General features: G+C 54.8%; 4 non-coding genes and 1 pseudogene across 4 annotated transcripts; all 5 read left to right on the top strand.

Moving 5' to 3' along the window:
• The first annotated feature begins 21,042 nt into the window (after positions 1-21,042).
• On the top strand, positions 21,043-21,161 carry LOC142926417 (5S ribosomal RNA). The gene has a single exon (XR_012943342.1). It is a non-coding gene; the product is annotated as a 5S ribosomal RNA (ribosomal RNA).
• A 432-nt stretch (positions 21,162-21,593) lies between these two features.
• LOC142926261 (5S ribosomal RNA) lies at positions 21,594-21,712 on the top strand. Its single transcript, XR_012943186.1, has one exon. It is a non-coding gene; the product is annotated as a 5S ribosomal RNA (ribosomal RNA).
• Positions 21,713-21,965: 253 nt separating this feature from the next.
• LOC142927133 (5S ribosomal RNA) lies at positions 21,966-22,084 on the top strand. The gene has a single exon (XR_012944058.1). It is a non-coding gene; the product is annotated as a 5S ribosomal RNA (ribosomal RNA).
• Positions 22,085-22,270: 186 nt separating this feature from the next.
• On the top strand, positions 22,271-22,389 carry LOC142928439 (5S ribosomal RNA; annotated as a pseudogene).
• A 252-nt stretch (positions 22,390-22,641) lies between these two features.
• Positions 22,642-22,760, top strand: LOC142925981 (5S ribosomal RNA). Its single transcript, XR_012942905.1, has one exon. It is a non-coding gene; the product is annotated as a 5S ribosomal RNA (ribosomal RNA).
• The last annotated feature ends 49,329 nt before the right edge of the window (positions 22,761-72,089 follow it).

Here is a 72,089-nt window from a genome sequence, read left to right as displayed (position 1 = left end):
CTACACCATCCACGCTCACCTCTACAACATCCACACTCACTCCTACACCATACACCCTCACCCTGACAACATCCACGCTCACCCCTACAACATCCACCATCACCCCAACACCATCCACGCTCACCGCTACAACATGCACCCTCACTCCTACACCATCTACGCTCACTTCTACAACATCCACGCTCACCCCTACACCATCCACCCTCACCCCGACAACATCCACGCTCACCCCTACAACATCCACGTTCACCCCTACAACGTCCACGCTCACCGCTACACCGTCCACGCTCACCTTTATAATGTCCACGCTCACTCCTACACCATCCACGCTCACCCCTACACCATCCACGCTCACCCCTACACCATCCGCGCTCACCACTACACCATCCACGCTTTCCCCTATACCATCCACACATCTACACCATCCATGCTCACTCATACAACATCGACTCTCACCCCTACACCATCCACGCTCACCTTTACAACATCCACTCTCACCCCTACACCATCCACGCTCACTCCTGCAATATCCACGCTCACCCCTACACCATCCACGCTCACCTCTCCAACATCCATACTCACCCCGACACCATCCACTCTCACCCGGACACTATCCACTCTCACCCTGACACCATCCACTCTCACCCCAACACCATCCACGCCACACCCAACCCCATCCACTCTCACCCCTGCAACATCCACGCTCACTCCTACACCATCCACGCTCACCTTTACAACCTCCACCCTCACCTTTACAACCTCCACGCTCACCCCCTACACCATCTACGCTCACTCCTGCAACATCCACGCTCACCCCTACAACATCCACGCTCACCCCTACACCATCCACGCTCACCCCTACACCATCCACGCTCACCCCTACACCATCCACGCTCACCCCTACAATAGCCACGCTCACCCCTACACCATGCACGCTCACCTCTACAACATCCACACTCACCCCTACACGATCCACCCTCACCCCGACAACATCCACGCTCACCCCTACAACATCCACCCTCACCACAACACCATCCACGCTCACCGCTACAACATCCACCCTCACTCCTACACCATCTACGCTCACTTCTACAACATCCACGCTCACCCCTACACCATCCACCCTCACGCCTACAACATCCACGCTCACCCCTACAACATCCACGTTCACCCCTACAACGTCTACGCTCACGGCTACACTGTCCACGCTCACCTTTACAATGTCCACGCTCACTCCTACACCATCTACGCTCACTCCTACACCATCCATGCTCACCTTTACAACCTCCACGCTCACCCCCTACACCATCTACGCTCACTCCTACATCATCCACGCTCACTCCTCCAACATCCACGCTCACCCTTACACCATCCACACTCACCCCTTCAACATCCACGCTCTCATACAAAATCCACGCTCACTCCTGCAACATCCACGCTCACCCCTACCACATCCACGCTCACCCTCACCACATCCACTCTCACCCCTACACCATCCACGCTCACCCCTACAACATTCACGCTCACTCCTGCAACATCCACGCTCACCCCTGCAACATCAACGCTCACCCCGCCAACATCCACACTCACCCCAACACCATCCACGCCCACCCCAACCCCATTCACTCTCACCCCTACAACATCCACGCTCACTCCTACACCATCCATGCTCACCTTTACAACCTCCACGCTCACCCCTACACCATCCACGCTCACCCCTACAATAGCCACGCTCACCCCTACACCATCCACGCTCACCTCTACAACATCCACACTCACCCCTACACCATACACCCTCACCCTGACAACATCCACGCTCACCCCTACAACATCCAGCATCACCCCAACACCATGCACGCTCACCGCTACAACATGCACCCTCACTCCTACACCATCTACGCTCACTTCTACAACATCCACGCTCACCCCTACACCATCCACCCTCACCCCGACAACATCCACGCTCACCCCTACAACATCCACGTTCACCCCTACAACGTCCACGCTCACCGCTACACCGTCCACGCTCACCTTTATAATGTCCACGCTCACTCCTACACCATCCACGCTCACCCCTACAACATCCACGCTCACCCCTACACCATCCACGCTCACCACTACACCATCCACACTTTCCCCTATACCATCCACACATCTACACCATCCATGCTCACTCATACAACATCCACTCTCACCCCTACACCATCCACGCTCACCTTTACAACATCCACTCTCACCCCTACACCATCCACGCTCACTCCTGCAATATCCACGCTCACCCCTACACCATCCACGCTCACCTCTCCAACATCCATACTCACCCCGACACCATCCACTCTCACCCCGACACTATCCACTCTCACCCTGACACCATCCACTCTCACCCCAACACCATCCACGCCACACCCAACCCCATCCACTCTCACCCCTGCAACATCCACGCTCACTCCTACACCATCCACGCTCACCTTTACAACCTCCACCCTCACCTTTACAACCTCCACGCTCACCCCCTACACCATCTACGCTCACTCCTGCAACATCCACGCTCACCCCTACAACATCCACGCTCACCCCTACACCATCCACGCTCACCCCTACACCATCCACGCTCACCCCTACACCATCCACGCTCACCCCTACAATAGCCACGCTCACCCCTACACCATGCACGCTCACCTCTACAACATCCACACTCACCCCTACACCATCCACCCTCACCCCGACAACATCCACGCTCACCCCTACAACATCCACCCTCACCCCAACACCATCCACTCTCACCGCTACAACATCCACCCTCACTCCTACACCATCTACGCTCACTTCTACAACATCCACGCTCACCCCTACACCATCCACCCTCACGCCTACAACATCCACGCTCACCCCTACAACATCCACGTTCACCCCTACAACGTCTACGCTCACGGCTACACTGTCCACGCTCACCTTTACAATGTCCACGCTCACTCCTACACCATCCACGCTCACACCTACATCATCCACGCTCACCCCTACACCATCCACGCTCACTCCTACACCATCCACGCTCACCCCTACACTGTCCACGCTCACCCCTACCACATCCACGCTCACCCCCACCACATCCACTCTCACCCCTACACCATCCACGCTCACCACTACACCATCCATGCTTTCACCTATACCATCCACACTCACCTCTACACCGTCCATGCTCACTCATACAACATCCACTCTCACCCCAACACCATCCACGCTCACCTTTACAACATCCACTCTCACCCCTACACCATCCACGCTTACCCCTACAACATTCACGCTCACTCCTGCAACATCCACGCGCACCCCTGCAACATCAACACTCAATACTCGCCAACATCTACACTCACCCCAACACCATCCACGCCCACCCCAACCCCATTCACTCTCACTCCTACAACATCCACGCTCACTCCTACACCATCCATGCTCACCTTTAGAACCTCCACGCTCACCCCCTACACCATCTACGCTCACTCCTACACCATCCATTCTCACCTTTACAACCTCCACGCTCACCCCCTACACCATCTACGCTCACTCCTACATCATCCACGCTCACTCCTCCAACATCCACGCTCACCCTTACACCATCCACACTCACCCCTTCAACATCCACGCTCTCATACAAAATCCACGCTCACTCCTGCAACATCCACGCTCACCCCTACCACATCCACGCTCACCCCCACCACATCCACTCTCACCGCTACACCATCCACGCTCACCTTTACAACATCCACTCTCACCCCTACACCATCCACGCTCACCCCTACAACATCCACGCTCACTCCTGCAACATCCACGCTCACCCCTGCAACATCAACGCTCACCTCGCCAACATCCACACTCACCAGAACACCATCCACGCCCACCCCAACACCATCCACGCCCACCCCAACCCCATTCACTCTCACCCCTACAACATCCACGCTCACTCCTACACAATCCATGCTCACCTTTACAACCTCCACGCTCACCCCCTACACCATCTACGCTCACTCCTACATCATCCATGCTCACCTTTACACCATCCACGCTCACCCCTACATCATCCACGCTCACCCCTACCACATCCACGCTCACCCCCACCACATCCACTTTCACCCCTACACCATCCACGCTCACCACTACACCATCCATGCTTTCCCCTATACCATCCACACTCACCTCTACACCGTGCATGCTCACTCATACAACATCCACTCTCTCCGCTACACCATCCACACTCGCCTTTACAACATCCACTCTCACCCCTACACCATCCACGCTCACCCCTACAACATTCACGCTCACTCCTGCAACATCCACGCTCACCCCTGCAACATCAACGCTCACCCCGCCAACATCCACACTCACCCCAACACCATCCACGCCCACCCCAACCCCATTCACTCTCACCCCTACAACATCCACGCTCACTCCTACACCATCCATGCTCACCTTTACAACCTCCACGCTCACCCCCTACACCATCTACGCTCACGCCTACATCATCCATGCTCACCTTTACAACGTCCATGCTCACCCCTACACCATCCACGCTCACCCCTACACCATCCACGTTTTCTCCTACAACACTCACGCTCACTCCTGCAACATCCACGCTCACCCCTACAACATCCACGCTCACCCCTACACCATCCACGCTCACCACTACACCATCCACGCTTTCCCCTATACCATCCACACATCTACACCATCCATGCTCACTCATACAACATCCACTCTCACCCCTACACCATCCACGCTCACCTTTACAACATCCACTCTCACCCCTACACCATCCACGCTCACTCCTGCAATATCCACGCTCACCCCTACACCATCCACGCTCACCTCTCCAACATCCATACTCACCCCGACACCATCCACTCTCACCCCGACACTATCCACTCTCACCCTGACACCATCCACTCTCACCCCAACACCATCCACGCCACACCCAACCCCATCCACTCTCACCCCTGCAACATCCACGCTCACTCCTACACCATCCACGCTCACCTTTACAACCTCCACCCTCACCTTTACAACCTCCACGCTCACCCCCTACACCATCTACGCTCACTCCTGCAACATCCACGCTCACCCCTACAACATCCACGCTCACCCCTACACCATCCACGCTCACCCCTACACCATCCACGCTCACCCCTACACCATCCACGCTCACCCCTACAATAGCCACGCTCACCCCTACACCATGCACGCTCACCTCTACAACATCCACACTCACCCCTACACCATCCACCCTCACCCCGACAACATCCACGTTCACCCCTACAACATCCACCCTCACCCCAACACCATCCACGCTCACCGCTACAACATCCACCCTCACTCCTACACGATCTACGCTCACTTCTACAACATCCACGCTCACCCCTACACCATCCACCCTCACGCCTACAACATCCACGCTCACCCCTACAACATCCACGTTCACCCCTACAACGTCTACGCTCACGGCTACACTGTCCACGCTCACCTTTACAATGTCCACGCTCACTCCTACACCATCCACGCTCACACCTACATCATCCACGCTCACCCCTACACCATCCACGCTCACTCCTACACCATCCACGCTCACCCCTACACTGTCCACGCTCACCCCTACCACATCCACGCTCACCCCCACCACATCCACTCTCACCCCTACACCATCCACGCTCACCACTACACCATCCATGCTTTCACCTATACCATCCACACTCACCTCTACACCGTCCATGCTCACTCATACAACATCCACTCTCACCCCAACACCATCCACGCTCACCTTTACAACATCCACTCTCACCCCTACACCATCCACGCTTACCCCTACAACATTCACGCTCACTCCTGCAACATCCACGCGCACCCCTGCAACATCAACACTCAATACTCGCCAACATCTACACTCACCCCAACACCATCCACGCCCACCCCAACCCCATTCACTCTCACTCCTACAACATCCACGCTCACTCCTACACCATCCATGCTCACCTTTAGAACCTCCACGCTCACCCCCTACACCATCTACGCTCACTCCTACACCATCCATTCTCACCTTTACAACCTCCACGCTCACCCCCTACACCATCTACGCTCACTCCTACATCATCCACGCTCACTCCTCCAACATCCACGCTCACCCTTACACCATCCACACTCACCCCTTCAACATCCACGCTCTCATACAAAATCCACGCTCACTCCTGCAACATCCACGCTCACCCCTACCACATCCACGCTCACCCCCACCACATCCACTCTCACCGCTACACCATCCACGCTCACCTTTACAACATCCACTCTCACCCCTACACCATCCACGCTCACCCCTACAACATCCACGCTCACTCCTGCAACATCCACGCTCACCCCTGCAACATCAACGCTCACCTCGCCAACATCCACACTCACCCGACCACCATCCACGCCCACCCCAACACCATCCACGCCCACCCCAACCCCATTCACTCTCACCCCTACAACATCCACGCTCACTCCTACACAATCCATGCTCACCTTTACAACCTCCACGCTCACCCCCTACACCATCTACGCTCACTCCTACATCATCCATGCTCACCTTTACACCATCCACGCTCACCCCTACATCATCCACGCTCACCCCTACCACATCCACGCTCACCCCCACCACATCCACTTTCACCCCTACACCATCCACGCTCACCACTACACCATCCATGCTTTCCCCTATACCATCCACACTCACCTCTACACCGTACATGCTCACTCATACAACATCCACTCTCACCGCTACACCATCCACGCTCGCCTTTACAACATCCACTCTCACCCCTACACCATCCACGCTCACCCCTACAACATTCACGCTCACTCCTGCAACATCCACGCTCACCCCTGCAACATCAACGCTCACCCCGCCAACATCCACACTCACCCCAACACCATCCACGCCCACCCCAACCCCATTCACTCTCACCCCTACAACATCCACGCTCACTCCTACACCATCCATGCTCACCTTTACAACCTCCACGCTCACCCCCTACACCATCTACGCTCACGCCTACATCATCCATGCTCACCTTTACAACGTCCATGCTCACCCCTACACCATCCACGCTCACCCCTACACCATCCACGTTTTCTCCTACAACACTCACGCTCACTCCTGCAACATCCACGCTCACCCCTACACCATCCACGCTCACCCCTACAATAGTCACGCTCACCCCTACAATAGTCACGCTCACCTCTACACCATCCACGCTCACCCCTACAACATCCACGCTCACTCCTGCAACATCCACGCTCACCCCTACACTATCCACGCTCACCTCTCCAACATCCATACTCACCCCGACACCATCCACTCTCACCCCGACACCATCCACTCTCACCCCAACACCATCCACTCTCACCCCAACACCTTCCAGGCCACACCCAACCCCATCCACTCTCACCCCTACAACATCCACGCTCACTCCTACACCATCCACGCTCACCTTTACAACCTCCACGCTCACCTTTACAACCTCCACGCTCACCCCTACACCATCTACGCTCACTCCTGCAACATCCACTCTCACCCCTACAACATCCACGCTCACCCCTACACCATCCACGCTCACCCCTGCACCATCCACGCTCACTCCTACACCATCCACGCTCACACCTTCACCATCCAAGCTCACCCCTGCACCATCCACGCTCACCCCTACAATAGCCACACTCACCCCTACACCATCCACGCTCACCTCTACAACATCCACACTCACCCCTACACCATCCACCCTCACCCCGACAACATCAACGCTCACCCCTACACCATCCACGCTCACCTCTCCAACATCCATACTCACCCCGACACCATCCACTCTCACCGCTACACCATCCACTCTCACCCCCCACACCATCCACGCCCACCCCAACCCCAACCACTCTCACCCCTACAACATCCACGCTCACTCCTACACCATCCACGCTCACCTTTACAACCTCCACGCTCACCTTTACAACCTCCACGCTCACCCCCTACACCATCTACGCTCACTCCTGCAACATCCACTCTCACCCCTACAACATCCACGCTCACTCCTACACCAGCCACACTCACACCTTCACCAGCCACGCTCATACCTTCACCATCCAAGCTCACCCCTACACCATGCACGCTCACCTCTACAACATCCACACTCACCCCTACACCATCGACCCTCACCCCGACAACATCCACGCTCACCCCTACAACATCCACCCTCACCCCAACACCATCCACGCTCACCGCTACAACATCCACCCTCACTCCTACACCATCTACGCTCACTTCTACAACATCCACGCTCACCCCTACACCATCCATGCTCACTCCTACACCATCCACGCTCACCCCTACACTGTCCACGCTCACCCCTACCACATCCACGCTCACCCCCACCACATCCACTCTCACCCCTACACCATCCACGCTCACCACTACACCATCCATGCTTTCCCCTATACCATCCACACTCACCTCTACACCGTCCATGCTCACTCATACAACATCCATTCTCACCCCAACACCATCCATGCTCACCTTTACAACATCCACTCTCACCCCTACACCATCCACGCTCACCCCTACAACATTCACGCTCACTCCTGCAACATCCACGCGCACCCCTGCAACATCAACGCTCACCTCGCCACCATCTACACTCACCCCAATACCATCTACGCCCACCCCAACCCCATTCACTCTCACCCCTACAACATCCACGCTCACTCCTACACCATCCATGCTCACCTTTACAACCTCCACGCTCACCCCCTACACCATCTACGCTCACTCCTACATCATCCACGGTCACTCCTCCAACATCCACGCTCACCCTTACACCATCCACACTCACCCCTTCAACATCCACGCTCTCTCATACAAAATCCACGCTCACTCCTGCAACATCCACGCTCACCCCTACCACATCCACGCTCACCCCCACCACATCCACTCTCACCCCTACACCATCCACGCTCACCACAACACCATCCATGCTTTCCCCTATACCATCCACACTCACCTCTACACCGTGCATGCTCACTCATACAACATCCACTCTCACCGCTACACCATCCACTCTCACCTTTACAACATCCACTCTCACCCCTACACCATCCACGCTCACCCCTACAACATTCACGCTCACTCCTGCAACATCCACGCGCACCCCTGCAACATCAACGCTCACCTCGCCACCATCTACACTCACCCCAATACCATCTACGCCCACCCCAACCCCATTCACTCTCACCCCTACAACATCCACGCTCACTCCTACACCATCCATGCTCACCTTTACAACCTCCACGCTCACCCCCTACACCATCTACGCTCACTCCTACATCATCCACGGTCACTCCTCCAACATCCACGCTCACCCTTACACCATCCACACTCACCCCTTCAACATCCACGCTCTCTCATACAAAATCCACGCTCACTCCTGCAACATCCACGCTCACCCCTACCACATCCACGCTCACCCCCACCACATCCACTCTCACCCCTACACCATCCACGCTCACCACAACACCATCCATGCTTTCCCCTATACCATCCACACTCACCTCTACACCGTGCATGCTCACTCATACAACATCCACTCTCACCGCTACACCATCCACTCTCACCTTTACAACATCCACTCTCACCCCTACACCATCCACGCTCACCCCTACAACATCCACGCTCACTCCTGCAACATCCACGCTCACCCCTGCAACATCAACGCTCACCTCGCCAACATCCACACTCACCCCAACACCATCCACGCCCACCCCAACACCATCCACGCCCACCCCAACCCCATTCACTCTCACCCCTACAACATCCACGCTCACTCCTACACCATCCATGCTCACCTTTACAACCTCCACGCTCACCCCCTACACCATCTACGCTCACTCCTACATCATCCATGCTCACCTTTACAACGTTCATGCTCACCCCTACATCATCCACGCTCACCCCTACACCATCCACGTTTTCTCCTACACCACTCACGCTCACTCCTGCAACATCCACGCTCACCCCTACACCATCCACATTCACCCCTTCAACATCCACGCTCTCTCATACAAAATCCACGCTCACTCCTGCAACATCCACGCTCACCCCTACACCATCCACGCTCACCCCCATAATAGTCACGCTCACCCCTACACCATTCACGCTCACCTCTACAACATCCACGCTCACCTCTACACCATCCACGCTCACCACTACACCATCCACGCTTTCCCCTATACCATCCACACATCTACACCGTCCATGCTCACTCATACAACATCCACTCTCACCCCCACACCATCCAGGCTCACCTTTACAACATCTACTCTCACCCCTACTCCATCCACGCTCACCCCTACAACATCCACGCTCACTCCTGCAACATCCACGCTCACCCCTACACCATCCACGCTCACCTCTGCAACATCCAGTCTCACCCCGACACCATCCACTCTCACCCCAACACCATCCACTCTCACCCCAACACCATCCACTCTCACCCCAACACCATCCACGCCACACCCAACCCCATCCATTCTCACCCCTACAACATCCACGCTCACTCCTACACCATCCACGCTCACCTTTACAACCTCCACGCTCACCTTTACAACCTCCACGCTCACCCCTGCAACATCTACGCTCACCTCGCCAACATCCACACTCACTCCTACAACATCCACGCTCACCTCTACACCATCCACGCTCACCCCTACACCATTCACTCTCACCCCTACAACATCCACGCTCACTCCTACACCATCCATGCTCACCTTTACAACCTCCACGCTCACCCCCTACACCATCTACGCTCACTCCTACATCATCCATGCTCACCTTTACAACGTTCATGCTCACCCCAACACCATCCACGCCACACCCAACCCCATCCATTCTCACCCCTACAACATCCACGCTCACTCCTACACCATCCACGCTCACCTTTACAACCTCCACACTCACCTTTACAACCTCCACGCTCACCCCCTACACCATCTACGCTCACTCCTGCAACATCCACTCTCACCCCTACAACATCCACGCTCACCTCTACACCATCCACGCTCACCCCTACACCATCCACGCTCACTCCTACACCATCCACGCTCACACCTTCACCATCCAAGCTCACCCCTACACCATCCACGCTCACCGCGACACCATCCACTCTCACCCCCCACACCATCCACGCCCACCCCAACCCCATCCACTCTCACCCCTACAACATCCACGCTCACCCCTACAACATCCACGCTCACTCCTGCAACATCCACGCTCACCCCTGCAACATCAACGCTCACCTCGCCAACATCCACACTCACCCCAACACCATCCACGCCGACCCCAACACCATCCACGCCCACCCCAACCCCATTCACTCTCACCCCTACAACATCCACGCTCACTCCTACACCATCCATGCTCACCTTTACAACCTCCACGCTCACCCCCTACACCATCTACGCTCACTCCTACATCATCCATGCTCACCTTTACAACGTTCATGCTCACCCCTACATCATCCACGCTCACCCCTACACCATCCACGTTTTCTCCTACACCACTCACGCTCACTCCTGCAACATCCACGCTCACCCCTACACCATCCACATTCACCCCTTCAACATCCACGCTCTCTCATACAAAATCCACGCTCACTCCTGCAACATCCACGCTCACCCCTACACCATCCACGCTCACCCCCATAATAGTCATGCTCACACCTACACCATTCACGCTCACCTCTACAACATCCACGCTCACCCCTACACCATCCACGCTCACCACTACACCATCCACGCTTTCCCCTATACCATCCACACATCTACACCGTCCATGCTCACTCATACAACATCCACTCTCACCCCCACACCATCCAGGCTCACCTTTACAACATCCACTCTCACCCCTACACCATCCACGCTCACCCCTACAACATCCACGCTCACTCCTGCAACATCCACTCTCACCCCTACACCATCCACGCTCACCCCTACAACATCCACGCTCACTCCTGCAACATCCACGCTCACCCCTACACCATCCACGCTCACCTCTGCAACATCCAGTCTCACCCTGACACCATCCACCCTCACCCCAACACCATCCACTCTCACCCCAACACCATCCACTCTCACCCCAACACCATCCACGCCACACCCAACCCCATCCACTCTCACCCCTACAACATCCACGCTCACTCCTACACCATCCACGCTCACCTTTACAACCTCCACGCTCACCTTTACAACCTCCACGCTCACCCCTGCAACATCTACGCTCACCTCGCCAACATCCACACTCACTCCTACAACATCCACGCTCACCTCTACACCATCCACGCTCACCCCTACACCATTCACTCTCACCCCTACAACATCCACGCTCACTCCTACACCATCCATGCTCACCTTTACAACCTCCACGCTCACCCCCTACACCATCTACGCTCACTCCTACATCATCCATGCTCACCTTTACAACGTTCATGCTCACCCCTACATCATCCACGCTCACCCCTACACCATCCACGTTTTCTCCTACACCACTCACGCTCACTCCTGCAACATCCACGCTCACCCCTACACCATCCACATTCACCCCTTCAACATCCACGCTCTCTCATACAAAATCCACGCTCACTCCTGCAACATCCACGCTCACCCCTACACCATCCACGCTCACCCCCACAATAGTCACGCTCACCCCTACACCATTCACGCTCACCTCTACAACATCCACGCTCACCCCTACACCATCCACGCTCACCACTACACCATCCACGCTTTCCCCTATACCATCCACACATCTACACCGTCCATGCTCACTCATACAACATCCACTCTCACCCCCACACCATCCAGGCTCACCTTTACAACATCCACTCTCACCCCTACACCATCCACGCTCACCCCTACAACATCCACGCTCACTCCTGCAACATCCACGCTCACCCCTACACCATCCACGCTCACCTCTGCAACATCCAGTCTCACCCTGACACCATCCACTCTCACCCCAACACCATCCACTCTCACCCCAACACCATCCACTCTCACCCCAACACCATCCACGCCACACCCAACCCCATCCACTCTCACCCCTACAACATCCACGCTCACTCCTACACCATCCACGCTCACCTTTACAACCTCCACGCTCACCTTTACAACCTCCACGCTCACCCCTGCAACATCTACGCTCACCTCGCCAACATCCACACTCACTCCTACAACATCCACGCTCACCTCTACACCATCCACGCTCACCCCTACACCATTCACTCTCACCCCTACAACATCCACGCTCACTCCTACACCATCCATGCTCACCTTTACAACCTCCACGCTCACCCCCTACACCATCTACGCTCACTCCTACATCATCCATGCTCACCTTTACAACGTTCATGCTCACCCCTACATCATCCACGCTCACCCCTACACCATCCACGTTTTCTCCTACACCACTCACGCTCACTCCTGCAACATCCACGCTCACCCCTACACCATCCACATTCACCCCTTCAACATCCACGCTCTCTCATACAAAATCCACGCTCACTCCTGCAACATCCACGCTCACCCCTACACCATCCACGCTCACCCCCACAATAGTCACGCTCACCCCTACACCATTCACGCTCACCTCTACAACATCCACGCTCACCCCTACACCATCCACGCTCACCACTACACCATCCACGCTTTCCCCTATACCATCCACACATCTACACCGTCCATGCTCACTCATACAACATCCACTCTCACCCCCACACCATCCAGGCTCACCTTTACAACATCCACTCTCACCCCTACACCATCCACGCTCACCCCTACAACATCCACGCTCACTCCTGCAACATCCACGCTCACCCCTACACCATCCACGCTCACCTCTGCAACATCCAGTCTCACCCTGACACCATCCACTCTCACCCCAACACCATCCACTCTCACCCCAACACCATCCACTCTCACCCCAACACCATCCACGCCACACCCAACCCCATCCACTCTCACCCCTACAACATCCACGCTCACTCCTACACCATCCACGCTCACCTTTACAACCTCCACGCTCACCTTTACAACCTCCACGCTCACCCCCTACACCATCTACGCTCACTCCTGCAACATCCACTCTCACCCCTACAACATCCACGCTCACCTCTACACCATCCACGCTCACCCCTACACCATCCACGCTCACTCCTACACCATCCACGCTCACACCTTCACCATCCAAGCTCACCCCTACACCATCCACGCTCACCGCGACACCATCCACTCTCACCCCCCACACCATCCACGCCCACCCCAACCCCATCCACTCTCACCCCTACAACATCCACGCTCACTCCTACACCATCCACGCTCACCTTTACAACCTCCACGCTCACCTTTACAACCTCCACGCTCACCCCCTACACCATCTACGCTCACTCCTGCAACATCCACTCTCACCCCTACAACATCCACGCTCACTCCTACACCAGCCACACTCACACCTTCACCATCCAAGCTCACCCCTACACCATGCACGCTCACCCCTACACCATCCACGCTCACCCCTACACCATCCACGCTCACTCCTACACCAGCCACGCTCACACCTTCACCATCCAAGCTCACCCCTACACCATGCACGCTCACCTCTACAACATCCACACTCACCCTTACACCATCCACCCTCACCCCGACAACATCCACGCTCACCCCTACAACATCCACGTTCACCCCTACAACGTCCACGCTCACCGCTACACTGTCCACGCTCACCTTTACAATGTCCACGCTCACTCCTACACCATCCACGCTCACACCTACACCATCCACGCTCACCCCTACACCAACCACGCTCACTCCTACACCATCCACGCTCACCCCTACACTGTCCACGCTCACCCCTACCACATCCACGCTCACCCCCACCACATCCACTCTCACCCCTACACCATCCACGATCACCACTACACCATCCATGCTTTCCCCTATACCATCCACACTCACCTCTACACCGTCCATGCTCACTCATACAACATCCACTCTCACCCCAACACCATCCACGCTCACCTTTACAATATCCACTCTCACCCCTACACCATCCACGCTCACCCCTACAACATTCACGCTCACTCCTGCAAAATCCACGCGCACCCCTGCAACATCAACGCTCACCTCGCCAACATCTACACTCACACCAACACCATCCACGCCCACCCCAACCCCATTCACTCTCACCCCTACAACATCCACGCTCACTCCTACACCATCCATGCTCACCTTTACAACCTCCACGCTCACCCCCTACACCATCTACGCTCACTCCTACACCATCCATGCTCACCTTTACAACCCTCATGCTCACCCCCTACACCATCTACGCTCACTCCCACATCATCCACGCTCACTCCTCCAACATCCACCCTCACCCTTACACCATCCACACTCACCCCTTCAACATCCACGCTCTCTCATACAAAATCCACGCTCACTCCTGCAACATCCACGCTCACCCCTACCACATCCACGCTCACCCCCACCACATCCACTCTCACCCCTACACCATCCACGCTCACCACTACACCATCCATGCTTTCCCCTATACCATCCACACTCACCTCTACACCGTGCATGCTCACTCATACAACATCCACTCTCACCGCTACACCATCCACTCTCACCTTTACAACATCCACTCTCACCCCTACACCATCCACGCTCACCCCTACAACATCCACGCTCACTCCTGCAACATCCACGCTCACCCCTGCAACATCAACGCTCACCTCGCCAACATCCACACTCACCCCAACACCATCCACGCCCACCCCAACACCATCCACGCCCACCCCAACCCCATTCACTCTCACCCCTACAACATCCACGCTCACTCCTACACCATCCATGCTCACCTTTACAACCTCCACGCTCACCCCCTACACCATCTACGCTTACTCCTACATCATCCATGCTCACCTTTACAACGTCCATGCTCACCCCTACATCATCCACGCTCACCCCTACACCATCCACGTTTTCTCCTACAACACTCACGCTCACTCCTGCAACATCCACGCTCACCCCTACACCATCCACACTCACCCCTTCAACATCCACGCTCTCTCATACAAAATCCACGCTCACTCCTGCAACATCCACGCTCACCCCTACACCATCCATGCTCACCCCTACAATAGTCACGCTCACCCCTACACCATTCACGCTCACCTCTACAACATCCACGCTCACCCCTACACCATCCACGCTCACCACTACACCATCCACGCTTTCCCCTATACCATCCACACATCTACACCGTCCATGCTCACTCATACAACATCCACTCTCACCCCCACACCATCCACGCTCACCTTTACAACATCCACTCTCACCCCTACACCATCCACGCTCACCCCTACAACATCCATGCTCACTCCTGCAACATCCACGCTCACCCCTACACCATCCACGCTCACCTCTCCAACATCCACTCTCACCCCGACACCATCCACTCTCACCCCAACACCATCCACTCTCACCCCAACACAATCCACTCTCACCCCAACACCATCCACGCCACACCCAACCCCATCCACTCTCACCCCTACAACATCCACGCTCACTCCTACACCATCCACGCTCACCTTTACAACCTCCACGCTCACCTTTACAACCTCCACGCTCACCCCCTACACCATCTACGCTCACTCCTGCAACATCCACTCTCACCCCTACAACATCCACGCTCACCCCTATACCATCGACGCTCACCCCTACACCATCCACGCTCACTCCTACACAATGCACGCTCACCTCTACAACATCCACACTCACCCCTACACCATCCACCCTCACCCCGACAACATCCACGCTCACCCCTACAACATCCACCCTCACCCCAACACCATCCACGCTCACCGCTACAACATCCACCCTCACTCCTACACCATCTACGCTCACTTCTACAACATCCACGCTCACCCCTACACCATCCACCCTCACCCCTACAACATCCACGCTCACCCCTACAACATCCACGTTCACCTCTACAACGTCCACGCTCACCGCTACACTGTCCACGCTCACCTTTACAATGTCCACGCTCACTCCTACACCATCCACGCTCACACCTACACCATCCACGCTCACCCCTATACCATCCACGCTCACCCCTACACCATCCACGCTCACCACTACACCATCCATGCTTTCCCCTATACCATCCACACTCACCTCTACACCGTCCATGCTCACTCATACAACATCCACTCTCACCCCAACACCATCCACGCTCACCATTACAACATCCACTCTCACCCCTACACCATCCACGCTCACCCCTACAACATCCACGCTCACTCCTGCAACATCCACGCTCACCCCTGCAACATCAACGCTCACCTCGCCAACATCCACACTCACCCCAACACCATCCAAAGCCCACCCCAACACCATCCACGCCCACCCCAACCCCATTCACTCTCACCCCTACAACATCCACGCTCACTCCTACATCATCCATGCTCACCTTTACAACGTCCATGCTCACCCCTACATCATCCACGCTCACCCCTACAACATCCACGCTCACTCCTGCAACATCCACGCGCACCCCTGCAACATCCACGCTCACCTCGCCAACATCTACACTCACCCCAACACCATCCACGCCCACCCCAACCCCATTCACTCTCACCCCTACAACATCCACGCTCACTCCTACACCATCCATGCTCACCTTTACAACCTTCACGCTCACCCCCTACACCATCTACGCTCACTCCTACACCATCCATGCTCACCTTTACAACCTCCACGCTCACCCCCTACACCATCTACGCTCACTCCTACATCATCCACGCTCACTCCTCCAACATCCACGCTCACCCCTACACTATCCACACTCACCCCTTCAACATCCACGCTCTCTCATACAAAATCCACCTCACTCCTGCAACATCCACGCTCACCCCTACAATAGCCACGCTCACCCCTACACCATCCACGCTCACCTCTACAACATCCACGCTCACCCCTACACCATCCACGCTCACCACTACACCATCCACGCTTTCCCCTATACCATCCACACTCACATCTACACTGTCCATGCTCACTCATACAACATCCACTCTCACCCCTACACCATCCACACTCACCCCTTCAACATCCACGCTCTCTCATGCAATATCCACGCTCACTCCTGCAACATCCACGCTCACCCCTACAATAGCCACGCTCACCCCTACACCATCCACGCTCACCTCTACAACATCCACGCTCACCCCTACACCATCCACGCTCACCACTACACCATCCACGCTTTCCCCTATACCATCCACACTCACATCTACACCGTCCATGCTCACTCATACAACATCCACTCTCACCCCTACACCATCCACGCTCACCTTTACAACATCCACTCTCACCCCTACACCATCGAAGCTCACCCCTACAACATCCACGCTCACTCCTGCAACATCCACGCTCACCCCTACACCATCCACGCTCACCTCTCCAACATCCATACTCACCCCGACACCATCCACTCTCACCCCGACACCATCCACTCTCACCCCAACACTATCCACGCCACACCCAACCCCATCCACTCTCACCCCTACAACACCCACGCTCACTCCTACACCATCCACGCTCACCTTTACAACCTCCACGCTCACCCCCTACACCATCTACGCTCACTCTTGCAACATCCACTCTCACCCCTACAACATCCACGCTCACCCCTATACCATCCACGCTCACCCCTACACCATCCACGCTCACTCCTACACCAGCCACGCTCACCTCTCCAACATCCACACTCACCCCAACACCATCCACGCCCACCCCAACCCCATTCACTCTCACCCCTACAACATCCACGCTCACTCCTACACCATCCATGCTCACCTTTACAACCCCCACGCTCACCCCCTACACCATCCACGCTCACCCCTACAATAGCCACGCTCACCCTTACACCATCCACGCTCACCTCTACAACATCCACGCTCACCCCTACACCATCCACGCTCACCACTACGCCATCCACGCTCACCACTACACCATCCACGCTCACCCCTACACCATCCACGCTCACCAATACACCATCCACGCTCATCCCTACAATAGCCACGCTCACCCTTACACCATCCACGCTCACCTCTACAACATCCACGCTCACCCCTACACCATCCACGCTCACCACTACGCCATCCACGCTCACCACTACACCATCCACGTTTACGCCTACAACACCCACGCTCACTCCGGCAACATCCACGCTCACCCCTACACCATCCACACTCACCCCTACAACATCCACGCTCACCCCTACAATAGCCACGCTCACCCTTACACCATCCACGCTCACCTCTACAACATCCACGCTCACCCCTACACCATCCACGCTCACCACTACGCCATCCACGCTTTCCCCTATACCATCCACACTCACATCTACAATGTCCATGCTCACTCATATAACATCCACTCTCACCCCTACACCATCCACGCTCACCCCTACAACATCCACGCTCACTCCTGCAACATTCACGCTCACTCCTACACCATCCACGCTCACCTCTCCAACATCCATACTCACCCCGACACCATCCACTCTCACCGCGACACCATCCACTCTCACCCCTACAACATCCACGCTCACTCCTACACCATCCACGCTCACCTTTACAACCTCCACGCTCACCTTTACAACCTCCACGCTCACCCCCTACACCATCTACGCTCACTCCTGCAACATCCACTCTCACCCCTACAACATCCACGCTCACCCCTACACCAGCCACGCTCACCCCTACACCATCCACGCTCACTCGTACACCAGCCACGATCACCTCTCCAACATCCATACTCACCCCGACACCATCCACTCTCACCGCGACACCATCCACTCTCACCCCCCACTCCATCCACGCCCCCTACTTGGGTGTCTGTATATACATCTGGGGTTATGTGTTTCCTCTCTCTCGTAAATTTAGCTCTTCTGTACCTGATGATGGCTGCTTGTGTTGCAACCGAAACGTCGTACGCTATTGTTATTTTATTATTTTTTATTTATACGTGACTTTACCGAAAAAAACAAAGAGTAATTCTTGCAGTCACGAAAGCTTCGAATCAAGTCTGAACCACCTCTAAGGGAGGTATTAGGTCTGTGTCTTTGTGTTGTCTCTGCTTGTGCATCTGCCTTTGTGTCTTGGCTTGGATTTGTGTCTCTGTGCTGTCTCTGCCTGTGTGTGGGCCTTGGTGTTTCCGAGTGTGTGCTGCCGTGCCCCCTTTGTTCCATGCATACCTCATGCTAATTTGTCCCATTGTCTCTCAGCCTCACCTTCTCTGCCTATTTAAGGCGACTTCACTGTGTGCGTGTCTGTGCTGGTTCACTCTACTTGGATGTCTATGTGTGTGTGTGCGCAGTCTGTATTTTAAATTTCATACTTAACTTGCAATTTAACAATCTTTGAAATAGCGTAATCAACCAGACTATGCGTTAATTGTGTTTTGACCGACCGTCTGTGTTGCTTTATATGGTTTCCAAATTATGCTAAACCCTGATTGTTTGGTATGCTTCTCTCTCTGTTGTACCCTGTTGTATCTGTATTAGTTCCCCCCTACTTGGGTGTCTGTATATACATCTGGGGTTATGTGTTTCCTCTCTCTCGTAAATTTAGCTCTTCTGTACCTGATGATGGCTGCTTGTGTTGCAACCGAAACGTCGTATGCTATTGTTATTTTATTATTTTTTATTTATACGTGACTTTACCGAAAAAAACAAAGAGTAATTCTTGCAGTCACGAAAGCTTCGAATCAAGTCATCCAGACTGTTTGATGCCACTCTTTTGGGGATCAACCAGGAGCACAGAATAAAGGTTTTATGAGCGATGACCTCCAAAAGTATAGTTGAATGTTGATTGTTTTATACATCTGAATGTGCGACAGGTCTTTGCAAGCATGGCCTACGACCATATCACCCTGAATGCGCCCGATCTCGTCTGATCTCGGAAACTAAGCAGGGTCGAGTCTGGTTAGTACTTGGATGGGAGACTGCCTGGGAATACCAGGTGTTGTAGGCTCTTGTTTACTTGGATCTGGATGGCTCGCTTTTTACACTTCGACTCATCCAGTGAGTGCCCCTGCCAATTTCACGTCGATATGGTGTACTGCATTGGGATCAATATTTTCTTGTAAAATAATGTTTGATGCCACTCTTTCGGGGCTCAACCAGGAGCTCAGAAACAGGTCCCTGCAGGGTGGGCTGGTAGGACAAGTCTCTGCGCTGTCTATTACTGATTTTATACACCCAACAGCACGAGATTTCACTTCGTTAAAGTATTGAAAGGGGACGGACGGACGTACGGACACATTAATCTATTGCAGGCTGGTACACTCAGTTTACAACTTCGTTCCTACCAGTATAAAGATTTTTTGAGCGATGACCTCCAGAAGTTATGTTGAATGTTGATTGTTTTATACATCTGAATGTGCGACAGGTCTTTCCAAGCATGGCCTACAACCATATCACCCTGAATGCGCCCGATCTCGTCTGATCTCGGAAGCTAAGCACGGTCGAGTCTGGTTAGTACTTGGATGGGAGACTGCCTGGGAATACCAGGTGTTGTAGGCTTTTGTATATTTGGATCTGGATGGGTCGCTTTTTACACTTCCACTCATCCAGTGAGTGCATCTGCCAATTTCACGTCGATATGGTGTACTGCATTGGGATCAATATTTTCTCGTAAAATACTGTTTGATGCCACTCTTTCGGGGCTAAACCAGGAGCTCAGAATAAACGTTTTCATGAGCGATGACCTCCAGTAGTATAGTTGAATGTTGATTGTTTTATACATATGAGTGTTCGACAGGTCTCTGCAAGCACGGCCTACGTCCATATCACCCTGAATGCGCCCGAACTCATCTGATCTCGGAAGCTAAGCAGGGTCGAGCCTGGTTAGTACTTGGATGCGAGACTGCCTGGGAATACCTGGTGTTGTAGGCTTTTGCATTGTTATATCTGGATGGGTCGCTTTTTACACTTCGACTCATCCAGACTGTTTGATGCCACTTATTCGGGGCTCAACCAGGAGCTCAGAATATACGTATTCATGAGCGATGATTTCCAGAAATATAGTTGAACTTTAATTGTTTTATACATCTGAATGTGTGACAGGTGTGTGCAAGCATGGCCTACGACCATATCACCCTGAATGCGCCCAATCTCGTCTGATCTCGGAAGCTAAGCAGGGTTGAGCATGGTGAGTACTTGGATGGCAGACTGCCTAGGAACACCAGGTGTTGTAGGATTTTGTATTTTTGGATCTGGATGGGTCGCTTTTTACACTTCGACTCATCCAGTGAGTGCACATGCCAATTTCACGTCGATATGGTGTACTGCATTGGGATCAATATTTTATCGTAAAATAATGTTTGATGCCACTCTTTCGGGGCTCAACCAGGAGCTCAGAATAAAGGTTTTATGAGCGATGACCTCCAGAAGTATAGTTGAATGTTGATTGTTTTATACATCTGAATGTGCAACAGGTCTTTCCAAGCATGGCCTACGACCATATCACCCTGAATGCGCCCGATCTCGTCTGATCTCGGAAGCTAAGCAGAGTCGAGCCTGGTTAGTACTTGGATGGGAGACTGCCTGGGAATACCAGGTATTGTAGGCTTTTGCATTGTTGTATCTGGATGGGTCGCTTTTTACACTTCGTCTCATCCAGTGAGTGCACCTGCCAATTTCACGTCGATATGGTGTACTGCATTGGGATCAATATTTTATTGTAAAATACTGTTTGATGCCACTCATTCGGGGCTAAACCAGGAGCTCAGAATAAACGTTTTCATGAGCGATGACGCCGACGTGTTCAGTGAGCACGATTCGGATGTGGGCCGGACTGACCTTGTTAAGCACCAAATTGACACCGGTGCCGCCCGACCAATTAAACTCCCCGCATACCGAGTGGGCGCGCCTGAACGGGCCCAGATTAAAGAGGCCATCGTGGAAATGCTCCGAGATAACATAATCCTACCCTCAGCGAGCCCCTGGTCTGCCCCGGTGGTACTGGTGATGAAAAAGGATGGGTCGACCCGATTTTGTGTTGATTACCGAAAGTTGAACGCAGTCACCCTCGGCGATGCCTTCCCCATCCCCCGCATCGATGACACCTTTGACAGCCTCGCGGTGCCGTGGTATTTTTCCACCCTCGATCTAGCATCCGGGTACTGGCAGGTGGATATGGCGGAGGAGGATCGGCCAAAGACTGCATTTACCAAACCGATGGGACTGTTTGAGTTTCGGATACTCCCGTTCGGACTCACTAATGTGCCTGCGACGTTCCAGTGGTTGATGGAGCTGGTGATGCGGGGCTTGCAGTGGGAACAGTGCCTAATTTACCTGGTTGACGTGATAGTGTTCAGTATATCTCTGTCTGAGGACTGGTCCAGGTTATGAGAGGTGTTCCAGTGACTGCGAGCAGCCCATCTCAAACTCAAGCCACGTAAGTGTTATGTTGCGCAGCACGAGGTGGGGTACCTTGGACACCGAATCAGCGAGGCAGGGTTGCGCACCGATCCGGAGAAGGTACGCGCCATAGTGGAATGGCCATGGCCAAGGAACCTGACGGAGATCAGGTCATTCTTGGGGCACGCCACCTATTATCGTCGATTTGTAAAGGGATTCAGCGAGATTGCACGCCCCCTCACCCAACTCACTTCCCCTAAGAACCCTTATCAGTGGACGGAGGCCGCCTGACGGCCTTCACCACCCTCAAAGACCACCTCACCCATACCCCCACCCTGGCTTTCCCGGATTTTTCCACCGATTTGATTTTGGACACCGACGCCTGCAGCTATGAGCTGGGCACGGTGTTGTCACAGGTGCAGGATGGGATGGAACGGGCCATCGCATACGCCAGCTGGACCCTGAGCAGGGCCGAGCTGAACTATTGCGTGACCCGTCAGGAACTGTACGCCGTGATCTTCACATGTAAACAGTTCTGGCCGTATTTGTATGGCAGAAAATGTCGGGTGCGGAGTGACCATTATGCTCTGCATCTCCATCTCACATTCAAGAAATCGCAGGGGCAGATGGCCCGATGGCTGGCGCAGCTGCAGGAATACAACCTGCAGATCGAGTACCGGGCTGGGCGGATGCACGAAAATGTGGACACCTTGTCGAGGCAGCCCATGGTGTGCGCCGAGACGAGGGCAGAGGAGGCCTGCCCATGCTTCATGGGGGACGCTGCCAACAGGCAACGCCCCCCCGGGAGCGCACTGAGACCCCCCTCTCGCGAGAGAGAGTGCAGTATGCGCCGCGGAGACCCCTACAGAAGGAGCCGACGGACTGCCCCACCCTGACCGGGCGGATCCAAGAGGACGTCGGCTGCGCCTTCCCGGGCCTGGACGACGAGCAGTTGAGACAGACCCAGCAACGGGACCCGGATCTGGCGGCAGTGGAAGCGGCCCTGCGGGAGAAGAAGAGCACCCTACCAGGACCCTGGAGTGGTTTGTATGCCCGGTTGTGTGTGCAGAACGGGGTGGTAAGAGGGTGCATCTGTGTTCCCGCCCAGGTGCGACCCCAGCTGCTATGGCTGGTGCACGACCACCTGCTCGGGGGCCATGATGGGGAACGGCGCACTAGGGAGACCCTGCGTCGCCAATATCTCTGGCCCAAATTGGTGCAAGACGTGGCCGCCTGGGTACAGGGCTACCGCGCGTGTCAGCAATGCGGGCCGAAACCGGCGCAATATCAGGTACCCCTGAGGCCGTTCCGCGTCAGTCGGACAAACCAGCTGGTTGGGATCGACCTACAGGGGCCATTTCCGCGATCCCACCGGTGGATTATTTCGCACGCTATCCCGTGGCGGTGGCCATTCCCGATAAGACGGCCCTTGTGGTGGTCTGGGCATTCGTGGAGCACTACGTACTTAAGCACGGGATCTCCGAATGGGTCATTACCGAGCAAGGTAGTGAGTTCGAGGCAGAGCTGTTTCAGGCGCTGTGCCGCGAGTTCGGAATCCAGAAGGACCGAACCACGGCGTAGCACCCCCAGGTGAACGGTATGGTGGAGCGTATGAACCAGACCTTAGCTGGGAAGCTCAAATGCATGGTGGCCGCAACTCAGCAGGACTGGGACGAACACCTCCCCTATGCCCTGTTCGCCTACGCCACCACAGTACACACGTCTACGGGACAGACCCTGTTCCTAATGATGTGTGGCCGTGAGTCTCGTCTACCTGCAGATCTGCTGTTCGGCGTTCCCCCACTGCAACGGGATGAGGGGAGCCGCCCCGTGGAGCACCTGATGGAGACTCTGCGAGGGGCCCGGGGCGGGGCCTACCCACAAGGAGAGGCCGCGCATCGGCACCAAGAGCAGGGCGCCCGACCCCTTATGGAGCCCCCCTTCTACTCGGCGGGCTCTAAGGTGTGGCTATACACCCCTCGTGTCGGGGCTGGACAGCTGGGGAAACTGACCACCTGCTGGCGCGGACCCTGGACCGTGGGGCGGCAGATCTCCCCTTGGACGGTGCTGATTCACGGCGGAGACAGGGGCCGAGAGACGGTGGTCAACGTCCGCCAATTAAAACCATGGAAGGCAGCCCCAGCGAGGGAGAACCCCGCAGTTTGGGTACCCCGAAATCCCGGGGTCCCAACACCCTCCATGCTCGGCCCCGAGGGGTCACGGCCCAGGCCAGGGGGGGCGGGGACGATGGCACCTAAACCCTGCTGCCTCTGAGTTTGTTCCCCAGCCCACAGGTGCCGAGGGACGAGAGGAGCCATTGGAATGGAGGAAGAGACCGCCGCTAAAAGCCCAAAAGACGGAGCCACCACCCCCGAGGCCAGCCACGAGGGCCGGGCGAGTCCCGCCGACCCCGCGGCGCTACCTCGTGGGGGCAACCCAGGCGAGATGCTCCAGTCAACCCAGGACGGAGACTGGCACCTCGGCGGGCTATGTGGTGCCATAGCAGCGAAGCCGCTCCGTCGGAGCCATGCCTGCAACGCCACCACGGGAGAGCGTGCAGGCCGAAGCTGCTTCTCCCTCACCATCCCCAAAATGAGCACACACAACACACACACCCCCCACGTAGGACCTCGTGGGGAAGTCACCTGGCCTCCAGGTTTTCACCCAGGGGCCTTCTTCGTAGGGACATCCCTCACGGTTTCCTGGGGCCAGGGAATTGGCCGACTTCCCCCAGGTTGAATTACACCACAAAGCCGTGAATTGACGTGCAATTGCATGCTCACGATAAGGCTACTCAGTCACCGCGGTTAGGTCCACACGAGCACCAGGGGAAGCATCCGATTGGCCAGAAAAGTACGCTTGCACGCCGTGGCCAATGGCAACGGCCCAACGGCGGCCCCTGTTGATGGGTAGAGAGGGAAGCAGACGTCTGTGAAGGCACCGAGGTGGGCGCACCAATGGCGGTGGGGTATCGCGGGTTAGCCGGGCAGACCTTTGATGTAGAGAGGGATAAAATGGGAGAGGAGAGCGACGATGGGGGTTCGCGTTCTCCTCAAATGAGCGATCGGAGCAGTCAGCTTGCCGGCCACTGGGTCGTCCGTGGGACGAGTCTCAGCGAAGCCAGGCCCCGCTCCCCGCAAGAGCCTCGTGCAGCCTCGTCTCTCCGCGACTGCCCACGCATCGCAGGCGGAACGTGAGTACGAAAGCGAGAGTGGGGAGTTTCACTCCAAGGGGACGAGGTAGATCAGCTTTAGACCATCGGGAGATAGGTTAAACCTGCCCTGCTGACTCGGACTGACTCGGGTAATAGTAGCCCACAGACACGCCAGGAATAAATCGTCAGTGATCAACAAACCTTGTTATGTGGTTTCTGCGAGTGTGGAACGGGCACATGGTGGTGTGAGTCCGCTCGTCGTGGTACGGGGATTTGCACGTGGGTAACTCTGTTGAGGCGGCCATTGTGTGCGGGCCCGACCGGGGTTCCTGCGTCGTACCCTGTGTTTGTGCGCGAGTGTGTATTTACCCACGTGTTTGCGCTCGCCCCTGCGCATAGCTCGTGATTAGCGTGTGTGTGTGGCGAGCGGCGGCGGACTCGTACAGGGGCACGGGAGGTTACTCATCCGCCCTTGTGTTTAATGTGTGCGTTAGGTAGACAGGCGGCGTACACGCACAATTATCCATACTGCCTTTGTTTAGCGTGTGCCCACGGTGAGCGACGGTGGACTCGCCTGGGTACACGTGGGATTATCCCTACAGCCCTTTAAACAATCTCCATTGCCCGCCCTCGGTGGCAACGCGTGTGCGAAGGACGTCATTGCCCTCTGACCCCCTCTTCAGCGCGTGCGAGTGGTGCGTGGGGTTGTGTGAACGGATACGTCGCGTTTGAGTGGCTGAGAAGCGACATATTGATTCCAGGCAGCCATGCGCCAGCCCCGAGCTATGCCCCCCAAACAGAACCTGCGGACCCGAGGGGCTCCGGCGCGAGGAGAGGAGCTGGGGAGCGGCAGCCCTCTCCCCACGAGTGAGCAGTTGGATAGCGGCGACTCTCACATGAGCGAGGAGTCCGGAACCTGCAGCTCTCCCGAGATCAACCCTCCCCCGGAGGGGGAGCCAGGGGCCCACGTCCCTCACAATATCGCGTCCCTCCTGCGTTCTCTGCGGCTGTGCCGATCTGATTATAGAGTGCTTTGGGAAGGGTAATTGCCCGAAACGTGTTTTGATGTTGCGCGCCAGTTCCTCGTGAGAGTGGACCGGGCTCTTCTTCTCGTAGAATCGCAGCCGCGCGCTCTGCTCGGGAGTCGCGAGCGACGCGCGGTTGCGTGAGGCGCCGTCTGCTGCTACTGCAGCAGCTGCAGTAGCCGAGGAGGGCTCTGTCTCAACCGAGAAAGCGGTGATATAGAGGATGTGTCACCCATCCTCACACACTCGCACAACACAAACAGCACGCATACCTTCCGCACTCGACATCACGCATGCCTAACGCATCAAGGGTCGGAGGTCAGGGATCACCACGTCACGCACGCGGCACGCTCGGGCGGGGAAGAGAGATCGGGGTGTGAGCACGACGTGCACGAAACGCAATCTGATGAGTGAGTGGTTGACACTCGGATCGGATTGGTGCGGAGAGCGGATCGGGAAAGAGCGAGAAGTGGGAGAAAGGTAATTGGTGGAGAAGAGGTTTAAATGTGACTGAAAAACGTGGAACTGGGTTGGTTTGATGATGAGTGTTGCTGTAATGTACGAGCGGTGACAACGAAATAAATAAGTTGAAGTACACCAGCCCGAGTCTCCTTTTCAATGTGTCCTCGTCGTCCTCACCATGTCTGGACGTGGCAAGACCGGTGGTTAATCTCGAGCCAAGGCAAAGTCCCGTGCAGCACACTCGCACAAATATTTTCATAACCAAACGCTCTCAGCATTGAGCGTTTGGTTACAAAAACATGTTTTCTGTCGGTAGGTTTTCGCAGTGCATAGTTGTGTACCAAAACGATTTCAGAGTCATGGTTTCGAACAACCATGCAGTAAAATCTATTTCATTCGTGGTCTCAACAAAGAGCATATTCTGTACACGATATTTGAATGTTGCGATAATTTGCACCCGAATTATGGGGAAGTGAAATCCAAACAATGGAAAGAGGTTTTACATCTGACACTTGTTATGACCTCGTTATTACATCTTAAAAAATGTGCAGTTTCAAAGATTAACATCTTATTTAGATGATGTATACTGAATGGTGCCAAAACAACCACTGCACGGTCTCTCGTGGTTTTAATCGAGTATCTTTTTTTGGAAGGGTATTTTCTTGAGAAAGGAGCAGCACTTAAGGACACCAAAGCAGCTCATAGCCACTTGACTTTGATGCGGCATTCTGCAATGATACAAACCACGAGCGTCGAGTTTGTTATGAACACGGCTCCAGCATCGAGCCCTTTGCAAGCTGACGACCCCAATCAACACGCTCTCTTAGCATCACGTCACGACTCCACTGACCAATGAGAGCGCGCTCTCCGCCAGAGATCTCTGATCTCCAGGTTCGCAGCGCGCTAACCGTTGCACCACCGCTCCCCACACTTTCACAAACAAAGACAAAGATCCCCCGTGTAGCCTTAACAGAATGTTGGGGCAGGTACTGTTAACGACTACCTATGAAGAACGGCACGGTACACGAGGGCATAAGTGACCAACACCATCCCCGGCCGCATTTGTTTCCCTAGTCGTGATGTTTACACAACGTGTTGATTTCAGGCTGAATTAGCGAGGCCAATAACCGATTCAGACAATCGTCACTTGTCTTTGCCGTGAGCGGGAATCGAACTGATTGGCCGGCTTCGTGGCGAAGTGCGTTAATCACGACACTACCGCTCCCCACATTCACCAGCCCACACAAAGACACAGATCCCGCAGCACCTACCCCCCAACAGCCCTAACAGATTATTAGGGCAGGTGCTGTGAGCAAGCATCTGTGAAGGCCAGCACGGCTTGGCGAATGGGTTATTGTATGCTTGAGAACTTGAGAGGGTGGGTGGGTGGTTTGTGAGTTATTGATTGGATTTCTCCAGTATAAATACATATTCTAATTAATTTGTACGTCGGTATCTGAAATAAATATTCGGACAATGGAACATCTATTTACATTCGTATTCACGCGTGTTATACGAATTGTATTTGTTGGGGTGTGTGTGTGCACCTTCTACCAACAGTCTCTTCAGAAGGGTGCGCGAGGCGAGTGTGAGTGGTTCGTGTGCTGGGTTCCTCTCTGATTCGTGTACCAAGGAGCACGTGACTCGCCGTGACGTCACCCAAATCGCCAGTTGCCTCGCAACGAGTTGTCCGACGCGCCGTCACGAGGCCCTAACCGATGTCACGTGGTCCTAACTGCCATTTTGAGCAGAGGCGTTGAGCAGAGAGCTGCGTTCTTGCGATGCTCAAGATTTCCAAATGATGACCTCATACGAGAATATTGCACGAAAAGATATTGACATGGTGAGTGGAGCGAGTGTTTCTGTGTGTGTGTGTAGATTCCTGTGTGGGGAGTAGGCAGGGCTGTTGTGTCGCTAGAGGAGTAGCGCGAATTTATATTCCACGGTGGTTGGTATTTAGTGAAAAAGTCATGGGCCTCCTCTTTGTCTACTCAGACTCAAAACGATTACAGTATCTGATTCAACGTGTTAAAACATCACCTATGTAAAGAGCCCCCGTTGAAAACATCAGCATAGGGGAGACAAAGGTGGCCAGGCGTGGTGTGCCGTGCTGCTCTTCAGCACAGCACTGGTCCAAGGCTGCCAGGGGGATCTTCGTCTCTGTAGCTGTATATGAGGAGCATGCTTAGCGGCACGCTTCACGATTTTCTTCCTCCGCCTCCCCCCCGTTCCCTCCCTTTCGACTCCGGATTCTGAGAAGCCTGCGAAGTCCCCCTCCACAGCCGCTTGGGCCGAAGTGGTCGCAGACTACGAGGCGAACCAAGGTACTGAACATCTTTGAAAACGAGCTGTATAGTTCATCGTATTCCTCCAGTATGAATATAGATTGAGATTCTGATTCTGACTAGGGGCAGGTGCTCATAGCAAGTACCAATCAGCACCACCACTCACTTTCCTCAAATAGCTTTGACGTGCCCGTCCTTGTTCGATAGTAAACAATAATTTAATACCGACGATGAGTACATCAATGTGCGTGTCTCTTTGGCCTGTGGCCACATCTGCCAGAAGCACTTATGTGTAAATTTGCCTCTTTGGTTTTCCTTCTAAAGAACGTGACGAGTTGCTATCTATTTAACAAGTAATTAAGTCATAAGGATAGTCTCGGTAACGATAAATAAGTAAATCAATGATAAACGAGCGCTAAGTAAACAAGTAAAGTCTTTATTATAGCGATGTCGGTGGGCAACAACAAACCCGGGTAGCCATGGCAACGGCCTCCCCGCTCCAACTGTCGCCAACGGTCCAGGCCTCGAGCCCCGCCCTCTGGTGACGTCACTGCCACGGCTTATGTGGCCCCGCCCCCGTCTTCTGCAGGCTCCGCCCCCATCGTAGAACACTACAATTATAATCTTAGCTCTTTCGGTAAAGTCACGTTGAAGGGAAACAATAAAATAATAAAATATATATAAAACAATAAAAATTCTCACGACGTTTCGACCGTTTGTGTTATGTTCCCTTCAATGTGACTTTACCGAAAGTGCTAAGAATATGAATTACTGCAGTCACGAAAGCTTTAAATCAAAATTTACACTACAATTACTTTGATATAAAATATAATTAGTATATAATTACAATAAAAACATTGATGACATGGCCGTCTAGATACGTTGCCTAGCCAAGGTCACCCTCGCAATGATGTATTTGGGTCGTACATATTCCAAGGTCCGTGTGCTCCTCCCACAAGCTTTCCATGCAATTCTAAGGGTGCAGCCGACGTTTAAGTACAATGATCATAGAATGTTGACGTGGATGACTGAATGACGAATGTGAGTACTTGCATGATGATAATTAAGGGTACGGTCCAGGTACTGCCCAGTGCTGATGACATCCCCCTACTGTGCCCTAGGTCTCACTCATCCCCCAGAATCCTGTGAAGGAGCGGAGTCAACAGAGTTCCACCACCTCCTCCACGACGCCTGCCTCCTGACAGCCGAGAATCCCCTGCTGGGATATGAACAGCTGTGCAGCTGCTGTTGCTGCCTGGGCCTGTGCGGGCCTCAGTTATCTCAGGTCGACCCTGCGCCAGTTCCTACAGTCGGGTTCTGGGAGGCGGCGGTTGTTAAGGACATCTGGCTCGAGATGGAAGTAGCCAAGAAGTCACCTCAACGACGCCGGCAGAAAAAAGCAGCTGGACCCAACAGCAGCAGCTGCTTGGCTCGTCCCACAAAGCGTCCCCGAGCTCCGGTGGGGGTGATGACGCGGGCCCAGAGGACTTGCCCCTCCTTCGTGGCCGAGGAGCAGGGCTACGAAGTGGGAGGCCACCTGAGAGTCAACCTCTCATATTATAATGACTTTTGCGGGAGGCCTTCACTCAGCAAGAAGAGGCGCTGCCACGGGGAGAAGATTTTCGTCTGAAAATCTTCTCCCCGCCTCCCCTCCATCCTGCCCGACCATCTCACCCCCCACCATCACTCTCCAAACCACCCTCCACCATCACCATCCACTCACCCCCCACCTTCACAGTAAGCCCCAACCCCCATCATCACTATTCGGTGTGCCCTCCACCATCACTATCCGCCCCAAACCCCACAATCACCATCCAACCAGCCCCGCAACATCACTATCCACCCATCCCCCACCATCACAATCTGCCCCATCCACCACCATCAACGAACGCCTCATCCCCACTATCCCCCCCCACCACCATTACTATACACCCATCCCCCCACCATGACGATCTGCCCGACCAACTACAATCACTATTAGCCCCACCCCTTACCAATACAATCCGCCTCACCCTTCCCCATCACGATCCGCCTCACTCCTCACCATCACTATCCGCCCCCCCCCCCCTAACATCACTATTCACCACCCCTCACCATCACTATCCAACCCAGCCACTACCATCACAATCCGCCCGACCCCCTACCATCACTATCCGCCCCAAACCCCACAATCACTATCCAACAAACGCCGCAACATCACGATCCACCCAACCCCCCAACATCACAATCTGCCCCACCCACCGTCATTACTATACGCCCATCCCACCGCCATCACGATCTGTCCCACCCACCACAATCACTATTAACCCCACCCCTTACCATTCCTATCCGCCTCACCCTTCACCATCACTACCCTCCTCAATCTCCCCCATCACAATCCACCCACCCCTCACCATCACTATCCACCTGAACCTGCACCATCACGATCCGCCACACGCCCAAATATTACTATATGCCCATCCCCCCCACCATCACTATCTTCCCCACCCACAACAATCGCTTTTCGCCCCACCCCTTACCATCACTATCCAACCCATCCTCGACAAAGACCAAGAAGACGAATCCAAGATGGCCGCCTGAGGCACGCGTGCGCTCCCGGGGCGTTCCCGGGCCGCACTCCGAGCAGGGGCTGGTGGGGCCGTTTGTGAGGGGCCGAGGGAGCCGACAGAAGGATCCGATGGAGCCGAGGGGGCCGGGGGGGGGGGCGACGGGGGCGGGGGGGGGGCGACGGAGCCGGGGGGGGGGGCGACGGAGCCGGGGGGGGCGACGGAGCCGGGGGGGGACGACGGAGCCGGGGGGGGACGACGGAGCCGGGGGGGGGGGCGACGGAGCCGGGGGGGGGGCGACGGAGCCGGGGGGGGGGGCGACGGAGCCGGAGGGGGGGCGACGGAGCCGGGGGGGGGGGCGACGGAGCCGTGGGGGGCGACGGAGCCGGGGGGGAACGACGGAGCCGGGGGGGGGCGACGGAGCCGGGGGGGGGGCGACGGAGCCGGGGGGGGGGCGACGGAGCCGGGGGGGGGCGACGGAGCCGGGGGGGGGGCGACGGAGCCGGGGGGGGGCGACGGAGCCGGGGGGGGCGACGGAGCCGGGGGGGGCGGGGCGACGGAGCCGGGGGGGGGCCGACGGAGCCAAGGGAGGGCCGACGGAGCCGGAGGGGGGGGGGGAGGGGGCGACGCGCGAGCAGAGGGAGCCGACACTGACTTTATCATACATCATACACTGACTCCCTCACACATCATGCACTGACTCACTCATCGTGTGCTGGCTCACTCGCACATCATAAACTCACTCACACTGCCGCTGACTCACTCACACATCATACACTGACTCACTCATCATGCGCTGACTAACACATTGTGCGCTGACTCACACATCATACACTCACGCTGCTGCTGACTCACTCACACATCATACACTGACTCGCACATCATACACTGACTCACTCATCATGTGCTGACTAACACATCGTACGCTGACTCACACATCATACACTCACTCAACCTAATACGGACTCAACCATCATACAGTGACTCGCACATCATACACTCACTCACGCTGCTGCTGACTCACTCACACATCATACACTGGGAGTGTCGTGCTGCCAGTTATGGCTGCAGGTTTTTGTCGTCAGTGTTATGTATATCGTTTATTGTTAAATTTAAAATTACAGTTCCTAAGATTACTGTTGTTACATTGTTTTTTATAGCTTTATTTTGGTGATTCAAAAACATATGGTTAATCTAAATTGTCTTATAGTTCATATTCTTAGTTCTTTCGGTAAAGTCGCGTTGAAGGGAAACAACAAAATAATAAAAAATATATGAAACAATAAAAATCAAAATTTGTCTTATAGTTGTTGTTGTTGGCTTGCACCACATTGTGATTTTTGCACACAGCGTTTTAATACGTTTTTTTGTGTGTGTGGAATATTTCCTGGTTTATTCCAGGACAGTGGTTCTTAACCTTGTTGGAGGTACCGAACCCCACCAGTTTCATATGCGCATTCACCGAACCCCTGTTTAGTGAAAAATAAAATGTGATTTTTTTCAAATTCAAGACATAGATATGTTTTTTACTGGTACACAAAATGAGCCGTGCATGAACATTACCTTGTTCAAAGAATAAAACCAACACAATGCATAAACTCACAACAAATTACATACCTGGAAATCAATGTGACTTCTGCTGTTGCCTTTGAGAGATCAGTTCAGATATGCGTGGCTTCACCTTGGCAAGTGCCACTCTCATGTCATTTTCACAGCAAAGTCTGTTCCTTTTCTTCGTTTTTATGTCCAGCATCTTCGAAAAGGATTGCTCACAAAGATATGTTGTAACAAATGGTATAAAAAATCCAGGGCTTTCTTAGCAATAACTGGATACTTGTTCATTTGTCGACACCAAAACGTTGAGAGCGTTGTTGTTCTGAAGAGTTGCTGTTGAACCTGGCTCTGCTGAATTTCAATGATTTCGTCGAGGAATTCATCATTGACATCTGCTGTTTCAACAGCAAACGTGAACGGCTGTCTCACCCATGCTGGATATGACTCTCTTGTAGGGAAATATCCGTCGAGAGACTTTGCAAGCTCATCTAAGTGCGTGGCAATTGTTTGCTTCAGTTCTGTGGATACAGAAATATCTCCGATTCCAGACACATCTTCGATCTTACTTGCACAGTCGTCCAGAAGCGGGAAGTTTGCGAAGTTATTGTTCTCTGTTCGTCGTTTCCATAACGCTAGCTTTTTTTGAAAAGCCTTCAGGTGTTCTTCCGCTTCCATGATATTGACTCCACCACCCTGCATCTGCTGATTGAGATGATTGAGAGCTGCGAATATATCAGCCATGTACGCTAAAATGAGAATGAACTCAGGATTTTTGAAGCAATCTGCATGGCAGTGTTGGTGCTCTTGCAAAAACAGGGCTAATTCCACACGCATGGCAAAAACACGATTCAGCACCTGTCCCCGGGATAACCACCGAATATTAGAATGGAGCAGAAGTACCTCAAATTCAGAGCCCATTTCTTTACACAGCTCACTGAAGATGCGGTGCCTCAGAGCACTTTTTCGCACATAGTTCACACATTCCACCACAGTTTTTAATACTTCTGTCATTTTTGGAGGTAAGGTTTTTGTTGCCAACGCATGCCTGTGCAGAATACAATGCGTCACAATGATGTGTGGTGCATCGGCCTTTACTAGCGCACCAAAACCAGACTTTCTTCCCAGCATGACTGGAGCTCCGTCCGTACAAACTGCAGAAACCATATCCCATGAAAGATTGTTGTCTCTGAAGAAGTCATCCACAAGCTTCTTCACATCGGCTGCCTTCGTTGTTGTTGTAAGAGGCTTACAAAATAAAAACTCTTCTTTTATCATGTCGTCTTTCACATAGCGTACAAAAACAGCAAGCTGGCTTAGATCAGAAACGTCTGTGGTTTCGTCGAGTTGAAGGCTGAATTTTGCCGGGCTTGAAATCAGATCCGCGACTACTTGAGCCAAGATGTCTTTACTCATGTCTTCTATTCTGTCACTGACGGGGTCATTTGAAAGGGGAATTTGGGATAATTTACCTTCGGCCGCTGTTCCGAGTATCAGATTCGCCATCTTTAATGCAGCTGGTTTCACAAGTGTTTCACCAATGGTGTGTGGCTTGCCCTGCTTTGCGATCAGGTAAGCAACTTCGTACGATGCTGTCAGGATCGGTTTGTTAACAGGTACAAATCCAAGAGCAGGCAGAGTGGCCCTTTCATCGAATCTGGCTCTCTTCACCCTGAATTCAGCAAGTGTTGTGTTCTTGTATTCCCCGTCTCCATGCAGCTTCAAGAAGTGTTCCTTTAGTTTTGCCGGTGCAAGACTAGAGTTGCTCAACTTGGCGTTGCAAATCATGCAGATAGGACGCTCACTCCCATCACGTTCCGTGATACATGAGAATCCATGTTGTACATATTCGTCCGACCACTTTCTTCTTTTGCCCGACATAGTTAGTATGGATAAAATATTAAAGAAATCACACGACGTACGACAACAACAGTCACACGTTGACTACTGAGTACGCACTAAATTCCCCGCAGCGCTGATTGGCCAAGCAGTGTAGCATGATCATCTGCAGCCAGTGATGGCCAAGCGGGCCGTGTGTGTCATCACAAATTTACACAATAATTCAAGTGTGTCCGGACCTCCGTGGCGGGGGCTCTGCCGAACCCCTGAGATCGACTCACCGAACCCCTGGGGTTCGATCGAACCCAGGTTAAGAACCACTGTTCCAGGATGTTTCTGTTGCGCGTCGTCGCTTTGGGATGTTCTGTATTCATATTTTGTTGGTTGCGGTTGCACCCGACTTAAGAGCCGCATGGCTCACAGGGCTATACCTAAATAAATGAAACTTGAAACACCATCACTATCCGCCTAACTCTCCACCATCACTATACTCCTCATCCTCAACCAACACGATGCTCCTCACCCCACACCATGACGATGTGCCCCACTCCCCACCACCCTCCACCCCACCACCCTCCACCCCACCACCCTCCACCCCACCACCCTCCACCCCACCACCCTCCACCCCACCACCACACCACCCTCCACCCCACCACGCGACACCACACTCCACCCCACTCCGCGACACCACCCTCCGCCCCACCCCGCCACACCACCCTCCGCCCCACCCCGCCACACCACCCTCCACCCCACCTCGCCACACCACCCTCCACCCCACCCCACCACCCTCCACCTCGCCACACCACCCTCCATTCCGCCACACCACCCTCCACCCCACCCCACCACACCACCCTCCACCCCACCCCTCCACACTACCCTCCACTCCACCACGCCACACCACCCTCCACACCACCACGCCACACCACCCTCCACTCCACCACGCCACACCACCCTCCACTCCACCCCACCACACCACCCTCCACCCCACCCCACCACACCACCCTCCACTCCACCACGCCACACCACCCTCCACCCCATCCGCCACACCACCCTCCACCCCGCCACACCACCCTCCACCCCACCACACCAGCCTCCACCCCACCACACTACCCTCCACTCCACCACGCCACACCACCCTCCATGCCACCACACCACCCTTCACCCCACCACAACACTCCACCCCACCACACCACTCCGCCACCCCACCACACCACCCTCCACCCCACCCCGCCACCCCACCCTCCACCACACCACCCTCCACCCCACCCCCTACTTTCACTATCCACCCAAACCCACCGTCACTATCCGCCTGAACCTGCACCATCACTATCCGCCTCACCCCCAACCATCACTTTCGACCCCACTTCCGCTGCTTCTTTGCTTTCCTGGAACTCTCCCATGGAAGCAAAAAAGCTGCCAAGGCGTCCAAGAGTCCCAATAAGTTGAAGTTAGCTGTCGAGACCAAGAAGGTGCTGAAGAGTCCGGCCAAGTCCAATGCTACGAAGTCAAAGAAGTGAATCCGCTCGGGCCACGCGCGATTCACTCCACCACAAAGGCTCTTTTCAGAGCCACCCACTTAGTGCAAAAAGTGAAACAAAGGCTGCTGCGTTTAAATTAATGATTCGTAACCAAACAGAATAATTACAGTGTATTGCTTTGATGTTGAATGTGAAGAGGAGTCGGAGACTGGTAAAGCACTTCTTTATTCTTCAAACCACAGCCACACTCGTTCCTCAAACCAACCCCGAACACGCGTCTCACCGCGCCCCCTTTAAACCCTCCAACTCCACCCCCTTCCTAATCCACGTCTCTGTCGAGCACGCCGCGTGCGTGTGACGTCAGCGCCTTTTAACCCTTGATCCCTTTCTCATGTATTCCTTTGCGTGTGATTGATGTGTGCGATGTTGAATGCGGAGATTGTGTGTCTGTGTGGTGCGAGTGTGTGAGGATGGCTCGGACATCCCCTACAAATGCATGTCACATTTTGTAAGTCAAACATATTTAAACATTTTCAACAAAGGACTGACGTGGGAAATCTCCAGTGACAAAGTACAATACATATTTATTTAATCAAAATCCAGATTATTGAGGAACCTCACACTTTTAATTATTTGTTGCGCCTCCTAATTTCATCATAATGTTGAATGTGCCAAATATAGTACCGTATTCATTACAATGATACATTGATTCCAGGCAGCTTCACTCAATTTGCTTGAGGAAGCAGCATCGCTTCAGGACACCAAAGCAGCTCATCGCCACATGACCGTGACGCGGCATTCTGCAATGATACAATCCACGTCCCCAGCCATCGAGCCCAGTGCACGCTGCCGACCAATCAGCGCGCTCCCTTAGTGCAACGTCACGACTCCACTGACCAATGAGCGATCTCGGATCGCCGGGATCGTTGCGCGCCAACCGTTGCACCACTGCTTCCCACACTGACAAACAAAGACAAAGATCCCCCGTGTAGCCTCAACAGAATGTTGGGGTAGGTACTGTTAGCGAGCACCTATGAATACCGGCACGGTACAGTAGGGGTAGGTGGGTAGCACCACGCCCGACCCCCTTTGTCTCCCAGTAACGATGTGTAAAAAGTGTCGATATTTACAGAAAACACCACGTACTCATTTGAGGCTGAGTCGACCTATGCGAGGCCTAGCACCGATTAAATAATCGTCACAGGTGTTGACCGTGAGAATCGAACGCGGTCGCCGGGTTCATAGCGCAGCACGACACTCACTCACACACACCTACCCAACCATCTCCCCACCATGTGACACACCACCCATCTAGGGTGTGTCTTACATTCTGGTGCCTGTGATGCCAGATTTGTATGAATGTGTGAGTGGAACGGTGGCCCAGTGGTTACACACCGCACCAGGTACTTACTTACTCAGTCTCTGAAGAACAGATGGTGATCATTCAAACTTCATATGCGCAAAAAGAGGTGACGTTACCACCACGCTTGTGCCAGGCTTGGTGCACTTCGAGGTCACGTGATTGGGCCAATTGTCTGCGTTTTATCCACGCGGCGCTCCGTGCGTTGTTGTGAGCGTCGCCTCTCTGCCCTCCATTGTTGCTGAAGAGCGAACGCCTCCAAGTTCCCAGTCGCCTCCTTCACGATCTTGACACCCCTGCTGGTAGCGGTTATCGTCAAGTCTCAGCTCCACATCCTCCTGTACCACATTGGCCCGGCTCTTCTCGAGGCTGTGCCGCGTTCGTTTAGCCCCCTTCTATCCGGCCAAACAGAAGCTGCTTGGGCAACGCAGCCTCGCCTGTCGGAGGAGCTCATCGATGGCACTGTAACCACAAACACAAAGGTCCCTCTGCATAGCCTTAACAGACTGTTCGGGGAAGTGTTACTAGCGAGCAGCTCTGAAGGCCGGAGCGGCGCACGAGGGTATGTTGTGGCCAGGACCACGCCTGGACACCTTTGTCTTCCTATTGGCGATGTTTACACACCGCACCAGGTACCCACTTGAGGCAGAGTCGACCTAGGGGACGCCCGGAATTGTTTCAGATAATCGTTACTGCGAGCCGAAAGTCTTTGTATGAGGTGGACTGGTGGCGCAGCGGATAGCAACACTGCACCATGAATCCAGTGACATGAGTTCAATATCCGGCCACCGCTAACTTCAGCGGGTGTCCTTATTCACCGACCGCCACAGATCATCATTCGCAGCTGCCATGTTCAATCCACTGTTGGATGATGGATTACCCAAGCTTTCACACGTAAAATACACACACACACGTGTATGTATATATACATACACGTGTGTGTGTGTGCACACAAACATCGGCAACAACGCAACAACCCCCAACCCCCCCTCTGACCGACTCCGCCCCACCGCTCCCGAGGACCACGCGCGGTAGACCGGACTATTTGTCGGAGTAAACCGCCCCGCACGTTCGCGAGTGCGCACTGCCGAGAATCACTCCGCCCCGTGATCAGGCTCCGTGTGCCGTTCTCGACATTGTGGGTGCTGGCCTCGTGTCGCGAGGTAGCGACGCGTGGTGAAGTTAAAACCTCGCGCAGTGGATTACCAACTCGTTCACGTGGATTAGCGGTATTTCATTTTGATTCACACCTACACTTTTATACTCACTGAGAGTGGGGGGCACCCTGCAGGCTGTGTAGAGTGGGGGGCACCCTGCAGGCTGCTTGTAGAGTGGGGGGCACACGCTTGGGTGTGTGGGCTGTGTGTGTAGAGTCGGGAGGACCCTACAGAATACGATGTCCTACAGTGGTTGACTTAAATTGTTGTCATCATCATCTTCATTACTATGGTTATGATTATTATGGCTATTATACAATGTATTTGGTGATACTGTATCTGTAGGCAGTCATAATTTACATTTGTAAGGTGCATTTCATCCATAGATCCCAATGTGTCATGTGTATGGAAAGCAGGAAATTAACAGAACCAGCTGAGTAAACGGCCAGAACTAAGGGGTAAAGGCCAGTTTAAAGAGGTGAGTTTTCAAGACACTTAAATATACCCAACGACTCTGATGATCTTTTTAGCAAAGGCAAAGCATTCCAAAGCTTTGGAGCTGCACGCTCACCCCTACATCATCCACGCTCTCCCCTACACCATCCACGCTCACCACTTCACCATCCACGCTCACCACTACACCATCCATACTTTCCCCTATACCATCCACTCTTACCCCTACACCATCCACGCTCACCCCTGCAACATCCACGCTCACCCCTGCAACATCCACGCTCACCTTTACAACCTCCATGCTCACCCCCTACACCATCTACGCTCACTCCTACATCATCCATGCTCACCTTTACAACGTCCACACTCATCCCTACACCACCCATGCTTTCCCCTATACCATCCACACTCACCTCTACACCGTCCATGCTCACCCCTAGACCATCCACGTTTATGCGTGGACTTTGTAAAAGTGAGCATGGATGATGTAGGAGTGAGCGTGGATGGTGTAGGAGTGAGCGTGGATGGTGTAGGAGTGAGCATGGATGATGTAGGAGTGAGCGTGGAGGTTGTAGGGGTGAGAGTGGATGGTGTCGGGGTGAGTATGGATGTTGGAGAGGTGAGCGTGGATGGTGTAGGGGTGAGCGTGGATGTTGTAGGAGTGAGCGTGGATGTTGTAGGGGTGAGCGTGGATGGTGTAGGGGTGAGAGTGGATGTTGTAAAGGTGAGCGTGGATGGTGTTGGGGTGAGTGTGGATGTTGGCGAGGTGAGCATTGATGTTGCAGGGGTGAGCGTGGATGTTGTATGGGTGAGAGTGGATGTTGTAAAGGTGAGCGTGGATGGTGTAGGGGTGAGAGTGGATATTGTATGAGTGAGCATGGACGGTGTAGAGGTGAGTGTGGATGGTATAGGGGAAAGCATGGATGGTGTAGTGGTGAGCGTGGATGGTGTAGGGGTGAGAGTGGATTTGGTGGGGGTGAGCGTGGATGTGGTAGGGGTGAGCGTGGATGGTGTAGGAGTGAGCGTGGATGGTGTAGGGGTGAGCGTGGATGGTGTAGGGGTGAGCGTGGATGGTGTAGGGGTGAGCGTGGATGTTGTCGGGGTGAGTATGGATGTTGGAGAGGTGAGCGTGGATGGTGTAGGGGTGAGAGTGGATGTTGTATGAGTGAGCATGGACGGTGTAGATGTGAGTGTGGATGGTATAGGGGAAAGCGTGGATGGATGTTCACCTTCACAACCTCCCCGCTCACCCCCTACACCATCTACGCTCACTCCTACATCATCCATGCTCACCTTTACAACGTCCACGCTCACCCCTACACCATCCACACTCACCCCTACACCATCCACGTTTACTCCTACAACACCCACGCTCACTCCTGCAACATCCACGCTCTCTCATACAAAATCCACGCTCACTCCTGCAACATCCACGCTCACCCCTACACCATCCACGCTCACCCCTACAATAGCCACGCTCACCCTTACACCATCCACGCTCGCCTCTACAACATCCACGCTCACCCCTACACCATCCACGCTCACCACTACACCATCCACGCTTTCCCCTATACCATCCACACTCACATCTACACCGTCCATGCTCACTCATACAACATCCACTCTCACCCCTACACCATCCACGCTCACCTTTACAACATCCACTCTCACCCCTACACCATCCACGCTCACTCCTACAACATCCACGCTCACTCCTGCAACATCCACGCTCACCCCTACACCATCCACGCTCACCCCTACACCATCCACGCTCACCTCTCCTACATCCATACTCACCCCGACACCATCCACTCTCACCCCGACACCATCCACTCTCACCCCGACACCATCCACTCTCACCCCCCACACCATCCACGCCCACCCCAACCCCATCCACTCTCACCCCTACAACATCCACGCTCACTCCTACACCATCCACGCTCACCGTTACAACCTCCACGCTCACCTTTACAACCTCCACGCTCACCCCCTACACCATCTACACTCACCCCTACACCATCCACGCTCACCCCAACACCATCCACGCTCACTCCTACACCATCCAAGCTCACCCTACAACATCCACGCTCACCCCTAAAATAGCCACGCTCACCCCTCCACCATCCACGCTCACGCCTACAACATTCACGCTCACTCCTGCAATATCCACGCTCACCCCTGCAACATCCACGCTCACCCCCTACACCATCTACGCTCACTCCTACATCATCAATGCTCACCTTTACAACGTCCACGCTCACCCCTACACCATCCACGCTCACCCCTACCCCATCCACGTTTACTCCTACAACACCCACGTTCACTCCTGCAACATCCACGCTCACCCCTACACCATCCACGCTCACCCCTACACCATACTCGCTCCTTAAACATCCACGCTCTCTCATACAAAATCCACGCTCACTCCTGCAACATCCACGCTCACACCTACGCCATCCACGCTCACCGCTACAATAGCCACGCTCACCCCTACACCATCCACGCTCACCTCTACAACATCCACGCTCACCCCTACACCATCCACGCTCACCACTACACCATCCACGCTTTCCCCTATACCATCCACACTCACATCTACACCGTCCATGCTCACTCATACAACATCCACTCTCACCCCTACACCATCCACGCTCACCTCTCCAACATCCATACTCACCCCGACAACATCCACGCCCACTCCAACCCCATCCACTCTCACCCCTACAACATCCACGCTCACTCCTACACCATCCACGCTCACCTTTACAACCTCCACGCTCACATTTACAACCTCCATGCTCACCCCCTACACCATCTACGCTCACTCCTACATCATCCATGCTCACCTTTACAACGTCCACGCTGACCCCTACACCATCCACGCTCACCCCTACACCATCCACGTTTACGCCTACAACACCCACGCTCACTCCGGCAACATCCACGCTCACCCCTTCACCATCCACACTCACCCCTACAACATCCACGCTCTCTCATACAAAATCCATGCTAACTCCTGCAACATCCACGCTCACCCTTACACCATCCACGCTCACCCCTACAACATCCACGCTCACCCGTACAACATCCACCCTCACCCCAACACCATCCACGCTCACCGCTACAACATCCACCCTCACCCCTACAACATCCCCGCTCACCCCTACAACATCTACGTTCACCCCTACAACGTCCACGCTCACCCCTACACCGTCCACGCTCACCTTTACAATGTCCACGCTCACTCCTACACCATCCACGCTCACCCCTACACCATCCACGCTCACCCCTACACCACCCACGCTCACCCCTACACCATCCACGCTCACTCCTACACCATCCACGCTCACCCCTACACCTTCCACGCTCACCCCTACCACATCCACGCTCACCCCCACCAAATCCACTCTCACCCCTACACCATCCACGCTCACCACTACACCATCCATGCTTTCCCCTATACCATCCACACTCACCTCTACACCTTCCATGCTCACTCATACAACATCCACTCTCACCCCTACACCATCCACGCTCACCTTTACAACATCCACTCTCACCCCTACAACATTCACGCTCACTCCTGCAACATCCACGCTCACCCCTGCAACATCAATGCTCACCTCGCCAACATCCATACTCGCCCCGACACCATCCATGCCCACTCCAACCCCATCCACTCTCATCCCTACAACATCCACGCTCACTCCTACACCATCCACGCTCACCTTTACAACCTCCACGCTCACCTTTACAACCTCCACACTCACCCCCTACACCATCTACGCTCACTCCTACATCATCCATGCTCACCTTTACAACGTCCACGCTCACCGCTACACCATCCACGCTCACCCCTACACCATCCACGTTTTCTCCTACAACACCCACGCTCACTCCGGCAACATCCACGCTCACCCCTACACCAACCACACTCACCCCTTCAACATCCACGCTCTCTCATACAAAATCCATGCTCACTCCTGCAACATCCATGCTCACCCCTACACCATCCACGCTCACCCTTACAATAGCCACGCTCACCCCTACACCATCCACGCTCACCTCTACAACATCCACACTCACCTCTACACCATCCACCCTCACCCCGACAACATCCACGCTCACCCCTACAACATCCACCCTCACCCCAACACCATCCACGCTCACCGCTACAACATCCACCCTCACTCCTACACCATCTACGCTCACTTCTACAACATCCACGCTCACCCCTACACCATCCACCCTCACCTTTACAACATCCACTCTCACCCCTACACCATCCACGCTCGCCTCTCCAACATCCATACTCACCCCGACACCATCCACTCTCACCCCAACACCATCCACGCCCACCCCAACCCCATCCACTCTAACCCCTACAACATCCACGCTCACTCCTACACCATCCATGCTCACCTTTACAAAGTCAATGCTCACCCCTACACCATCCACGCTCACCCCTACACCATCCACGTTTACTCCTATAACACCCACGCTCACTCCTGCAACATCCACGCTCACCTCGCCAACATCCACACTCACCCTAACACCATCCACGCTCACCCCAACCCCATTCACTCTCACCCCTACAACATCCACGCTCACTCCTACACCATCCATGCTCACCTTTACAACCCCCACGCTCACCCCCTACACCATCTACGCTCACTCCTACATCATCCATGCTCACCTTTACAACATCCACGCTCACTCCTACACCATCCAAGCTCACCCCTACACTATCCACGCTCACCCCTACAATAGCCACGCTCACCCCTACACCATCCACGCTCACCCCTACAACATTCACGCTCACTCCTGCAATATCCACGCTCACCCCTGCAACATCCACGCTCACCCCCTAACCATCTACGCTCACTCCTACATCATCCATGCTCACCTTTACAACGTCCAGCGCTCACCCCTACACCATCCACACTCACCCCTACACCATCCACGTTTACTCCTACAACACCCACGCTCACTCCTGCAACATCCACGCTCTCTCATACAAAATCCACGCTCACTCCTGCAACATCCACGCTCACCCCTACACCATCCACGCTCACCCCTTAAACATCCACGCTCTCTCATACAAAATCCACGCTCACTCCTGCAACATTCACGCTCACCCCTACACCATCCACTCTCACCCCTACAACATCCACGCTCACTCCTACACCATCGACGCTCACCTTTACAACCTCCACGCTCACCTTTACATCCTCCACGCTCACCCCCTACACCATCTACGCTCACTCCTACATCATCCATGCTCACCTTTACAACGTCCACGCTCACCCCTACACCATCCACGCTCACCCCTACACCATCCACGTTTTCTCCTACAACACCCACGCTCACTCCGGCAACATCCACGCTCACCCCTACACCAACCACACTCACCCCTTCAACATCCACGCTCTCTCATACAAAATCCATGCTCACTCCTGCAACATCCACGCTCACCCCTACACCATCCACGCTCACCCCTACAATAGCCACGCTCACCCCTACACCATCCACGCTCACCTCTACAACATCCACATTCACCTCTACACCATCCACCCTCACCCCGACAACATCCACGCTCACCCCTACAACATCCACCCTCACCCCAACACCATCCACGCTCACCGCTACAACATCCACCCTCATTCCTACACCATCTACGCTCACTTCTACAACATCCACGCTCACCCCTACACCATCCACCCTCACCTTTACATCATCCACTCTCACCCCTACACCATCCACGCTCGCCTCTCCAACATCCATACTCACCCCGACACCATCCACTCTCACCCCAACACCATCCATGCCCACCCCAACCCCATCCACTCTAACCCCTACAACATCCACGCTCACTCCTACACCATCCATGCTCACCTTTACAAAGTCCATGCTCACCCCTACACCATCCACGCTCACCCCTACACCATCCACGTTTACTCCTACAACACCCACGCTCACTCCTGCAACATCCACGCTCACCTCGCCAACATCCACACTCACCCTAACACCATCCACGCTCACCCCAACCCCATTCACTCTCACCCCTACAACATCCACGCTCACTCCTACACCATCCATGCTCACCTTTACAACCCCCACGCTCACCCCCTACACCATCTACGCTCACTCCTACATCATCCATGCTCACCTTTACAACGTCCACGCTCACTCCTACACCATCCAAGCTCACCCCTACACCATCCACGCTCACCCCTACAATAGCCACGCTCACCCCTACACCATCCATGCTCACCCCTACAACATTCACGCTCACTCCTGCAATATCCACGCTCACCCCTGCAACATCCACGCTCACACCCTAACCATCTACACTCACTCCTACATCATCCATGCTCACCTTTACAACGTCCACGCTCACCCCTACACCATCCACGCTCACCCCTACACCATCCACGTTTACTCCTACAACACCCACGCTCACTCCTGCAACATCCACGCTCTCTCATACAAAATCCACGCTCACTCCTGCAACATCCACGCTCACCCCTACACCATCCACGCTCACCCCTACACCATCCACACTCACCCCTTAAACATCCACGCTCTCTCATACAAAATCCACGCTCACTCCTGCAACATCCACGCTCACCCCTACACCATCCACGCTCACACCTACACCATCCACGCTCACCCCTACAATAGCCACGCTCACCACTACACCATCCACGCTTTCCCCTATACCATCCACACTCACATCTACACCGTCCATGCTCACTCATACAACATCCACTCTCACCCCTACACCATCCACGCTCACCTCTCCACATCCATACTCACCCCGACACCATCCACGCCCACTCCAACCCCATCCACTCTCACCCCTACAACATCCACGCTCACTCCTACACCATCCACGCTCACCTTTACAACCTCCTCGCTCACCTTTACAACCTCCACGCTCACCCCCTACACCATCTACGCTCACTCCTACATCATCCATGCTCACCTTTACAACGTCCACGCTCACCCCTACACCATCCACGCTCACCCCTACACCATCCACGTTTTCTCCTACAACACCCACGCTCACTCCGGCAACATCCACGCTCACCCCTACACCAACCACACTCACGCCTTCAACATCCACGCTCTCTCATACAAAATCCATGCTCACTCCTGCAACATCCACGCTCACCCCTACACCATCCACGCTCACCCCTACAATAGCCACGCTCACCCCTACACCATCCACGCTCACCTCTACAACATCCACACTCACCTCTACACCATCCACCCTCACCCCGACAACATCCACGCTCACCCCTACAACATCCACCCTCACCCCAACACCATCCACGCTCACCGCTACAACATCCACCCTCACTTCTACACCATCTACGCTCACTTCTACAACATCCACGCTCACCCCTACACCATCCACCCTCACCTTTACAACATCCACTCTCACCCCTACACCATCCACGCTCGCCTCTCCAACATCCATACTCACCCCGACACCATCCACTCTCACCCCAACACCATCCACGCCCACCCCAACCCCATCCACTCTCACCCCTAGAACATCCACGCTCACTCCTACACCATCCATGCTCACCTTTACAAAGTCCATGCTCACCCCTACACCATCCACGCTCACCCCTACACCATCCACGTTTACTCCTACAACACCCACGCTCACTCCTGCAACATCCACGCTCACCTCGCCAACATCCACACTCACCCTAACACCATCCACGCTCACCCCAACCCCATTCACTCTCACCCCTACAACATCCACGCTCACTCCTACACCATCCATGCTCACCTTTACAACCCCCACGCTCACCCCCTACACCATCTACGCTCACTCCTACATCATCCATGCTCACCTTTACAACGTCCACGCTCACTCCTACACCATCCACGCTCACCCCTTAAACATCCACGCTCTCTCATACAAAATCCACGCTCACTCCTGCAACATTCACGCTCACCCCTACACCATCCACTCTCACCCCTACACCATCCACGCTCACCCCTTAAACATCCACGCTCTCTCATACAAAATCCACGCTCACTCCTGCAACATTCACGCTCACCCCTACACCATCCACTCTCACCCCTACAACATCCACGCTCACTCCTACACCATCGACGCTCACCTTTACAACCTCCACGCTCACCTTTACATCCTCCACGCTCACCCCCTACACCATCTACGCTCACTCCTACATCATCCATGCTCACCTTTACAACGTCCACGCTCACCCCTACACCATCCACGCTCACCCCTACACCATCCACGTTTTCTCCTACAACACCCACGCTCACTCCGGCAACATCCACGCTCACCCCTACACCAACCACACTCACCCCTTCAACATCCACGCTCTCTCATACAAAATCCATGCTCACTCCTGCAACATCCACGCTCACCCCTACACCATCCACGCTCACCCCTACAATAGCCACGCTCACCCCTACACCATCCACGCTCACCTCTACAACATCCACATTCACCTCTACACCATCCACCCTCACCCCGACAACATCCACGCTCACCCCTACAACATCCACCCTCACCCCAACACCATCCACGCTCACCGCTACAACATCCACCCTCATTCCTACACCATCTACGCTCACTTCTACAACATCCACGCTCACCCCTACACCATCCACCCTCACCTTTACATCATCCACTCTCACCCCTACACCATCCACGCTCGCCTCTCCAACATCCATACTCACCCCGACACCATCCACTCTCACCCCAACACCATCCATGCCCACCCCAACCCCATCCACTCTAACCCCTACAACATCCACGCTCACTCCTACACCATCCATGCTCACCTTTACAAAGTCCATGCTCACCCCTACACCATCCACGCTCACCCCTACACCATCCACGTTTACTCCTACAACACCCATGCTCACTCCTGCAACATCCACGCTCACCTCGCCAACATCCACACTCACCCTAACACCATCCACGCTCACCCCAACCCCATTCACTCTCACCCCTACAACATCCACGCTCACTCCTACACCATCCATGCTCACCTTTACAACCCCCACGCTCACCCCCTACACCATCTACGCTCACTCCTACATCATCCATGCTCACCTTTACAACGTCCACGCTCACTCCTACACCATCCAAGCTCACCCCTACACCATCCACGCTCACCCCTACAATAGCCACGCTCACCCCTACACCATCCATGCTCACCCCTACAACATTCACGCTCACTCCTGCAATATCCACGCTCACCCCTGCAACATCCACGCTCACACCCTAACCATCTACACTCACTCCTACATCATCCATGCTCACCTTTACAACGTCCACGCTCACCCCTACACCATCCACGCTCACCCCTACACCATCCACGTTTACTCCTACAACACCCACGCTCACTCCTGCAATATCCACGCTCTCTCATACAAAATCCACGCTCACTCCTGCAACATCCACGCTCACCCCTACACCATCCACGCTCACCCCTACACCATCCACACTCACCCCTTAAACATCCACGCTCTCTCATACAAAATCCACGCTCACTCCTGCAACATCCACGCTCACCCCTACACCATCCACGCTCACACCTACACCATCCACGCTCACCCCTACAATAGCCACGCTCACCACTACACCATCCACGCTTTCCCCTATACCATCCACACTCACATCTACACCGTCCATGCTCACTCATACAACATCCACTCTCACCCCTACACCATCCACGCTCACCTCTCCACATCCATACTCACCCCGACACCATCCACGCCCACTCCAACCCCATCCACTCTCACCCCTACAACATCCACGCTCACTCCTACACCATCCACGCTCACCTTTACAACCTCCTCGCTCACCTTTACAACCTCCACGCTCACCCCCTACACCATCTACGCTCACTCCTACATCATCCATGCTCACCTTTACAACGTCCACGCTCACCCCTACACCATCCACGCTCACCCCTACACCATCCACGTTTTCTCCTACAACACCCACGCTCACTCCGGCAACATCCACGCTCACCCCTACACCAACCACACTCACGCCTTCAACATCCACGCTCTCTCATACAAAATCCATGCTCACTCCTGCAACATCCACGCTCACCCCTACACCATCCACGCTCACCCCTACAATAGCCACGCTCACCCCTACACCATCCACGCTCACCTCTACAACATCCACACTCACCTCTACACCATCCACCCTCACCCCGACAACATCCACGCTCACCCCTACAACATCCACCCTCACCCCAACACCATCCACGCTCACCGCTACAACATCCACCCTCACTTCTACACCATCTACGCTCACTTCTACAACATCCACGCTCACCCCTACACCATCCACCCTCACCTTTACAACATCCACTCTCACCCCTACACCATCCACGCTCGCCTCTCCAACATCCATACTCTCCCCGACACCATCCACTCTCACCCCAACACCATCCACGCCCACCCCAACCCCATCCACTCTCACCCCTAGAACATCCACGCTCACTCCTACACCATCCATGCTCACCTTTACAAAGTCCATGCTCACCCCTACACCATCCACGCTCACCCCTACACCATCCACGTTTACTCCTACAACACCCACGCTCACTCCTGCAACATCCACGCTCACCTCGCCAACATCCACACTCACCCTAACACCATCCACGCTCACCCCAACCCCATTCACTCTCACCCCTACAACATCCACGCTCACTCCTACACCATCCATGCTCACCTTTACAACCCCCACGCTCACCCCCTACACCATCTACGCTCACTCCTACATCATCCATGCTCACCTTTACAACGTCCACGCTCACTCCTACACCATCCAAGCTCACCCCTACACCATCCACGCTCACCCCTACAATAGCCACGCTCACCCCTACACCATCCATGCTCACCCCTACAACATTCACGCTCACTCCTGCAATATCCACGCTCACCCCTGCAACATCCACGCTCACCCCCTAACCATCTACACTCACTCCTACATCATCCATGCTCACCTTTACAACGTCCACGCTCACCCCTACACCATCCACGCTCACCCCTACACCATCCACGTTTACTCCTACAACACCCACGCTCACTCCTGCAACATCCACGCTCTCTCATACAAAATCCACGCTCACTCCTGCAACATCCACGCTCACCCCTACACCATCCACGCTCACCCCTACACCATCCACACTCACCCCTTAAACATCCACGCTCTCTCATACAAAATCCACGCTCACTCCTGCAACATCCACGCTCACCCCTACACCATCCACGCTCACACCTACACCATCCACGCTCACCCCTACAATAGCCACGCTCACCACTACACCATCCACGCTTTCCCCTATACCATCCACACTCACATCTACACCGTCCATGCTCACTCATACAACATCCACTCTCACCCCTACACCATCCACGCTCACCTCTCCACATCCATACTCACCCCGACACCATCCACGCCCACTCCAACCCCATCCACTCTCACCCCTACAACATCCACGCTCACTCCTACACCATCCACGCTCACCTTTACAACCTCCTCGCTCACCTTTACAACCTCCACGCTCACCCCCTACACCATCTACGCTCACTCCTACATCATCCATGCTCACCTTTACAACGTCCACGCTCACCCCTACACCATCCACGCTCACCCCTACACCATCCACGTTTTCTCCTACAACACCCACGCTCACTCCGGCAACATCCACGCTCACCCCTACACCAACCACACTCACGCCTTCAACATCCACGCTCTCTCATACAAAATCCATGCTCACTCCTGCAACATCCACGCTCACCCCTACACCATCCACGCTCACCCCTACAATAGCCACGCTCACCCCTACACCATCCACGCTCATCTCTACAACATCCACACTCACCTCTACACCATCCACCCTCACCCCGACAACATCCACGCTCACCCCTACAACATCCACCCTCACCCCAACACCATCCACGCTCACCGCTACAACATCCACCCTCACTTCTACACCATCTACGCTCACTTCTACAACATCCACGCTCACCCCTACACCATCCACCCTCACCTTTACAACATCCACTCTCACCCCTACACCATCCACGCTCGCCTCTCCAACATCCATACTCACCCCGACACCATCCACTCTCACCCCAACACCATCCACGCCCACCCCAACCCCATCCACTCTCACCCCTAGAACATCCACGCTCACTCCTACACCATCCATGCTCACCTTTACAAAGTCCATGCTCACCCCTACACCATCCACGCTCACCCCTACACCATCCACGTTTACTCCTACAACACCCACGCTCACTCCTGCAACATCCACGCTCACCTCGCCAACATCCACACTCACCCTAACACCATCCACGCTCACCCCAACCCCATTCACTCTCACCCCTACAACATCCACGCTCACTCCTACACCATCCATGCTCACATTTACAACCCCCACGCTCACCCCCTACACCATCTACGCTCACTCCTAGATCATCCATGCTCACCTTTACAACGTCCACGCTCACTCCTACACCATCCAAGCTCACCGCTACACCATCCACGCTCACCCCTACAATAGCCACGCTCACCCCTACACCATCCACGCTCACCCCTACAACATTCACGCTCATTCCTGCAATATCCACGCTCACCCCTGCAACATCCACGCTCACCCCCTAACCATCTACGCTCACTCCTACATCATCCATGCTCACCTTTACAACATCCACGCTCACCCCTACACCATCCACACTCACCCCTACACCATCCACGTTTACTCCTACAACAGCCACGCTCACTCCTGCAACATCCACGCTCTCTCATACAAAATCCACGCTCACTCCTGCAACATCCACGCTCACCCCTACACCATCCACGCTCACCCCTACAATAGCCACGCTCACCCTTACACCATCCACGCTCGCCTCTACAAAATCCACGCTCACCCCTACACCATCCACGCTCACCACTACACCATCCACGCTTTCCCCTATACCATCCACACTCACATCTACACCGTCCATGCTCACTCATACAACATCCACTCTCACCCCTACACCATCCACACTCACCTTTACAACATCCACTCTCACCCCTACACCATCCACGCTCACTCCTACAACATCCACGCTCACTCCTGCAACATCTACGCTCACCCCTACACCATCCACGCTCAACCCTACACCATCCACGCTCACCTCTCCTACATCCATACTCACCCCGACACCATCCACTCTCACCCCGACACCATCCACTCTCACCCCCCACACCATCCACGCCCACCCCATCCCCATCCACTCTCACCCCTACAACATCCACGCTCACTCCTACACCATCCACGCTCACCTTTACAACCTCCACGCTCACCTTTACAACCTCCACGCTCACCCCCTACACCATCAACACTCACCCCTACACCATCCACGCTCACCCGTACACCATCCACGCTCACTCCTACACCATCCAAGCTCACCCCTACACCATCCACGCTCACCCCTAAAATAGCCACGCTCACCCCTACACCATCCACGCTCACGCCTACAACATTCACGCTCACTCCTGCAATATCCACGCTCACCCCTGCAACATCCACGCTCACCCCCTACACCATCTACGCTCACTCCTACATCATCCATGCTCACCTTTACAACGTTCACGCTGACCCCTACACCATCCACGCTCACCCCTACCCCATCCACGTTTACTCCTACAACACCCACGTTCACTCCTGCAACATCCACGCTCACCCCTACACCATCCACGCTCACCCCTACACCATACTCGCTCCTTAAACATCCACGCTCTCTCATACAAAATCCACGCTCACTCCTGCAACATCCACGCTCACACCTACGCCATCCACGCTCACCCCTACAATAGCCACGCTCACCCCTACACCATCCACGCTCACCTCTACAACATCCACGCTCACCCCTACACCATCCACGCTCACCACTACACGATCCACGCTTTCCCCTATACCATCCACACTCAGATCTACACCGTCCATGCTCACTCATACAACATCCACTCTCACCCCTACACCATCCACGCTCACCTCTCCAACATCCATACTCACCCCGACAACATCCACGCCCACTCCAACCCCATCCACTCTCACCCCTACAACATCCACGCTCACTCCTACACCATCCACGCTCACCTTTACAACCTCCACGCTCACATTTACAACCTCCACGCTCACCCCCTACACCATCTACGCTCACTCCTACATCATCCATGCTCACCTTTACAACGTCCACGCTGACCCCTACACCATCCACGCTCACCCCTACACCATCCACGTTTACGCCTACAACACCCACGCTCACTCCGGCAACATCCACGCTCACCCCTTCACCATCCACACTCACCCCTACAACATCCACGCTCTCTCATACAAAATCCATGCTAACTCCTGCAACATCCACGCTCACCCTTACACCATCCACGCTCACCCCTACAACATCCACGCTCACCCCTACAACATCCACCCTCACCCCATCACCATCCACGCTCACCGCTACAACATCCACCCTCACCCCTACAACATCCCCGCTCACCCCTACAACATCCACGTTCACCCCTACAACGTCCACGCTCACCCCTACACCGTCCACGCTCACCTTTACAATGCCCACGCTCACTCCTACACCATCCACGCTCACCCCTACACCATCCACGCTCACCCCTACACCACCCACGCTCACCCCTACACCATCCACGCTCACTCCTACACCATCCACGCTCACCCCTACACCTTCCACGCTCACCCCTACCACATCCACGCTCACCCCCACCAAATCCACTCTCACCCCTACACCATCCACGCTCACCACTACACCATCCATGCTTTCCCCTATACCATCCACACTCACCTCTACACCTTCCATGCTCACTCATACAACATCCACTCTCACCCCTACACCATCCACGCTCACCTTTACAACATCCACTCTCACCCCTACAACATTCACGCTCACTCCTGCAACATCCACGCTCACACCTGCAACATCAATGCTCACCTCGCCAACATCCATACTCACCCCAACACCATCCACGCCCACCCCAACCCCATTCACTCTCACCCCTACAACATCCACGCTCACTCCTACACCATCCATGCTCACCTTTACAACCTCCATGCTCACCCCCTACACCATCTACACTCACTCCTACATCATCCATGCTCACGTTTACAACGTCCACGCTCACCCCTACACCATCCACGCTCACCCCTACACCATCCACGTTTACTCCTACAACACCCACGCTCACTCCTGCAACATCCACGCTCACCCCTACACCATCAACGCTCACCCCTACAATAGCCACGCTCACCCCTACAACATCCACGCTCACCCCTACACCATCCACACTCACCACTACACCATCCACGCTTTCCCCTATACCATCTACACTCACATCTACAACGTCCATGCTCACTCATACAACATCCACGCTCACCCCTACACCATCCACGCTCACCTCTACAACATCCACGCTCACCCCTACACCATCCACGCTCACCACTAGACCATCCACGCTCGCCACTAGACCATCCACGCTTTCCCCTATACCATCCACACTCACATCTACACCGTCCATGCTCACTCATACAACATCCACTCTCACCCCTACAACATCCACGCTCACCCCTACACCATCCACGCTCATTCCTACACCATCCACGCTCACTCCTACACCAGCCACGCTCACACCTTCACCATCCAAGCCCACCCCTACACCATCCACGTTCACCCCTACAATAGCCACGCTCACCCCTACACCATCCACGCTCACCTCTACAACATCCACACTCACCTCTACACCATCCACCCTCACCCCGACAACATCCACGCTCACCCCTACAACATCCACCCTCACCCCAACACCATCCACTCTCACCGCTACAACATCCACCCTCACTCCTACACCATCTACGCTCACTTCTACAACATCCACACTCACCCCTACACCATCCACCCTCACCTTTACAACATCCACTCTCACCCCTACACCATCCACGCCCACCCCTACAACATCCACTCTCACTCCTACAACATCCACGCTCACCCCTACACCATCCACGCTCACTCCTACAACATCCACGCTCACTCCTGCAACATCCACGCTCACCCCTACACCATCCACGCTCACCCCTACACCATCCACGCTCACCTCTCCTACATCCATACTCACCCCGACACCATCCACTCTCACCCCGACACCATCCACTCTCACCCCCCACACCATCCAACCCCACCCCATCCCCATCCACTCTCACCCCTACAACATCCACGCTCACTCCTACACCATCCACGCTCACCTTTACAACCTCCACGCTCACCTTTACAACCTCCACGCTCACCCCCTACACCATCTACACTCACCACTACACCATCCACGCTCACCCCTACACCATCCACGCTCACTCCTACACCATCCAAGCTCACCCTTACACCATCCACGCTCACCCCTAAAATAGCCACGCTCACCCCTACACCATCCACGCTCACGCCTACAACATTCACGCTCACTCCTGCAATATCCACGCTCACCCCTGCAACATCCACGCTCACCCCCTACACCATCTACGCTCACTCCTACATCATCAATGCTCACCTTTGCAACGTCCACGCTCACCCCTACACCATCCACGCTCACCCCTACACCATCCACGTTTACGCCTACAACACCCACGCTCACTCCGGCAACATCCACGCTCACCCCTTCACCATCCACACTCACCTCTACAACATCCACGCTCTCTCATACAAAATCCATGCTAACTCCTGCAACATCCACGCTCACCCTTACACCATCCACGCTCACCCCTACAACATCCACGCTCACCCCTACAACATCCACCCTCACCCCAACACCATCCACGCTCACCGCTACAACATCCACCCTCACCCCTACAACATCCCCGCTCACCCCTACAACATCTACGTTCACCCCTACAACGTCCACGCTCACCCCTACACCGTCCACGCTCGCCTCTACAAAATCCACCCTCACCCTTACACCATCCACGCTCGCCTCTACAAAATCCACGCTCACCCCTACACCATCCACGCTCACCACTACACCATCCACGCTTTCCCCTATACCATCCACACTCACATCTACACCGTCCATGCTCACTCATACAACATCCACTCTCACCCCTACACCATCCACACTCACCTTTACAACATCCACTCTCACCCCTACACCATCCACGCTCACTCCTACAACATCCACGCTCACTCCTGCAACATCCACGCTCACCCCTACACCATCCACGCTCACCCCTACACCATCCACGCTCACCTCTCCTACATCCATACTCACCCCGACACCATCCACTCTCACCCCGACACCATCCACTCTCACCCCCCACACCATCCACGCCCACCCCATCCCCATCCACTCTCACCCCTACAACATCCACGCTCACTCCTACACCATCCACGCTCACCTTTACAACCTCCACGCTCACCTTTACAACCTCCACGCTCACCCCCTACACCATCTACACTCACCCCTACACCATCCACGCTCACCCGTACACCATCCACGCTCACTCCTACACCATCCAAGCTCACCCCTACACCATCCACGCTCACCCCTAAAATAGCCACGCTCACCCCTACACCATCCACGCTCACGCCTACAACATTCACGCTCACTCCTGCAATATCCACGCTCACCCCTGCAACATCCACGCTCACCCCCTACACCATCTACGCTCACTCCTACATCATCCATGCTCACCTTTACAACGTTCACGCTGACCCCTACACCATCCACGCTCACCCCTACCCCATCCACGTTTACTCCTACAACACCCACGTTCACTCCTGCAACATCCACGCTCACCCCTACACCATCCACGCTCACCCCTACACCATACTCGCTCCTTAAACATCCACGCTCTCTCATACAAAATCCACGCTCACTCCTGCAACATCCACGCTCACACCTACGCCATCCACGCTCACCCCTACAATAGCCACGCTCACCCCTACACCATCCACGCTCACCTCTACAACATCCACGCTCACCCCTACACCATCCACGCTCACCACTACACGATCCACGCTTTCCCCTATACCATCCACACTCAGATCTACACCGTCCATGCTCACTCATACAACATCCACTCTCACCCCTACACCATCCACGCTCACCTCTCCAACATCCATACTCACCCCGACAACATCCACGCCCACTCCAACCCCATCCACTCTCACCCCTACAACATCCACGCTCACTCCTACACCATCCACGCTCACATTTACAACCTCCACGCTCACATTTACAACCTCCACGCTCACCCCCTACACCATCTACGCTCACTCCTACATCATCCATGCTCACCTTTACAACGTCCACGCTGACCCCTACACCATCCACGCTCACCCCTACACCATCCACGTTTACGCCTACAACACCCACGCTCACTCCGGCAACATCCACGCTCACCCCTTCACCATCCACACTCACCCCTACAACATCCACGCTCTCTCATACAAAATCCATGCTAACTCCTGCAACATCCACGCTCACCCTTACACCATCCACGCTCACCCCTACAACATCCACGCTCACCCCTACAACATCCACCCTCACCCCATCACCATCCACGCTCACCGCTACAACATCCACCCTCACCCCTACAACATCCCCGCTCACCCCTACAACATCTACGTTCACCCCTACAACGTCCACGCTCACCCCTACACCGTCCACGCTCACCTTTACAATGTCCACGCTCACTCCTACACCATCCACGCTCACCCCTACACCATCCACGCTCACCCCTACACCACCCACGCTCACCCCTACACCATCCACGCTCACTCCTACACCATCCACGCTCACCCCTACACCTTCCACGCTCACCCCTACCACATCCACGCTCACCCCCACCAAATCCACTCTCACCCCTACACCATCCACGCTCACCACTACACCATCCATGCTTTCCCCTATACCATCCACACTCACCTCTACACCTTCCATGCTCACTCATACAACATCCACTCTCACCCCTACACCATCCACGCTCACCTTTACAACATCCACTCTCACCCCTACAACATTCACGCTCACTCCTGCAACATCCACGCTCACACCTGCAACATCAATGCTCACCTCGCCAACATCCATACTCACCCCAACACCATCCACGCCCACCCCAACCCCATTCACTCTCACCCCTACAACATCCACGCTCACTCCTACACCATCCATGCTCACCTTTACAACCTCCATGCTCACCCCCTACACCATCTACACTCACTCCTACATCATCCATGCTCACGTTTACAACGTCCACGCTCACCCCTACACCATCCACGCTCACCCCTACACCATCCACGTTTACTCCTACAACACCCACGCTCACTCCTGCAACATCCACGCTCACCCCTACACCATCAACGCTCACCCCTACAATAGCCACGCTCACCCCTACAACATCCACGCTCACCCCTACACCATCCACACTCACCACTACACCATCCACGCTTTCCCCTATACCATCTACACTCACATCTACAACGTCCATGCTCACTCATACAACATCCACGCTCACCCCTACACCATCCACGCTCACCTCTACAACATCCACGCTCACCCCTACACCATCCACGCTCACCACTAGACCATCCACGCTCGCCACTAGACCATCCACGCTTTCCCCTATACCATCCACACTCACATCTACACCGTCCATGCTCACTCATACAACATCCACTCTCACCCCTACAATAGCCACGCTCACCCCTACACCATCCATGCTCACCCCTACAACATTCACGCTCACTCCTGCAATATCCACGCTCACCCCTGCAACATCCACGCTCACCCCCTAACCATCTACACTCACTCCTACATCATCCATGCTCACCTTTACAACGTCCACGCTCACCCCTACACCATCCACGCTCACCCCTACACCATCCACGTTTACTCCTACAACACCCACGCTCACTCCTGCAACATCCACGCTCTCTCATACAAAATCCACGCTCACTCCTGCAACATCCACGCTCACCCCTACACCATCCACGCTCACCCCTACACCATCCACACTCACCCCTTAAACATCCACGCTCTCTCATACAAAATCCACGCTCACTCCTGCAACATCCACGCTCACCCCTACACCATCCACGCTCACACCTACACCATCCACGCTCACCCCTACAATAGCCACGCTCACCACTACACCATCCACGCTTTCCCCTATACCATCCACACTCACATCTACACCGTCCATGCTCACTCATACAACATCCACTCTCACCCCTACACCATCCACGCTCACCTCTCCACATCCATACTCACCCCGACACCATCCACGCCCACTCCAACCCCATCCACTCTCACCCCTACAGCATCCACGCTCACTCCTACACCATCCACGCTCACCTTTACAACCTCCTCGCTCACCTTTACAACCTCCACGCTCACCCCCTACACCATCTACGCTCACTCCTACATCATCCATGCTCACCTTTACAACGTCCACGCTCACCCCTACACCATCCACGCTCACCCCTACACCATCCACGTTTTCTCCTACAACACCCACGCTCACTCCGGCAACATCCACGCTCACCCCTACACCAACCACACTCACGCCTTCAACATCCACGCTCTCTCATACAAAACCCATGCTCACTCCTGCAACATCCACGCTCACCCCTACACCATCCACGCTCACCCCTACAATAGCCACGCTCACCCCTACACCATCCACGCTCATCTCTACAACATCCACACTCACCTCTACACCATCCACCCTCACCCCGACAACATCCACGCTCACCCCTACAACATCCACCCTCACCCCAACACCATCCACGCTCACCGCTACAACATCCACCCTCACTTCTACACCATCTACGCTCACTTCTACAACATCCACGCTCACCCCTACACCATCCACCCTCACCTTTACAACATCCACTCTCACCCCTACACCATCCACGCTCGCCTCTCCAACATCCATACTCACCCCGACACCATCCACTCTCACCCCAACACCATCCACGCCCACCCCAACCCCATCCACTCTCACCCCTAGAACATCCACGCTCACTCCTACACCATCCATGCTCACCTTTACAAAGTCCATGCTCACCCCTACACCATCCACGCTCACCCCTACACCATCCACGTTTACTCCTACAACACCCACGCTCACTCCTGCAACATCCACGCTCACCTCGCCAACATCCACACTCACCCTAACACCATCCACGCTCACCCCAACCCCATTCACTCTCACCCCTACAACATCCACGCTCACTCCTACACCATCCATGCTCACATTTACAACCCCCACGCTCACCCCCTACACCATCTACGCTCACTCCTAGATCATCCATGCTCACCTTTACAACGTCCACGCTCACTCCTACACCATCCAAGCTCACCGCTACACCATCCACGCTCACCCCTACAATAGCCACGCTCACCCCTACACCATCCACGCTCACCCCTACAACATTCACGCTCATTCCTGCAATATCCACGCTCACCCCTGCAACATCCACGCTCACCCCCTAACCATCTACGCTCACTCCTACATCATCCATGCTCACCTTTACAACATCCACGCTCACCCCTACACCATCCACACTCACCCCTACACCATCCACGTTTACTCCTACAACAGCCACGCTCACTCCTGCAACATCCACGCTCTCTCATACAAAATCCACGCTCACTCCTGCAACATCCACGCTCACCCCTACACCATCCACGCTCACCCCTACAATAGCCACGCTCACCCTTACACCATCCACGCTCGCCTCTACAAAATCCACGCTCACCCCTACACCATCCACGCTCACCACTACACCATCCACGCTTTCCCCTATACCATCCACACTCACATCTACACCGTCCATGCTCACTCATACAACATCCACTCTCACCCCTACACCATCCACACTCACCTTTACAACATCCACTCTCACCCCTACACCATCCACGCTCACTCCTACAACATCCACGCTCACTCCTGCAACATCCACGCTCACCCCTACACCATCCACGCTCAACCCTACACCATCCACGCTCACCTCTCCTACATCCATACTCACCCCGACACCATCCACTCTCACCCCGACACCATCCACTCTCACCCCCCACACCATCCACGCCCACCCCATCCCCATCCACTCTCACCCCTACAACATCCACGCTCACTCCTACACCATCCACGCTCACCTTTACAACCTCCACGCTCACCTTTACAACCTCCACGCTCACCCCCTACACCATCAACACTCACCCCTACACCATCCACGCTCACCCGTACACCATCCACGCTCACTCCTACACCATCCAAGCTCACCCCTACACCATCCACGCTCACCCCTAAAATAGCCACGCTCACCCCTACACCATCCACGCTCACGCCTACAACATTCACGCTCACTCCTGAAATATCCACGCTCACCCCTGCAACATCCACGCTCACCCCCTACACCATCTACGCTCACTCCTACATCATCCATGCTCACCTTTACAACGTTCACGCTGACCCCTACACCATCCACGCTCACCCCTACCCCATCCACGTTTACTCCTACAACACCCACGTTCACTCCTGCAACATCCACGCTCACCCCTACACCATCCACGCTCACCCCTACACCATACTCGCTCCTTAAACATCCACGCTCTCTCATACAAAATCCACGCTCACTCCTGCAACATCCACGCTCACACCTACGCCATCCACGCTCACCCCTACAATAGCCACGCTCACCCCTACACCATCCACGCTCACCTCTACAACATCCACGCTCACCCCTACACCATCCACGCTCACCACTACACGATCCACGCTTTCCCCTATACCATCCACACTCAGATCTACACCGTCCATGCTCACTCATACAACATCCACTCTCACCCCTACACCATCCACGCTCACCTCTCCAACATCCATACTCACCCCGACAACATCCACGCCCACTCCAACCCCATCCACTCTCACCCCTACAACATCCACGCTCACTCCTACACCATCCACGCTCACCTTTACAACCTCCACGCTCACATTTACAACCTCCACGCTCACCCCCTACACCATCTACGCTCACTCCTACATCATCCATGCTCACCTTTACAACGTCCACGCTGACCCCTACACCATCCACGCTCACCCCTACACCATCCACGTTTACGCCTACAACACCCACGCTCACTCCGGCAACATCCACGCTCACCCCTTCACCATCCACACTCACCCCTACAACATCCACGCTCTCTCATACAAAATCCATGCTAACTCCTGCAACATCCACGCTCACCCTTACACCATCCACGCTCACCCCTACAACATCCACGCTCACCCCTACAACATCCACCCTCACCCCATCACCATCCACGCTCACCGCTACAACATCCACCCTCACCCCTACAACATCCCCGCTCACCCCTACAACATCTACGTTCACCCCTACAACGTCCACGCTCACCCCTACACCGTCCACGCTCACCTTTACAATGTCCACGCTCACTCCTACACCATCCACGCTCACCCCTACACCATCCACGCTCACCCCTACACCACCCACGCTCACCCCTACACCATCCACGCTCACTCCTACACCATCCACGCTCACCCCTACACCTTCCACGCTCACCCCTACCACATCCACGCTCACCCCCACCAAATCCACTCTCACCCCTACACCATCCACGCTCACCACTACACCATCCATGCTTTCCCCTATACCATCCACACTCACCTCTACACCTTCCATGCTCACTCATACAACATCCACTCTCACCCCTACACCATCCACGCTCACCTTTACAACATCCACTCTCACCCCTACAACATTCACGCTCACTCCTGCAACATCCACGCTCACACCTGCAACATCAATGCTCACCTCGCCAACATCCATACTCACCCCAACACCATCCACGCCCACCCCAACCCCATTCACTCTCACCCCTACAACATCCACGCTCACTCCTACACCATCCATGCTCACCTTTACAACCTCCATGCTCACCCCCTACACCATCTACACTCACTCCTACATCATCCATGCTCACGTTTACAACGTCCACGCTCACCCCTACACCATCCACGCTCACCCCTACACCATCCACCCTCACCCCGACAACATCCACGCTCACCCCTACAACATCCACCCTCACCCCAACACCATCCACGCTCACCGCTACAACATCCACCCTCACTTCTACACCATCTACGCTCACTTCTACAACATCCACGCTCACCCCTACACCATCCACCCTCACCTTTACAACATCCACTCTCACCCCTACACCATCCACGCTCGCCTCTCCAACATCCATACTCACCCCGACACCATCCACTCTCACCCCAACACCATCCACGCCCACCCCAACCCCATCCACTCTCACCCCTAGAACATCCACGCTCACTCCTACACCATCCATGCTCACCTTTACAAAGTCCATGCTCACCCCTACACCATCCACGCTCACCCCTACACCATCCACGTTTACTCCTACAACACCCACGCTCACTCCTGCAACATCCACGCTCACCTCGCCAACATCCACACTCACCCTAACACCATCCACGCTCACCCCAACCCCATTCACTCTCACCCCTACAACATCCACGCTCACTCCTACACCATCCATGCTCACATTTACAACCCCCACGCTCACCCCCTACACCATCTACGCTCACTCCTAGATCATCCATGCTCACCTTTACAACGTCCACGCTCACTCCTACACCATCCAAGCTCACCGCTACACCATCCACGCTCACCCCTACAATAGCCACGCTCACCCCTACACCATCCACGCTCACCCCTACAACATTCACGCTCATTCCTGCAATATCCACGCTCACCCCTGCAACATCCACGCTCACCCCCTAACCATCTACGCTCACTCCTACATCATCCATGCTCACCTTTACAACATCCACGCTCACCCCTACACCATCCACACTCACCCCTACACCATCCACGTTTACTCCTACAACAGCCACGCTCACTCCTGCAACATCCACGCTCTCTCATACAAAATCCACGCTCACTCCTGCAACATCCACGCTCACCCCTACACCATCCACGCTCACCCCTACAATAGCCACGCTCACCCTTACACCATCCACGCTCGCCTCTACAAAATCCACGCTCACCCCTACACCATCCACGCTCACCACTACACCATCCACGCTTTCCCCTATACCATCCACACTCACATCTACACCGTCCATGCTCACTCATACAACATCCACTCTCACCCCTACACCATCCACACTCACCTTTACAACATCCACTCTCACCCCTACACCATCCACGCTCACTCCTACAACATCCACGCTCACTCCTGCAACATCCACGCTCACCCCTACACCATCCACGCTCAACCCTACACCATCCACGCTCACCTCTCCTACATCCATACTCACCCCGACACCATCCACTCTCACCCCGACACCATCCACTCTCACCCCCCACACCATCCACGCCCACCCCATCCCCATCCACTCTCACCCCTACAACATCCACGCTCACTCCTACACCATCCACGCTCACCTTTACAACCTCCACGCTCACCTTTACAACCTCCACGCTCACCCCCTACACCATCAACACTCACCCCTACACCATCCACGCTCACCCGTACACCATCCACGCTCACTCCTACACCATCCAAGCTCACCCCTACACCATCCACGCTCACCCCTAAAATAGCCACGCTCACCCCTACACCATCCACGCTCACGCCTACAACATTCACGCTCACTCCTGAAATATCCACGCTCACCCCTGCAACATCCACGCTCACCCCCTACACCATCTACGCTCACTCCTACATCATCCATGCTCACCTTTACAACGTTCACGCTGACCCCTACACCATCCACGCTCACCCCTACCCCATCCACGTTTACTCCTACAACACCCACGTTCACTCCTGCAACATCCACGCTCACCCCTACACCATCCACGCTCACCCCTACACCATACTCGCTCCTTAAACATCCACGCTCTCTCATACAAAATCCACGCTCACTCCTGCAACATCCACGCTCACACCTACGCCATCCACGCTCACCCCTACAATAGCCACGCTCACCCCTACACCATCCACGCTCACCTCTACAACATCCACGCTCACCCCTACACCATCCACGCTCACCACTACACGATCCACGCTTTCCCCTATACCATCCACACTCAGATCTACACCGTCCATGCTCACTCATACAACATCCACTCTCACCCCTACACCATCCACGCTCACCTCTCCAACATCCATACTCACCCCGACAACATCCACGCCCACTCCAACCCCATCCACTCTCACCCCTACAACATCCACGCTCACTCCTACACCATCCACGCTCACCTTTACAACCTCCACGCTCACATTTACAACCTCCACGCTCACCCCCTACACCATCTACGCTCACTCCTACATCATCCATGCTCACCTTTACAACGTCCACGCTGACCCCTACACCATCCACGCTCACCCCTACACCATCCACGTTTACGCCTACAACACCCACGCTCACTCCGGCAACATCCACGCTCACCCCTTCACCATCCACACTCACCCCTACAACATCCACGCTCTCTCATACAAAATCCATGCTAACTCCTGCAACATCCACGCTCACCCTTACACCATCCACGCTCACCCCTACAACATCCACGCTCACCCCTACAACATCCACCCTCACCCCATCACCATCCACGCTCACCGCTACAACATCCACCCTCACCCCTACAACATCCCCGCTCACCCCTACAACATCTACGTTCACCCCTACAACGTCCACGCTCACCCCTACACCGTCCACGCTCACCTTTACAATGTCCACGCTCACTCCTACACCATCCACGCTCACCCCTACACCATCCACGCTCACCCCTACACCACCCACGCTCACCCCTACACCATCCACGCTCACTCCTACACCATCCACGCTCACCCCTACACCTTCCACGCTCACCCCTACCACATCCACGCTCACCCCCACCAAATCCACTCTCACCCCTACACCATCCACGCTCACCACTACACCATCCATGCTTTCCCCTATACCATCCACACTCACCTCTACACCTTCCATGCTCACTCATACAACATCCACTCTCACCCCTACACCATCCACGCTCACCTTTACAACATCCACTCTCACCCCTACAACATTCACGCTCACTCCTGCAACATCCACGCTCACACCTGCAACATCAATGCTCACCTCGCCAACATCCATACTCACCCCAACACCATCCACGCCCACCCCAACCCCATTCACTCTCACCCCTACAACATCCACGCTCACTCCTACACCATCCATGCTCACCTTTACAACCTCCATGCTCACCCCCTACACCATCTACACTCACTCCTACATCATCCATGCTCACGTTTACAACGTCCACGCTCACCCCTACACCATCCACGCTCACCCCTACACCATCCACGTTTACTCCTACAACACCCACGCTCACTCCTGCAACATCCACGCTCACCCCTACACCATCAACGCTCACCCCTACAATAGCCACGCTCACCCCTACAACATCCACGCTCACCCCTACACCATCCACACTCACCACTACACCATCCACGCTTTCCCCTATACCATCTACACTCACATCTACAACGTCCATGCTCACTCATACAACATCCACGCTCACCCCTACACCATCCACGCTCACCTCTACAACATCCACGCTCACCCCTACACCATCCACGCTCACCACTAGACCATCCACGCTCGCCACTAGACCATCCACGCTTTCCCCTATACCATCCACACTCACATCTACACCGTCCATGCTCACTCATACAACATCCACTCTCACCCCTACAACATCCACGCTCACCCCTACACCATCCACGCTCATTCCTACACCATCCACGCTCACTCCTACACCAGCCACGCTCACACCTTCACCATCCAAGCCCACCCCTACACCATCCACGTTCACCCCTACAATAGCCACGCTCACCCCTACACCATCCACGCTCACCTCTACAACATCCACACTCACCTCTACACCATCCACCCTCACCCCGACAACATCCACGCTCACCCCTACAACATCCACCCTCACCCCAACACCATCCACTCTCACCGCTACAACATCCACCCTCACTCCTACACCATCTACGCTCACTTCTACAACATCCACGCTCACCCCTACACCATCCACCCTCACCTTTACAACATCCACTCTCACCCCTACACCATCCACGCCCACCCCTACAACATCCACTCTCACTCCTACAACATCCACGCTCACCCCTACACCATCCACGCTCACTCCTACAACATCCACGCTCACTCCTGCAACATCCACGCTCACCCCTACACCATCCACGCTCACCCCTACACCATCCACGCTCACCTCTCCTACATCCATACTCACCCCGACACCATCCACTCTCACCCCGACACCATCCACTCTCACCCCCCACACCATCCACGCCCACCCCATCCCCATCCACTCTCACCCCTACAACATCCACGCTCACTCCTACACCATCCACGCTCACCTTTACAACCTCCACGCTCACCTTTACAACCTCCACGCTCACCCCCTACACCATCTACACTCACCACTACACCATCCACGCTCACCCCTACACCATCCACGCTCACTCCTACACCATCCAAGCTCACCCTTACACCATCCACGCTCACCCCTAAAATAGCCACGCTCACCCCTACACCATCCACGCTCACGCCTACAACATTCACGCTCACTCCTGCAATATCCACGCTCACCCCTGCAACATCCACGCTCACCCCCTACACCATCTACACTCACTCCTACATCATCAATGCTCACCTTTGCAACGTCCACGCTCACCCCTACACCATCCACGCTCACCCCTACACCATCCACGTTTACGCCTACAACACCCACGCTCACTCCGGCAACATCCACGCTCACCCCTTCACCATCCACACTCACCTCTACAACATCCACGCTCTCTCATACAAAATCCATGCTAACTCCTGCAACATCCACGCTCACCCTTACACCATCCACGCTCACTCCTACAACATCCACGCTCACCCCTACAACATCCACCCTCACCCCAACACCATCCACGCTCACCGCTACAACATCCACCCTCACCCCTACAACATCCCCGCTCACCCCTACAACATCTACGTTCACCCCTACAACGTCCACGCTCACCCCTACACCGTCCACGCTCGCCTCTACAAAATCCACCCTCACCCTTACACCATCCACGCTCGCCTCTACAAAATCCACGCTCACCCCTACACCATCCACGCTCACCACTACACCATCCACGCTTTCCCCTATACCATCCACACTCACATCTACACCGTCCATGCTCACTCATACAACATCCACTCTCACCCCTACACCATCCACACTCACCTTTACAACATCCACTCTCACCCCTACACCATCCACGCTCACTCCTACAACATCCACGCTCACTCCTGCAACATCCACGCTCACCCCTACACCATCCACGCTCACCCCTACACCATCCACGCTCACCTCTCCTACATCCATACTCACCCCGACACCATCCACTCTCACCCCGACACCATCCACTCTCACCCCCCACACCATCCACGCCCACCCCATCCCCATCCACTCTCACCCCTACAACATCCACGCTCACTCCTACACCATCCACGCTCACCTTTACAACCTCCACGCTCACCTTTACAACCTCCACGCTCACCCCCTACACCATCTACACTCACCCCTACACCATGCACGCTCACCCGTACACCATCCACGCTCACTCCTACACCATCCAAGCTCACCCCTACACCATCCACGCTCACCCCTAAAATAGCCACGCTCACCCCTACACCATCCACGCTCACGCCTACAACATTCACGCTCACTCCTGCAATATCCACGCTCACCCCTGCAACATCCACGCTCACCCCCTACACCATCTACGCTCACTCCTACATCATCCATGCTCACCTTTCAACGTTCACGCTGACCCCTACACCATCCACGCTCACCCCTACCCCATCCACGTTTACTCCTACAACACCCACGTTCACTCCTGCAACATCCACGCTCACCCCTACACCATCCACGCTCACCCCTACACCATACTCGCTCCTTAAACATCCACGCTCTCTCATACAAAATCCACGCTCACTCCTGCAACATCCACGCTCACACCTACGCCATCCACGCTCACCCCTACAATAGCCACGCTCACCCCTACACCATCCACGCTCACCTCTACAACATCCACGCTCACCCCTACACCATCCACGCTCACCACTACACGATCCACGCTTTCCCCTATACCATCCACACTCAGATCTACACCGTCCATGCTCACTCATACAACATCCACTCTCACCCCTACACCATCCACGCTCACCTCTCCAACATCCATACTCACCCCGACAACATCCACGCCCACTCCAACCCCATCCACTCTCACCCCTACAACATCCACGCTCACTCCTACACCATCCACGCTCACCTTTACAACCTCCACGCTCACATTTACAACCTCCACGCTCACCCCCTACACCATCTACGCTCACTCCTACATCATCCATGCTCACCTTTACAACGTCCACGCTGACCCCTACACCATCCACGCTCACCCCTACACCATCCACGTTTACGCCTACAACACCCACGCTCACTCCGGCAACATCCACGCTCACCCCTTCACCATCCACACTCACCCCTACAACATCCACGCTCTCTCATACAAAATCCATGCTAACTCCTGCAACATCCACGCTCACCCTTACACCATCCACGCTCACCCCTACAACATCCACGCTCACCCCTACAACATCCACCCTCACCCCATCACCATCCACGCTCACCGCTACAACATCCACCCTCACCCCTACAACATCCCCGCTCACCCCTACAACATCTACGTTCACCCCTACAACGTCCACGCTCACCCCTACTCCGTCCACGCTCACCTTTACAATGTCCACGCTCACTCCTACACCATCCACGCTCACCCCTACACCATCCACGCTCACCCCTACACCACCCACGCTCACCCCTACACCATCCACGCTCACTCCTACACCATCCACGCTCACCCCTACACCTTCCACGCTCACCCCTACCACATCCACGCTCACCCCCACCAAATCCACTCTCACCCCTACACCATCCACGCTCACCACTACACCATCCATGCTTTCCCCTATACCAT

Source organism: Petromyzon marinus, chromosome 23 (genome assembly GCF_048934315.1).
Source record: "Petromyzon marinus isolate PM22_M1 ecotype Great Lakes invasive population chromosome 23, UKy_Petmar_22M1.pri1.0, whole genome shotgun sequence".
NCBI classification, from domain to species: Eukaryota; Metazoa; Chordata; class Hyperoartia; order Petromyzontiformes; family Petromyzontidae; genus Petromyzon; species Petromyzon marinus.
Note: the sequence above shows the minus strand (reverse complement) of the source record. Positions and strands in the feature narration are given on the sequence as shown.